This window comes from Adiantum capillus-veneris, chromosome 9, assembly GCF_014529385.1.
Source record: "Adiantum capillus-veneris isolate H3 chromosome 9, ASM1452938v2, whole genome shotgun sequence".
Classification (NCBI taxonomy): Eukaryota; Viridiplantae; Streptophyta; class Polypodiopsida; order Polypodiales; family Pteridaceae; genus Adiantum; species Adiantum capillus-veneris.
Window position 1 is genome coordinate 94,321,735 of NC_140939.1, and position 72,089 is coordinate 94,393,823.

Sequence of the window (72,089 nt, forward strand, 5' to 3'; positions counted from 1 at the left end):
CGTTTTTTCGGCTCTTTGTAATTGCCACAGTGATTTACCTCACCCTACCAAAATCACCCAAACACTGTGGCTATCCCTACCATTTCACTTTTTGAATAGGGACCGATACCATCAGATGGTTACAAATGGACAACAATGTAGAAAATCAAGATGTTACTCTTGGTTTCATTGAACCTCCTACTGAACCGGGTTTCGATTCAACGAGCCGTTGGATCTATGAGGGATGCCACGTTGGAAAACATTAGTGTTCTTATGAAGATGCTACCACTTGTGTTTTCGAGGAAGAAAACGCTTCTCCAAGGGGGGAGTAATGCCAGGACAAGGGTAGGACCAGTCCGAGCCAAGGGCCAGGGCCAAGGGCCAGGACGGACATGCAGTCAAGGGGGTCCCTATATTTAGAAGGCCAAGGGCCTATATAGGGCATGGCTGGGTGGTGATGAGCATGTCAGTTCCCTTGCCCTTTCATCTTCCCACCTCTAGATACTTGTTCTAGGGTACCCTAAAAGTTTATACTTAGGATTGGTAGATTGGATTTCCATCCTAATGATCCTAGATTTCTTAATGTTAGGTCCATTCTCTACTTTGAAGATAGTCCTTAATAAGCACCTTTGGCTTAGTGCAACTTATCCCTTTTTGCCCTTGATCAGGTCCCTTAGAAGTCAGGAATTTGTGACTCTTTTGGTCTCTAGAAACTATTTTTGGGTGCCCTAAAATTTTGGATTTAGGAAACCTGGGAAAATTTAGTCTTATTGCCTGCAAGCTTTTCTCATGGCTATACTTGACTCAATTTGGAGCTGTTTATCAAAAGTTAAAGAAGTATCTTTGTGTGTGTGTGTGTGTATATGTACGTATATGTATATGTGTATATATATTATAAGTATATATATGTATATGTATATACATATATATACATGTATATGTATATAAATATATCTATTTATATGTGTGTGTATATATATATGTATATATGTCTATATATATGTGTGTATATGTCTATATATATATATATATATATATATGTCTTTGATTCTGTGTGTGTGTATGTGTGTCCCTTCAATTTGCCATGGGGCATTTCTTGATTTTGTCGGTGGAAAAACGTAATTAATACGAGATGGTGGAAAGGATGAATGGCAAGTGTTGGCCAATTTTTATTGCAATGCCTAATGCTTGGGATTTTTCCACTCCATTACTGATTGAGTTTTGTGGTATGGGGAATCTAGCTCACACTAGCTATAATCCAATGCTCTATTCATTAGGGATATAGATACTCTTTCCATTTTTTGACATTTTTTGCGTTTAAGTCTCATCCAATTTCATAACAAATACAACTTTTCCTTCACAATCCACTTCTCACATTTTATAGTAGGGTGAAAGCATGGAATGGTGGGTCAAATAGTTGTGTCCATGGACACCTACTATCAAAAACTTTGGCCTACAATTAGACATGAATTCACATAAAATTTATATCATGATATATGTCAATGGATAGCTCTTAAAGAATAAAATGTAGAAGTGCAATCACTTATAAATTTTATTTAGTTTGTATTCTTTTTTCCACAAGATTGTTTTTGTGATATTCTATCTAATAGCTTAAATATCATTCCACCTATTCATGCTTTCACCCAGTATCTCACCGTAGCAGATTGAGCTATTTTTGTACTCATCCAAATGTTATCAAAAACATCATACTCAAAAGAAGAATTCTTCTTCTGCTTTTTGTATGGCATCGTTCTGTCTAAATGATAGTATTCTCCAAAATGTTTGAGTATTTCTTCATTGAATAGTGTCCTTACTTTCCCAACATTGTGAGGCCTAGGCAGTTCAAAAGCTTTAATCTTGTAATACTTAAGAACTTGGAACTAGGTTCCAGAGATGGCCCTATAACCCCTTCTACTCACTCCCACTGTGTCACATACTTCTTGCATTTGAGAAGGTTGGTTGAATAAATCCATATCTTTCATTAAATCTTAAAATAACAATTTCTTTTGGGTTTGATTTTTGAGAAGTTTCAAAAGTTTCAAAATGTCACTCTTTTTCATTACCTCATTCAAGAATCTCACCCTTTCTTGAGCATCGGACATATCAAATCCTAAGAGGTGGTCACATGTTCTCTAGTAATCTTTAACCTTTTTTTCTTTGTCCAGATCCTTCTATTAAGTTTAATACATCTCTCATTCGTTTTACTCGTGCTCTTAATCCTATTAGAGTTTCTTTTAAAGTCTAAAGCTGATGATTTTCTTGTTTTTGAGATGCTAGTTGGTTTTCAAGTTCTAAAATTCTTGTTGCATTTGAAGACAAAGAAGTTTGGATATATTTAATGTAATGTGTATGATTAATTTGTAACTGAGATAGCCTAGAACTATATCCTAGTAAGCCATCAACCCCATCTCCAACAAATCTCATAAAATCACGACGTGTGTGAAAAGATGGATACCTTCCAGTGCTGGGATGATCGATACAAGGTCCCATATGTCCATAGATCAATGTGTTTCCTCCCTTTGTTGTTAAGTTTTTGTGCTTCATTTTTATTTGTAACTAGTGTTTGGTTGATAGACACTTTGCGTAGTAGCATATTCTTGGCTTAGCTTAATGTTCAAGTCAAACTTGCAATTATTACTAATGGAATATGTATACTCATTGTAAGTAGTGAAGAGCTCATAGCAAGTATAATGGAGATAATATAGTAGCAGAGCTTCTAGCATTAGAAAAGAAGAGAGAAATCTCGTGAAAGGTCATAAGAGAGTAAGAGAGAAAAAAGAGGGATTAAGTCATTCAAAAGTGGAAACAACTATTTGCCGTGTGAAGTCAATGAAATGAGAACAACACTCAAGGAGATCCGCAAAGGAATGGTTTGAAAATGATATCTTTTTGAATATCTAGAGATATGTACCTAGATATGCTTTAAATAGGGCATATATGCTTTAAATAACCAAAATGACCAAATTTGGAACCATTTTTTTCGTCGGTGGATTTGCTAATTAGTCAGTTAATCAATTCCTTACAGAGCCCTTTTTGAGTCATTTTTGGCCCTAATGATCTTGAAAGTTTGATACGAAGGAGAATGTCCAGAAACAGCAGGTGGTATACATATTATACATGAGTGTGGAAAACATGTCTAGAATTCATAAAAAAAGAAAATTGAAGTTTAAAATTTAAATTGGATTTGGATAAACTTTTCACAAATTTAGGGATTCTCTCCATAAACCGGCAGTTTTGGGTCAAAAATGACCAAAAACGCATAAACATGGGTCAAAAATGGTTCAAAATGCCATATCAACGTTGATGCCTTCCTTTCCCAATATGGGGGTGAGCTCGTATGAACAAAAACCTCCACTCTAAGGAATCATACACGGAGGGTTTTTCTATGGTGGCATTAGGAGAAGGTTGGACTCACTTTTGGGCCTTTAATTTCAGTTCTAGAGAGAGAGTGGTGCTCGACCAATGAGGAAGAGGCTAACGTTACATTGAAAATCGACATTTTGGAGTCAACATCTTTTTAAAAAAGGGAGGAAATATTATTTTTGTTCATCAAATTGCACAATTTCACGCTTTCAAGGCATAAATGCCGTAAGTCGTACTAACTCTGTACTGAGGAATTTCAAAACTTTCATTGAAGACTCTATCTAGTATCTTTGTTCCCGCCCAAATATGACTTTGAGTAGCTCTACTTCCCTCTCAGAACTTCTTCCCTTTTTCATATTTGCGCTAACCTTTCTGTGTATTCTACTACACACCATGACTAATTCTCGAAGGCCTAGCACTATCATTGACTCTGTTAGCATTTTTAACAGTTATACTATAGACGATCAAGCATGGATACCATCTCGAATAACTATCGGAAGTTGGGTTCTACTGCAAACTAGGAGGAAGGAAAGGAGGAAACGCAATGATTTCATGGAGGCTTTCAAGGGACAAGTTAAAGAGTTTAAAGTGTGTGCACAAAGCAAGCGGGTGAAAGAGGTCCTCATACAACATGCTTTCCAGCATGCAGACTTAAGGTTGCAAACATCTCCTCCAAGTTTTCCAAGGCATCGACCCAACTATAATTTTGAGCATCTCGCTTAGTGCATGATTATATTCGAAGCTGAAGTGGTAGCTATCATCTTTGGTATGTTTCAGATATTTATCCATCGAATAGGACAGATTGGCAACCAGTTGAGAGCATAGTTGGGATTTTTGATGCTTTCCATGCATTTATTGGTGAGCAAATGTACCGAGGAAGAAAACACAAGGAACTTGAAGATAATGGATTTTTCTTTTATGATATGTCATATGTGGAACCGAGAACTTCCATTGGTTGGGGTTGTGTAGTTCCTTTGTCACTTCCATCCTTTGATAGCAAGGATGGGTCCTTGCTAGCTTCGCAAACTAGTGAAAGCTCTAGGAATAAGTTGTTTCAGGATATACAAAAGTCCCTCAAGTATTCAGTTGCCACAAAAATAGTTCGGCTCGCACTATTTATGCCTCTTGAAGTGTTTGTAGATTTTTTCTTCGATGAGCAAATAAGAACTACCACAACAATGTTCATTTGCAAGTCTGAGAGCTGTTTGGACTTTTTAGATGATAATTGGAATAGGAAACAATGACAGAGCAAAATAATGTATTTTGCAAAAGAAGTCCATAATTTGCAAGTTCATTATAAGCTCTAAAAATTTCTTAGTGTTGTTTTACTATATTAGATATCATCTTCTTAGTGGGCAGCTTATTCCACTCGACCAAGATACAGAGAAAAGCCTCGAGAACAAACCTTTATCAATGGAGATCTACTTTCAAGACAGTCTACTTATTGTGATGGAGACAATGTCAAGCACAACTCTTGTACAGCTCAGGGTAGATCTTACATGTGAAGAACTTCCACTTTTGCCAGAATTGTATACATTTAGTCTCAACAATAGAAAGGTGCTTACTAAATCGATGAATTTTGATTGTCTTTAATAAATTAAGACAAAATCTAACTTTTTCTTCTTTTCAGATTCCAAGACGCAAGGAGAAAACAACATTGTGCAAGGAGTCACTCACAAATACACTTCACTTAATTGCTTCCACTAGAAGCTAGATAACATACCTTGTGCACGCAAAGAGCTTTGATGCTATGCAAACCATGATGTAATCTTCAAAATACTAATGCAGAGACATTTTGTGCCGGTCAAACAATGTTTCAAAAATGTACATTTTCATTGTCTCAAAACATTACATATTGTGTTGTTTTTGTCAAGACCTATATAAGTAAATTGCTCCCTTTTCTTTCTATTGTCCTCTCCCCTGGTTTGTGCCACTCGTCCTCTGTCCTCTCCCCGGTTGCTGCCACTGGTCCCTTGCCCTCTGCTCTGGTTGCTCCCTTGCCCTCTACTCCGGTTGCTGCTACTTCTACCTCTGGGGATGCTGGTCTTGGGCATCCTTTTGGCGACGCTCGAAATCATGGGCCTCTTCCATGGCTTCCCATGCATCTTGCACCTGTGAAGCTTCCCTCTGTTCTTGATCTTGCTGTCGATGTGTAGCCCATTCCTCTACTTCTGCGACGTCCGCATAATATTGCTTCTTGCATATTTTGAACTTATTCTTGAGTCTGATTGTGGCGTTGCGTCATTTCGTTAATGCGAGCTTGTTCGAACTCCTCATATCTCGCCCCTTCCTCTCTTGTGCGTGTGTTTACCGAGATTATAATATGCTGGATGGCCATTACAGAAAAATGTCGCACATCATTGGGGGTGTAGTTATGTAATTGAAGTTCCTGTAGAAGCGTGATACAAATGTTTGTTTCTCCATACAAACGTTGCAGCAAACAATGAAACAACATGATTACTTACGTCGATACATCCATAATTTGACTGACGAGCAAGAAGGCAGTCAAACAGGTTCACCACCCACAGCTATAGTCATCTGTCTGCGTGGGCACGGTTACCCGTTCTTTTCGGATGGTATTTTCTAGATCATGTTCTAACAAAACATGCTCTACACAACATACCAGTTTTTCCGCGGCACTACATACATAACCACTTGAGTCAGCAACACATTACAAAGAGACACTACTTCCAAATGTACCCAGATGGGACTTACATTTTTACACAACCGTGAAATGCCCTACTTTTCCCGGATTTTTTGTAGTAAATAATCTTCGCTTCCATGTCAAATAACATCAGACTCCAATGATCACTACAAAGACACCATCAAAGATGAGAAAGATTCTAAATGCAACATGGTTTTTATAAGGCAAGAAAAAACACATGATTGGTTGTATGCAGTGACAAAAATGCGCGCTAGATCAAAGTTGACTCTACTAAACCAGTTCATCAGACTCAAAAAGAAAACTAAGTTTTACTGCAGAAAAGGCGATATCAACGGATCTGTTACGTATACTTTGTCTTGAGCCTTAGGGGACAAAAGTGAGACAGCGTGCCTAACATGAATCAATGGTAAAGATTAGACTTGATTTATTTCAGCGGGCCGTCAATGCCACAAACCCATGAGTCAATACCGAGCGAGTGGGGTAGCTATCGAATTCCATAAGCCACTGACTCGCTTGGTATTGATCCATGTCTTAATGGTAGTGAGCCATTTAATGAATCAACCTTGACCTGCCGCAAAGACATGGGTCAATACCAAGTGAGTAGTACCACTATCCAATTCCATAAGCCACTGTCTTGCTTTTATTGACCCATGTCTTGGTAGAGACCCATTTAATGAACCAACCGTGACTTTTAAACAGCATGAGAATTACCACAAAGCAACATTGACGACCTCATTTGTTGTGTTGGAGTTGGTGAAACTGCGCATGCACAGGAAGTCTTGTTGATCGAGGTTGAAAATGCAGGCCTCCGCTGACCTTCCAGGCAGTAGTATATGTGCATGCAGAGGTGCTGCACTGAGCAGAACTCTCAACTCCTCTATGTTTTCTTCCTTGATTTACTCTAAAATAATTGACTCATCTGATACGGTGGATGGCCCTTGTGATGCAGATCCTTGTCCTTTCCTTTCTTATGCTGGCTCCCTGGCTACCTCAGGCTCCTCCCTAACAGCCGTAGGGTCCTCCCTAACAGGCACAGGCTTCGAATCATTTTCCTTCAATATTGGTTTCTCCATAAATGCCTCAGGTTCCACCCTGGCCTGCTCTTGCCCCTCATCAGCCCTTACTGGCTGCGGATCCTCCATGACTTGCTCATTTTGGTGTCTAGCTAGCTCCTACATAAGTGTCTCTGTATCATCCATGACTACCTTGGGGTCCACTCTGGCTTACTCATGCCCCTCTGTGGCTATCTCAGCCTACCCATCTGTGTCATTTCTCTCGACCCGTGATCAGGTCCTTCTGCTGTTTGTTTCAGGCCTAGATGGATCTCTCTACCGTGCACGAGGATGGAGAGGGGAGATGTTGAGAATATCCATGGTTCTACTATCCCTGATAGGCACTGGCTGAAGCATCCCATTGTAGCAAAAATGTAGCCTCCGAAGAGTATCAAAATCCCGTGGCATGATAGTAACGTGGTGTGCATGGGTAGCCAGAAGAATTCAACGAGGTAGTCTTCTGCAATTTCTTGAAGGCAAAGTAGTGCACTGCTGACCCATCGCATGCCGACTCTCCACTGCTCGCAAATCTCTCGTACTACTTGCTGGAAAGGGATACATGGAATAGCAGGTTGAACGTGTTTTTCTATCTTGCGTAGCTCTTGCAGTACACCTCTGTGCACCTCATATCGGTGTCTTCTTGCTTGAGCATTCAAAGATTCACTTGTTGCCCTCCTAGGCGTGGCCTTTGGACGAGGCATCTCTACAAATAGCATAACAGAAAATGACATCAGCACAAGGGACTTAAGATTTTAGAAAAGGTCAGTACCAAGCGAACAAGTGCATTGGATAGAGTTTACCTTCCCTTATTCGCTTGGTAGTGACCTCATAAAATAGTAATAGCAGACATCACTTATATTTTTTGAGGTCAATACCAAGCGAACAGATGCATTGAAAAGCGTTTTCCTTCCCTTATATTTTTTGGTACTGACCTCAGAAAATAGTAATAGCATACATCACTTATATTTTCTGAGGTCAGTACCAAGCGAACAGGTGCATCGAAAAGAGTTTGCCTTCCCTTATTCGCTTGGTACTGACCTCAAAAAGCAGACATCACTTATATTTTCTGAGGTCAGTACCAAGCGAATAGGTGCATCAGAAAGAGTTTTCCTTCCCTTATTCGCTTGTGACTGACCTCAGAAAAGTGTAATAGCAAAAATCACTTATATTTTTTGAGGTTAGTACCAAGAGAATAGGTGCATCGGAAAGAGTTTGACTTCCCTTATTCGCTTGGTACTGACCTCAGAAAAGTGTAATAGCAGACATCACTTATATTTTTAGAAAAGGTCAGTACCAAGCGAAAAGGTGCATTGAAAAGAGTTTTCCTTGCCTTATACACTTGGTACTGACCTTAGAAAAGTGGAGTGCATTTTATTTGCGAGCTTTCAATTTCGAGCTTTTACAATCAAACCCAATTTTGCGAGCTTTTTGATTTTAGATTTAGAGCCTTTTCGAACGACACAAAAAATTAATCCAAAACAAAGACATCAAAATATTATACACGACCAAAAAGATCTATAATCTCACAAAAAATTGGCTTAAGATTTTGAGTCTCTTTTAGCGATACACACCAAAAACATGTACAAGATTCCAAAAGCCCTAATTTTGACCTTGTACAATTGTCTAGATAGATACCAGAAAGCATGCTTCTCTTACCAAAAGAAGAAATAAAGTCTCATATGTCTAGAAAACCTACTCCACATCTAATACAAAAGAGAAATCTACTTCAATGCATACCTCGACAGGGCAATCTCTAAGATTTAGGCTCACTACACCACAGGTTTTATCTTGCGGGTTTGCCCTAATACAAATGCAAGGTCTATGGGAATTAGTGCACGCTGATGAATGACCATGTGCTCTTTTGGTTGAAGCCCTAGAATATGTACATACACATAGTACATGTGCTTACATGCCAAAAACGCTTTATGTGTAGATTCTCTCTTCTGAAAATCGAGACAGGTGCAACTAGGTTCTACCTTAATGTGCACATCATAACAACTCTCTGTCAGTATTCGAAAAACTATGTGTTGTTCACTTTCTAATTTCTCGTCCAAGAACGTTGCAACCATGCTTGCAGCTGACTCCAATCTCTTTTGCGCTTCTTTGGAAATACCATGTCTCCACTTACGCTTCCTGCTACTATTGGAGCCTCCTTGTGTAAGAGTAGCATTTGTATTGTTCATGTGTCATAGTGGTGTTTCAAAATCTACAAATTGAAATCCACTTTGTACCAAGTTGTCACTCTCTTCCTTTGATAAATTGGTTCCAATATCCACTTGCCAGAAAGTAGGAGCAACAAGTGAGAATTTAACTTGCCTCTGTACTTTTTGTGTGTGGCGTACTTCATAATTGCAGAACCATATCCACTGTGCAATTGTCTTGTCTTTAAAAGTTCTCTCATACCAAAAACAAGGAGCAACCATTCCCACATCACGGCTTTGTAATTTTTTACCACAACTTTTCTTCCCTAGCATTCCAAAACATTTCCTCATGCAATTGGTTGGCATCCTTCGTAAAGCCCACTCTTCACGAGCAACTTGGACCTCTTGAATACACCTTGTTGAATTCTCCCCAGGCTGCACTGGAATGCTATCTCCTATGTCAGGCCAAGGGCAAACCCAGGCGAGTAGGACTCGGGCCACAGGGCCAAGGGCTAGCCGGCTGCTAAAGGCGGATAGGGGGATTCTATTACAGTGGCCAAGGGCTATATAAATGGGGGGTTGGGCGGAGAATCCTCATAACGTATCTCCTAGGTCTCTCTGATACCAATCTAAGACCCAGGAGCTGCGTTATGAGGATTCTCCGCCCAACCCCCCGTTTATATAGCCCTTGGCCACTGTAACAGAATCCCCCTATCCGCCTTTAGCAGCCGACCGGCCCTTGGCCCTGTGGCCCGAGTCCTACTCGCATGGGTTTGCCCTTGGCCTGACATTACTCCCCCCTTGGAGAAGTGTTTTCGTCCTCGAAAACACAAGTGGTGGTATCTTGATAAGAACACTAATGTTTTCCACCATGGCATCCCTCATGGAGCCAATGGTTCATTGAATCGGAACTCGGCTCATTGGGAGGTTCAATGAAATCAAGAGTAACATCTTGATTTTTTACATTGTTGTCCCTATTCAACCATCTTGGTTAACCAACTCATAATAAAAAGAGCGTGAAGGCTCCATTTAGAACTCACTTGAGAATTCTAAATGAGTTATCACAACTAAGAGGTGTTTAAATGCATACCCAGGTTTCATACTTTCTGAAGGTACTGGAATGTGAAATATAACCTCGGCTCATCTTTCCATGAAAGTACTATGATGACATACTCATCAGCAGTAACCACGTCCTTGACTTGCGGTGGTTTCTTGCCAATAGTCAACCTCATCCAAACTGATGATTAAGGTTGATACTTGAGAATAACAGGCAGAGACTTACGTGAAAATCTTGCAACAAAGTTGGACCATAATAGAATGTGACAACCCGGTCACACCTAGGAACCAACCATGAGACCTTCTCATGAACGTAGCATACTTTGTAGCAAAAGTTGGACCATAATAGAATGTGACAACCCGGTCACACCTAGGAACCAACCATGAGACATTCTCATGAACGTAGCATACTTTGCTATATGTAGAAACGACCCTCCGTTAAGGTGTTTTCACAGCACTTGTAATCACAACAAGTCTGTACTTAGTACCCGACAATTTTTGGCCACTGAAATTGTTCCAGATACTGTGTGCGTCAATTGGTCTAATGAACGGATGCGACCAACACCTAGGGACTTCGTCGCGACACATCATTTCAAATTGGGCGCCAGTGTCAGTCCCAGAGACTCATATTCTCCACATGTGGAATATGTCTCAAGTAAGGATGCCAGGAAAAGTGAAATCCATCAAGTACGAGCTGTACTTGTGTGTGGAGGTAACTACAAACACTCTACGACACGAGTGAGAGGGAACCTCATTATCATGCTCCACACTGGCTAAACCAAACTCCTTGAGTTCCTAGACCATGTTGCATCCCATGTGACAACATGTGTCAAATCCAAGGAGGTTCGTAACAGCATAAGGCAAAAAGGTAGATTGGACACTTGGCCCAAAATACTTTGTGCCGACATGCCCTTGTCATGGCTCTGTAACATTCAAGCGTACTTATGCGTCTTGAAAAAAAAACAAGCAAAGCATACAAAAAATGGAATAACACCAAATTAATAGATGTGTACCTGGAGGTTTGAACGTAATGTTCACTTACCAGTATTCAAACGGAGAGGAGCACGTCTCCTACCTGAAAAGAAAAATAGCATTGCACTGGGAACCGTGGGTGTTGCCCTCGCAATCCAACCCCTTTGGTTAAAATCTACATAGTCAAACCCTTTGGTAAGACCCTTTGTAGAAACTGCTCAACTAGCAGGTAATAGTAACCAATATAGGTAACCGTGTACGTAATGATTGAAATCAACTTGAAAAGTTGAAGTTGTCCGCTATCGCGTGGTAGATTGCATAATTCTTTCCTTGAAAGTCTAACTGGGAGAGATCAAAATGTGATCCTCAATGCAGATCAATTGTGATCCGCAATGCCTATGGGGTGATGTAGAAGTCACCCGCCGGGTCGTACCCCAAAACAATATGTCCATAGACACTCCGTAGTGCCATGGGGAGAGCAGGAAATCCACACAAGTGAACTGCTTAGTTCTTGTGGATAGCCATGCTGTCGTAACTGATTGCTGCATCTAACTTCCTTGTAGAGATCAGCTGCTGTGAGGTGAAGATTATCAAAAACTCAACTTGAGTGTCGCACTGAAAACTTGTAGTGCAAAAATGACATCCTAAACATCTGTAATGACAAGACTCTTGATTGTCCATTAACGTCAATGTTGACTGCCCTGGGAAGATCTGGTTGAGCTGGAGAACAATCTCCCAAGGAATACCAACAATTGGGTCTTACCCAAGATCTGACAATGACTCTTAGCCAGTGTGTAGCTCATAGCCCTTGTGGCAATTAGTGTTCAATCGAGGAACCAATGAAGACTAATTTAGATGGCGTCTCGCCCAATTTCTAGGTGAGTTAGAGTACCTTGTCTCGGGCTGACTTACCAGCAAAACATGTATCAAAAACGTCTTATAAGAGTTTTGTTATTCTTGAAAGAAAGAATAAAAGGAGAGAAAAAAAAAGAGCATGCTGGGTTGAGGAATTTCCTTAAATTTGTAGAGTGTGCCCAGAATGTGTGCTCTTAGACATCTTATGCCTGAATTGCAGCTTATCCTATAAGCATGCAACAAGGTTCTGCGATGACGCTCTCATTGAGAGAGATAACAGAAAAACACAACCACATCTTGATCTACCTGTCTTGCAAGGTCGTGATTGTATGAAAATGACTTAGCATTGGCACATTGCCTGTGAAGTAAGTTCTAGATTTAGGTTCCTTTTAGTGATGTTGGGTGTTGATAGCAACCAACCATCAGGTTCAACAATCCATCACTTAGTCTGTCCTTGACAGAGTTGCGAGTGTGATAGCGGAAGCATAATGCATAAAGTGGTGGAATCCATGCCACCTGCTTAGCATGCCTTGCATGAAAAAACGTAAGCCCTTGGTGACTATAACGGTCTCAAGCGTGAGAACCAAAACCATAAGTGCCGCGCACAGAATAAACTGGTAGGGATTCTGTGAGCTGACATTCCCTATTTTGCCAGTTCCCCAAAATTGTGTTCCAAAACCCTTGATTCCAAATCAATGGCAGTATCTCGGCACAAGGGAGAAGCCGTGCTTCATGTAAAATTGCCAAAGCACTTTGCTTTGCACAATGACAGTAATTGCCAAGTAAAGTTTAAACATGGAAAATAAAACAAGAAAAACTTAAACTTGGCTAACCTGGTAGTTGTTGCTGCAACCAGTCGTCATGAAATTCCAAAGGAAAAGCTCGCGTAAAGGTGGCTCGTAGCCAAATCTGCCGTGCGAGAGAGATTTGTCGCGTATGCTCGTACGCCCTCTTGTATCATGTACACCATGAAAGATCCTTCAAGCATAGTGTCAAATCCCTCCCAAGTTTGTATGCTCATAGCATATACCAAACATGGGCAGTTGCGATGCAAGATGCGTAAATTGAAGCCTTGCTGATAGCCAACTGAAGCGGTTGTTGACATACAGATATCAGGACAAAAAGAGTTGACCTTGTCGAGGGAGTTCAACTGAAATTAGCCAGTAATGTGTGGCAAACGTCCTCTGTCTGCTTCTAGACACAATGACAAGGAGTCAGCCATGCCGAACAACATGCCCCCACAAATTGAAGCCTTGCTTCACAGACACGCTGTTGTGCTCATAGCCAACGTATGTTCCTGCCATGATATAGCTTATCATGGCAACAACGAATCGACCGTGTCAAAAATTACATCCTATGGAGAATCATGAAAGTACCTGCAATAGATATGTAACTTGATTGCAGTTGCAAAGTGTACCTGGAATTACGAATACCACTACGTGGTAAGTATTCTTCGCCGTCTACTAGAAGCGACGACAAGGAGCCAGCCCTCCGGAGCACCTTGGCTCCCTTTATGTCAACGAGCAACAGGTTGTACCTCATTAATTGTGTGATGACTTGGAGTACCATGGTGTCGATCTCTGGCAGCATGCATGAACACGCATATCAAGATATGGCGTGCCTTGACCCCTTGCTTCCATGCCGTCATAACTTACCTGCACAACTGTTTCTGTCATTGGGCATGTTGTGGATTCCCCTTTCAAGCATGAGGAAAGGTATACTTCGATCCCCCTTGTTTAGTCCAGATACAACCTTATCATATCTGCCCAATGGCGAGTCCAAACATGTATGGTGTGCACATCATAGTGCTGACTGATGCCGACCCGCCTTGCCGGTTTATTTCACTTTGCATGATTAGACTCGGCAACTAAGCCACCCTGCATAAGCTGCATGCCCTTTGAGCTTCAAAAGGTGTGGCTATGGCAGACTGCCCCTGAGATCGCCCGTCGATGTCGTATAATGTTGACGTCCATGACCTGCGACGTGGCTTGGTTGTGCCCGGCTTGATTGTGACTTGTCTATGGCAGCTCGTAACTACCGTAGACTTGGTGCTTGCATACCTTGCATGCCTCCGACTTCGGATTGTCTATATCCGAGGAATTGCTGTGGGAGAAGGCCCTTAGGGTGACCTTAGGGCACCCTTAGGGCGCCCACAATGTGTAAACTTCCGCAAAAACCTGCATGGCGATGGCGGGGCTGCAGCGCAGAGGAAGAGAAGGTGAGGGCGTCGCCTGCCGACCGCGAGGGCATAAGCCTCAGTAACGAAATGTATGCCCCACCGCAACGCGAAGCCATCCCCATACTCTGCGTTCAGATCCAAGCAGGTCGACTTCGGCTTCGTCTTGTGTACAAGGGTCGCTTCCCGCGGTCTGCCTGTCGGCTCCACTTCTTCGGCTTGTGTACCCAAGCGGCCCTGCCCATGGCAGTCGAGATCTCCTTCATCCCTTGCTTAGGGCGGCTGCACACAACAGTTTGTACCTCTCTTGGCAGAGGGTTTGTCCACGACGTCAGAGAGAGATAGAAAGAGATTCCTGGAGGGAGAGAGAGAGAGAGAGAGAGAGAGAGAGAGAGAGAGAGAGAGAGAGAGAGAGAGAGAGAGAGAGAGAGAGAGAGAGAGAGAGAGAGAGAGAGAGAGAGAGAGAGAGAGAGAGAGACCATGAAACCTTATGCAAGAGCAAGCACTAGGCTTCCGTCTTCTCCTTCCTCCATGGCTCCACCTTCCCCCTTTCTCTCCACCTTGCTCTGATACCAATCTAAGACCCAGGAGCTGCGCTATGAGGATTCTCTGCCCAACACCCCATTTATATAGCCCTTGGCCACTATAACAGAATCCCCCTATCCGCCTTTAGCAGCCGGCCGGCCCTTGGCCCTGTGGCCCGAGTCCTACTCGCCTGGGTTTGCCCTTGGCCTGACATCCTACTTCACTGTCAGTGACAGAATATACTTCTTCATTATCCTCTCTATCAAAATGTATACTCCGTGGTCTCCCTCTGGTTTTTCGTTGTCTTGCTTCCATTACATATCCAGGTTTATGTGAGCTTGTACCGACTTCACATGTTTTCTTCTTCCGTTGTACTTTCTCTTTGTCACCTTCCATCACAGGCTCCTCATACAAAGGACTACCAGCAACCAAGCCTTTTAATGTACTCGCAAAATGATTTGGATTTGGAGATTCTCTGCGTTTGGAACTCGCCATCATTGCTTCTATGGAAGGGCCTGTTCCGATGTATCTGCCTGTGGTGTATCCCAATCTTTTTTCACATTGAATATATGCATTCAAAACATCACTGACACATGCATCATAAAGTGAGATTTTACGTTTACCACCTTCACCTGCCAGCCAACTAGCATGGATGCTCTCTGACAAGTTTATACTTGGAATTTGAGCTCTCTCCCATGGACTCTTACTGACCTATAAATACAAAACAATTAAACCATATAAATGTAAATCTCTGTTTTCAAGTATTTAATAAGAACCAAAAAAATGATTGATATACCATTGTCTCAGCGCTTCCCCAATGGGCAATCCGTTGCTCCCACCAATTAAACCATCTCTCTAAAGCCTTTTTATTATCCCCTATCACATATTTCACCCACCATTATCGTATTGTGGAAGCTATACGAGAGACCTCATTTGTAGTCTTTGCTAAGCGCCATGCTTCACACATTTCAATGTGATGCATTTGTCTATCTGTAGCGACATGTTTTTTTGTATGTTTGTGTAGACTCTGCTCCCAATGGAAAAGACACGAGCGCTCCCTTCCCTCCATTACAGTATGCCGTCCACCATTGTATACAACTCGTATTGCAACTCGTATTGCTAGCCAACTAGCCCCAGCTTCATCAGACATAAATCCAACAAAGTCTGCTGGTTCATGCCCACACCTCTCCATAACTTTGTTTAAATTTCTCCAAAACAAGATTTTTGTTTCTTCGTATTCTTCTTTACATTCACACATTGCAATCACTTGCAATGCTCGCATGCCGTACACATAGAATAAATAATTAATAACATGTGTCTTATATCAAACATGCTATCTAACATATTTTTATAAATTCACTTACCCAGGATCATAAACCGAGCAGGACATAGTTGCACATCCTTCAATTCGATGAGTATGATCAAAGTGCACCCAAGCACTACTCAAATCTCCTATCCCTCCTCGCCTCATTCTATTGACTAGTTCAACTCCAGAAGCAGGTCCTTTTGTGGACATTTTGAATACATAACATTTGTCGTTAGGTCCACCTTGGCCTGGAAAACGATTTCCATGAAAGAATGGAAAAACACACCGTTTCTGTAGCAATAGTATATTGTCGTATCCATCACCAACAACTTGACCCTGTTTAGCTTTCTCATTCGACAAAATACTTTTGAATCCCCTATTTTGAACAAGGGGCATCATTTCCTCAAGAAAATGGTTAAGCTCTACATCAGTGGCTTCTAAATCATCTTCTTTAATCAGTGATTGAAATAGCATTTGATGAGCAGCTAACATCTGTACTTTTCTAGGACCCCCCTTCTCAATCTTTAAAATTGTCTTAACAAGATTGCACACTTTTTCAAGAGCTACCCTTCTAGTACCTGGATGTACATTGTGGTCATGTTCTCCCAAATGGATCACCAAATGTGTTATTGTTGTTTCCTTTGGCATCACATAATAGATCATACACTTGCAAACATTTGAACAAGTGACCGTTCTGTCACAATAGTGGCAGGTTATTTTAGATTTACCTTCGCTAGCAGGATAGCCCATGTTGATTTATCTGTCCAGATGTCCATGAAAGAAGGCATCATTGTATTTCCTTTCACCAAGGTAAGAAGGGCATGTCACTCTGCAACATTGAAGGCTTCCAAGACAATAACTCAAATGCACAATGCAATCTATGGCCATGTTGGTAGATGCTGGGCGAGACCAAAGGTGACCGTCGTACTTCTGCTCCATACCAAGCATCCTTTTATTGTTGTGAATTGGAGGAAGCTCGAAACAAACATTGCCATTATAAAAATTTGGGAGCTCGTCAACCTTTTTGGGAGTTCCACAAATCTCTAAAAGTTTAGACAACCTGCACGATTTACCTTCGTCTTTCATCCATGAAATGATGGATATATCCTTTGAATACTCCTGCATTGTATGCTCCACCCCATCTTGTGTTTATTGAAAGGGTCTCGGTGACCTGGTTAGTTCCACTGTCTCCAAAACAACTGTGTCTGTACCTTCATCAATATCAACATTTAAATGTGATGGAGTCGAGCTTTTGTTACATGGTGTAGCGAACATAGAAGAATCACCGACTTCTTCATTTGTTTCTAATTTGTCAGCCACATAAACATAGCCATCTAAATGAAGAATGTGGTGAGCTGAGGACAAAGAATGGTCAAGAAGGTAATGCTTTTGATCTTCATGATCCCATCTAGGCAACACATTGACCTTAGACTCAGAGCGCCCTGTCTGAACGACTTCTTGCTAGCCTTCAAACTGAATAGAAGGAGGCAATAGGCTTTGAAAAAAATATTCACTAAGTAGAAGCTCTCCATTTCTTAATGACACTCTATAATCCATATGAGCACCATTAATCGTCCATGAAAGCATTGTTGTAGTTGTAGCTGTCATGTTTGAGACAGACAGGGAGGAATAATACTTGAGGTAAAAAAATTAACGAAAAGAGAAGGAAGAGAATGTGCATAAGGTACAAAGAAAGTGTAAAAGCATGCAACTGCAAAAAGTTATTGCTGCGTTCATTGAAAACTGTTCGAAATTTAATTCATTCATTGAAACCTATTCTAAATAGATTTGGAATATTCACTCTTTAAGATATGCACAGTCATAGCCATTAAGATACATTTGAATCAGCATGTTGTCAATCCATCTGTTCACCTATCGAGCTTTCAAAATCTCCCCAAATACGCGCATATTAAAAAAATGAACATAGGAGTTATAAAATATACGATGTTTTAAAAATTATTTATAATATATATATATAGTATAGAGTATAGTTTTTTATATTCCCAATTAAGCGCTTTAAAATTAAAATGGACATAGTATAGTATATATAGAATATATGGTATTTAAGTATATAGTATATATAGTTACATTACATTATACCAGCACCAGTACCGGGCCAGTCCAGTCCAGTAGCAGTACAGTACCAGTCTAGTCCAGTACTAATCAAGTCCAGTCTAGTAGCAGTCTAGTCTAGTCCAGTACTAGTCCAGTCCAGTACAACACCAGCCCAGTCCAGTACCAATCAAGTCCAATCCAGTACTAGTCCACCCAATACCAATCAAGTCCAGTCTAGTCTAGTACTAAGCAAGTCTAGTCCAGTACCAATCAAGTCTAGTCCATTGCCAATCAAGTCCAGTCCAGTAGCAGTACAATACCAGTTCTGTCCAGCCCAGTCTAGTAGTAGTCCAGTATCAGTCCAGTCCAGTATCAATCAAGTCTAGTCTAGTAGCAATCCAATCTAGTATAGTACCAGTCTAGTACCAATCAAGTCCAGTCTAGTAGCAGTCTAGTCTAGTCCAGTACTAGTCCAGTCCAGTACAATACCAGTCCAGTCCAGTACCAGTCAAGTCCAATCCAGTACTAGTCCACCCAGTACCAGTCAAGTCCACTCTAGTCCAGTACCAATCAAGTCTAGTCCAGTAGCAGTCCAGTACCAATCTAGTCCAGTCCACTCCAGTAGTAGTACAGTACCAATCCAGTCAAGTACCAATCAAGTCCAGTCTAGTAGAAGTCCAGTCCAGTACAATACCAGTCCAGTCTAGTATCAGAGAAATCCAATCCAGTACTAGTCCACCCAGTACCAGTCAAGTCCAGTCCAGTCCAATATCAGTCTAGTCTAGTACCAATGAAGTCCAATCTAGTAGTAGTCCGGTCCAATCTAGTCAGTACTAGACCAATCGAGTACTAGTCCACCTAGTACCAGTCCAGTCCTAGTCCAGTCAAGTACCAATCCAGTCCAGTCGAGTAGCTGTACTATACCAGTCAAGTTCATTTCAGTACCAGTATCAGTCCAATCCAGTACTAGTCGAGACCAGTATCAGTCAAGTCTAGTCCAGTACAGTACTAGTACCAGTACCAATCAAGTCCAGTCCAGTATATTATATATATATATTTTTTTTCATTATATATATATTTTACATAATACAGAGTATAGTAATGTTATATAATATTTATCGTCCATTTCACCATTTTCCACAGTCTAGGACTTCATTCTAATCTTTTTCGTGAAGTTTCAAATTTTGACCCGGGACACCTGTTGGGAGCTAGTTTTGAGGATGCTAAAGTGAAAATTTAGAAAAGTTTTGTATGTAGGAATTGTAGTCCTCAATACGAGGAAAAATATTGCTTCTTTAAGTTTTTTCAGATTCCTTCATTTTGATGCTCGTTTCAGCCCGTAGATTAGGAAAAAAGTGAGAAAATGTTGTTTTGCGCTGTTTTTGTAGAAATTATCAACTTGCAGGTGAATTTTCAGCCAAACTGAGCTGGATATGAATTTTTTGTATCACACAACTATCGAAGAGCTCGACAAGGCAAACAAATTCATGTGAGTTGGCCCCGGGAAAATTCTAAACCATTAGGGAGTTACGGCTCGTTGAAAATGGCCAAGAATCATGGACTTTAAAAAAAAAAACTCGGTTGTGGCCGCTTTGCTTAAGACTAGAAAGAGGTCAAAAATAGTGAATGTCAAAGCTTAGGTTTGAAGCATTACTACTTCGAGAACCAATCGTCTACCTGCTCGAGCTAACACAGTCCAGTACCATCGTGTGCGCATCATGTTGGTGCCTCTCTCTCTCTCTCTCTCTCTCTCTCTCTCTCTCTCTCTCTCTCTCTCTCTCTCTTTCTCTCTCTCTTTCACACACACACACACACACACACACACATACACACACACACACACACTATTGTCCTTGCAGCGTCGGAAGATAGACCGCAGAAAACCGTTCAACGCGGAAAAAAAGGGGGGCGCAGAGCCCGCCTATCATCCGCGCGCGCGGATGATGGGCAGGCTCTGCACCCCCCTTTTTTTCCGCATTGAACGGTTCTCTGCGGTCTATCTTCTTAGGATGAGTGGCTTTCTTCAAGTTCTGATTCAAAATGATTTTGGTGTTCATAAAAAATCTATCTGATAAATTGTATGCTTTAATCAGAAATTACCAAAAAAAAGGGGGGGAGGGCAAAGCTCCCCCATCATCCGCGCGCGGGGGAGCTCTGCCTCCCCCTTTTTTTGTAGATTTGGTGTGCTTTGTCAACGGTATTGTAGGAAAAATGCTTTTGCTTGAGGTTATTGAAATAAAACCTAAATTATTTGTTCAATAAACACATCAAAAACGCAAAAAAAAAAAAAGAGGAGACAGACCAACCCCATCATCCGCGCGCGCGTGGATGATTGGGGAGCTCTACCTCACCCTTTTTTTTGTAGATTTGGTGAGCTTTGTCAATGGTGTTGCTGGAAATAGTCTTTTGATTAAGGTTTTTGAAATGTTTTTCCCCCATCATCTGTGTCGACAAAAAAAGGGGAGGCAGAGGTTCCCCATCATCCGCGTGCACGCGGATGATGGGGAAGCTCTGCCTCCCCCTTTTTTTACATTTTTTATGTGGTCTTATATAAACTAAAAACTATATTATATGTGTTGTGTAGATAATGGCACCAAAGAGGGATAGCAAGAAAAGAAAACCTCTAGTCTCTCCTTTTAGCAACCGTCAAGTGAGCATGAATCTTAGGTCCGGTTGTATACCAAAGGGAGCTATCGATCAAGAGGCATCATCACGAGTCCGACATCTGGACACTCCACCAAATAAAAAGAACAAGATTCTCAAAAGGTGTGTTTATATTGATGATGAGGCTCAAGTTGATGAAGACTCCAACAACATAGAAGATGACGTAGAGATCACAGGTAAATTATGAGTGTATGCTATAATTTTATGTCAATACGTAGTTTATATTATAAATTTTTCAATGGTAGATTGTTAAATTTGATGGACGTTTTTTTTCGTTTGGAAAGTTTGGTAATTAATAACCATGTGGGAGAGTAAGAAAGGGTGAACCATTTTTTATATACATACCATTGATAGTTGCTAGAGAAAATATTAAGTATTGTTTTTGTTTATGTTGGAGAAAAGGTCCTTAAATCTCATGTGAGAGTCCTATATAGCTCTTTTTAACGTATACGTCAGACAAGAGACCACCTGGTGGGGAGCAGTTAGCTGGCTCTTCTTTTGGTTGGTTCACATTCAAGTGGGCTCCCACCCGGGGTGGACATTGCCTCCAGTGGACCTGAGTCTTGAGTCGGTGATAACAAGCAAAAAAATAAAGAATGTTTCTACCTAGTTAACCCTAGACACTGAGTGTCATAGGTTTATTTTTGTTATTTGCAGGCATGGACATCCTACACCTACCCTTCTCAGGTTCCTCCACTAGTGGTAGATCCAAACCTATAGTAGGCTATCTCTTTACAAGAGCAGTACCTCCATTCGATGGAGGATTTGTTTAGATGCTATGCTCTGTAGCAGCTTGCGACCTACGGTATTTCTCCGCAGATTGCACCAAGGGGGAGTCAAGGAGAGACTCCTTAACTACAGAGCCTTGTATCAATGGCACCTCACTCTACAGCCCCTTCCTATCATCCTACTCCCATTGCATCGTAGGATCCTACTCCCCTTGCATCGTAGGATCCTACTCCCCTTGCATCGTAGGGTCCCATTCCCATGGCATCATAGGGTCCTACGCCACTCCATTCCACTCCTGATTTGTCAGAACATTATCGATGGACTTCCTCTGGCAGCGCGCGTCGATGCTTGTCTCAGGGTAGCGAGCGCCATGAGAGACGAAGCGGCGGCAGATCTTTTGGTTTTGCATGTTTTGGTAGTGGCAAGGGAATGGAGTCCCCACTTGCCGAGCGTGCCACCCCTGATGGAGAGGAGGAGGATACTGGTGTACCCGTGCCAGACATGCATGGAAGCTACCATAGGGTTAAGTATGGCGGGGAGGTGGACTTTGGCACAACAGACGGCAGGGCATTTCAATGCCATCTACAAATTTATATATATTCAATGTATAAGAACTATTTTTTAAATTTTAGAGACCAACTGCCCGATCATGCATGGTACATTGAGGACGCTCTGCTAGCTACATTTCCAAACGCCCCCAATCAACGTTTTTCACAAAAATGGTTGGAGGGCTACATAAATACATTTCTAAAAAACAAGCAGTCCAGTATGCGGTGCGCAATAGCCAACCAGGTCAAAGATCCCGACGGGAGTTACCATGGTGACAACATGGCAGACGTGGAGTGGGAGTGGGTAATTTAAGAAAAGAGCAATCACGCTGTGACGGGCTCATCATACAAACAACAAGGCGAGGCTCGCGCAAGACAAACTCCCACACACTATGGCTCAGGAGGCAAGGGAGCTTAGAAGGATAAATAAGTAAGATTAATTGAATTATAATATCAATCGGTGATTATAATGATTGTAGTTGATGATTTGGTATTGTTATTGCTAACTTAGGAAAATATCACTCTCTCTCGACCAACCAGAGAGATGATCAAGTATTGGGAGCGACATACAAAATTTGATACTTGGTGGTGGTTATTAAAAAACAATCACATCTCTCGCGAGCAACCCGATGCCGCGGTTGGATCACTACAAGTTGTAAGTTTAAACAAGTAATTTTGTATCAATGGTTTTCAGCTATTGATAATTGTTTAATTTGGTTTGGGTTTATGTAGAGTCTAAGTGATCAAACATACGTGCCTCTGGACGATGACGAGATCGAGGAGGATTAGATAGAAAAATATTTTGTCCAAAATTTTGTAAAGTCCCAATGTGGCACAATGTATATACAGCTATTTACTTTTTATTGTAACTTTTTAAATAGTTGATCTTTTGCATTTTAAATTGTCAAGGTAAACTAAATTCAATTTCAATTCTTTGGTATTTTTATACTCTTCCAAAAAAAAATTGATGTTTCATTGTTTTATGCAAGTAAAAAAAAAATATGCGCATTTGGGCTACCCAAAATTGGGTGGCCCAAATGAGCACCTTTATTTTTGAATTGGCCTGTAGCGACCATAAGCGCAGTAATACACGTGGCAATTGGCACGGTAATAGTAGTGAGTATATTACTGCGACTATTACCACGCTAAATGCTGAGAAACAACTATAACGTCCATAGCCGCAGTTATTTCCGCTCTCACAATTTTTTCTCTCCTTTTTTCTTTGTTTTTCCGCGGCTATCGACACAGTTATAGACAAGTCCACTTATAGTGCGTGTTAGCTGTTTCCAAGCTCTAAAAATGCAACCCTATAAACAACACAATGGTGATCCGTTTGCCAAATTGGCAAGCCATAGAGCTTGCCGACATCGCATATGCATTGTGGGCAAGTTGTATGGATTGCCATTTTTCCAAACACCTCACCATTGTGTTGTTTTAATGTTAGCTTAGGTTAAGTTAGGTTTAGGTTATAGGTTAGGTTAGAGCTAGCAACAAATTAGTAGTAAAAAAATGCAAACGGACTTCGGTAAGGTTAGGTTATAGCTTAGGTTTTGGTTATAAGCTAGGTTATATGAAGTTTAGTTACGTTTAGGTTATAGGTTAGGTTAGATTATAGGCTAGGTTAGAGCTAGTGACAAAGTAATAGTAGAAAAAGCGTAATTGGACTTCAAAAGTGCACACAAACTTCAAGAACCATAATATATGGTCATTGTCCAATAAAGACGAGATTATTACCCTGTGGTTCTAATCTCCATGCACCTCAAGACGGAGGTGTGCGGAGATCGGCCCTTGCTAGAGAATGTGAGGTTGTCATGTATTGTCATGTACTTAGTAGTGTGTAGTTATAACAACTAGAGTGTTTTAATTATTTGTTGCATCATTGGTAGATAAAGTATGGATGATAGGATGGCGTGTCCTTGTGCGCATTGCAAGCATCAGATCTTTCAAAAACAAAAAGTCTACAACCAACACATACGCAATCATGGTCTCTTTCCGATAGAGCAACTACAAGACTTGCCTTATTGATCTCATGGTCTAGATATTGAAGGTCAAACTCCGCAAGTAGATATTGCTCCAACTTCATCCCAGAGAAGAAGATTTTCAAGCGAGCAGCAATCGACTAAGTCCTCCCAACTAATACCTGATGCGGCATTTCAAGAAGTAGAGATGGAGCAGATGTTGGATGCATTCTTTGACATGGATCCCATCATTGAAAACATAGAGGATGACAACATTAAACACAATACTTCAGACCAATCTCAGTCATCCCGTTCATATTGATAACATGATAGCAATGATAAAGAGGGTGAGATGATGAAAAGTCTTGCACGCATGCCGCTTTACAGTGGTGAAAAAATCTCAGTCTCTATATCGCGTTAGCAATGCTTAATTTTTAGTCTGTCTATGGTTGGTCTGATGCCTCAGTCATAGAGATTTTTAGGTAAATACACTATATCCTAAGCATGATAAAGTGAAAATTAGAGTTCAATAATGTGACCAAGGGGCTGACTTGTTCATGTAACGACAGATTTCTCAATGAGCAAATCTTGCCAGAAGGGAATCACATGCCCCCTACCAGTCCAGCCGCTAAGAAGCTTCTTACTAATTTGGGCTTGGATTATCAGAAAATACATGCATGTCCTAATGATTTTATACTTTTTCGCAATGAGTATGCAAATGTGGAACAGTGTCCCAATTGTGGATCTAAGAGGTACAGGGAGGACACACAAGGAAAGTTTATCCATGCAAAGGTCCTTCGACACTTTCCTTTCATTCCAAGAATAAAGAGCTACCATACACTTTTATTAGTCTACAATACACTTTAGATTCATTCATTTGTGTAGCAGCTTCGTTGATTTGTTATTTGTATTAATTAAGCATTTCTTTTGTAACCTAACATATTTTGTGGGTGTTGTTTGTGTAGGATTAGCCATGGCCAATGATGATGAGGCATACTCTTCTAGTTTTAGTTTTATTGTCACTCTAACCGGCATGTCACCCAAGAAGATGGGCTCGTTTTTGTCTCAGTTCACACCAGGGCAGATCGTTATGGCACAACACCTTTGGGAAGCAGGTCCCTCTAGACCTAGCACGCCTAATCCTACGCCCCGAATTAGTGTGGTCCCTACACCGAGTGGCTCGACACCTCAGTCTAGTGTGTCTCCCTATGCCTAGGACTTGTGTGTCCTCTACACCGATGGGTGGATCCTCGAGATGAGGTAGGCATCATTTTGGAGGCGGTGGTTGTTGTGGTAGTGGTTCTATCGATACGTCCACACCACCAAGAGAGCGTCCATCACTCTCTTCAATAGATATTTAACAGATTGGCACACCACGTACACCTTGCGGATCACATGAGCATGATCCTAGCAAGGTGTACAAGAGCAAGGATGGGGCTGTTGTGGCGGACAGGGTCGAAAAGCTCTGTAGGATTTAGTTTGGTCACTCTGTGATGGAGATCTGGGATAACCTCGATGTTGAAAGAAATAATTACATCATCGAGTCCATTCACATAGAGTATAGGTTGACAAAGGGGTACGATCCAGTCTCAAACCCCTAGATTTTGAGCATGGAAAAGTCCACGATGTCACACCATTGGTTAGAGGCAAGAGACAGGTACAATGACGACAGTCCCAACCAGGCATGGTTCGATGCAGAGGAGTGGGTGGGGATTGCATGAGAGACACAAGACAATCCTCAGAGATTTCAACAGCAGAGAGATGCAGCCAGAGCACGTTTGGAGTCTACTAGAACGTCACATCTTGGGAGTGGAGGATACGATACTCTTTGACATGAGTTTATAAGTATTATATGTATGCTTTAAATTATTGAAAATATATATGTTATTTGAAGATTTATCTAATGATTAAACCATAATTTTGCAAGAAGTTTCCGTGAAGCATCCTCCGACACGCTGAGAGGAGAAGTATGGGTACAAGCATGGACTTGTGGCCCTTTTGACCCAGCTACAGGAGGAGGGGGAGGACATCAACTGGGAGGCATTACCATGAGGGTCTTCTCACTCAGTGATTGTTTGCATGTGTACAATTTTACAGTGCTTATGTTTATGGTATGGCATAGATGTTATGGTTTAGATTTGGCAGTCAATTTAAGGTTATGGTTTTTCTATGATGGTATGGCAATCATGTGATGGTTATGGTTATGTTTATGGTTATGGTTATGATTATGGTTATGGTTGTGCAATGATGGTATGGCTGTTATGGTTATGGTATGACAAGCAAGTTATGGTAATGGTTATGGTATGGCAAACAGATTATGTTTATGGTTTTTCAATTTTCGACTCATGTTTTAACTATGGTTATAAAATCTTTATGCCGTTATGCCATGATCAAGATTTTGATTTTGTGGTTATATTTTTCTTACAATTTTGTTGATTGCCACTCATTTGCTCTTTAGCGTCAGCTTGTAGGTGGAGTGCGGTTGCTTGTGCACTCTTCCTTTGGGTAGAAAGGGCTATTTTATTTTGCTATAGTACATGCAACATCAGTTACCAATCCTCTCTGCCCAAAAAAAAATTGTAGGTTTGGTCGTCGGTATAGGGTATGGTATAAGCGTCGGAATATGCTATAGTATTACATGCGGTTATTTCATTGGATATTATGATGGTCATTTCATAATTTATTCCGACGCATACATACCGGTACTTATACCGACATGACAATACTAGCGTCTCTTATGAGGCCTATTTCATCACTTTTTAGTTTTAAGACGAACTTTATTTTGTGTGTATTTGCGCCAATTTTGTATGCCGTGTTGTAGTGAATACTGTAGGGAAATGTTTGGAGAATTTTTGTATAAAGAATCCAAAAACTCAAATCGAAGAAGGGATCAAAGAACTTGAGAATCCTCAGCTCAACACTAGTCCAGTTCCATTAAACAAGGTTGGAGAATATTGTGAGGGAGAGTATCGCAATACAACTCTTCCAATTGAATTTCAAAGTGTCACCACTATGGTCATATTAGACAATGGATCTAGAGTTGCCATTGCAACAAAAGACATTTGGAAACAATGGGGAAAACCGGCATTGAGAGCAACCAGAATGAAATTGGAACTTGAAAATGGGTACATGGAAAAGCCCCTTGGTCTTCTAGAAAAGATAGTTGTAACCTCTTGTTACAGTATTGAGTACGAGCATACATTTGCTGTGGTTGATTTTGGCAAGAAGAACAACTATGATGTCATATAATTAGTATGACCATTCATGAGAGAGCTGAAGATGGTCCAAGCTTGGGAATACACCATATCTATCTGAGACATTTGGAAACCACAACCTGCATAAATCTAAAAGAACATATCTATAAGGATGTCATAAGAACACATGTTGAGGAGTTTTTGTAGCCGGGTCCGGACTTCTTGCATGGTTGGGTAAGCCCAAAGAGCTATGGATATGTGGAGCATCTAATTGCGGAAGCCTCAAACGAGAGGAGCATATACTAGAAAGAGCTATAGAGGACACATATTACATCCCTTTTTCCGGAAGAAACTTTAGAACCCTTGAAATGGATGCACATCCTAGCAACATTAGATGTATGTGCCACAATGGATTGTCTAACGACAAAATTTTGCAATCAAAGCGAATACGATGTGGTTCCTTATTATGGTTTTAGTGTGCTAATAGAGGGAGGAGAGCAATCTCAATAGGTTTGTAAAGACAAGTTAAAGCATGGTCTTCAGCTGCAAGAAACCCAGTCCACTCAACAAACTCCAAATCTTCCATAAAACACAGTCAAGAGGATAAACAGGAGGATAACTATATAGAGCCAATTATCCAAGTAATGGTTGGTTATAATAAAGTTCAAGCACTAGCAATGGTTGATACAAAAGCACTAGGAAATTTTTTTTCCTTAAGCTTATACAATAATCTTGTTGAGGTGGAATTACAAGCCACATACAAATGCATCGAAGGATTTATTCATTATCAAGCTAACGAGGCTCATTCATAATTCCACTACAAGTGGGGAATAGCATGTGTACATACAAGTTCTACATTATCTTTGATACACAAAGGAAATATTAACTGGTATTTGGACAACCTTGGCAAAAAGCTTATGACGCCCAAATCGCCCGCTCACAAAGTGCTCTGCAGATTCAAACATTCAAAGAAAAGCACACAATTGCATTTGTTAATAAAAAAAAGACTTATGAAAGTGAAAAACCTACAAAAGAGTCAGCTTGACAATTTCCCAAAGAAGGACCACCTCTAGATTCAAAAATGTCAACCAATACGGCAAAGAAAGTCCCTACAAAAGCCCAACCGACAAAGGTTATCCCCAAGATCAACTTAACCTGGTACACACCGTCCAATTTGGATATCTAAAAAACAGCTTCGCCAACCACAAATCTGGATCAAGAAAGAAAAACTCTCACAGAGACATCTTCAATTTTAATATCCAAGTGTCACAACAAAGATCACAGAAGAGACATCCAAAGAAAAAATCTAAGTCTCCAAAGCATACACATACATATTCACATTTGCAGGGTTATTACAAACAGGTATGATTCCAAAGAAATTACTTCACGGAGAAAAGAATCAAGAACATATTTGGATACCCAAACAAGCTCCAACAAATTTGGGTACCCAGGAAGCTATATCAAGCCCATAAGAACTATTATCATATTTGGGTCCCAATGAAAAAATATAAGGAGGTATCAGCAAAGGAACTACCCATCAAACAAGATTGGAGATCAAAGGTCCAAACCAAAACAGACGTCAAGGTGAAATGGGTTCAAAAGCCCATCACGAATCAAATTGACATATGAAATCACCCACACACAATGATGAACCCCATCAAGCCGTAATTTCAAATTGCTCAAGAGGAGTCAACCACAAGAGGGGGGGAGAAAATTCTATATAGAAAGACATACTGAATAATGGGCCCAAAAAAAAATAAAAATTAGCAAATACTTACCCACAATCAAGCATGAAACTAAGGAGCTCATCAACTCATATCAACACAACAAAAGGGGGACAAAGGCAAAGGGACATCAATGCTTACCAACTCAAGAGCGACAAAGATTTTGATGATCCAAATAGCAGCTACAATAATCAAAATCACGAGCCTTGAGAGAAAATTGAGCTTCAAGTAAATATCAACACTGATTTAAAATACAACAATCTAGAGTAAGAACAATTATGAACAAAACAATGGAATCCAAAGACCAGCACAATGATGAAGTTTGCAAACTCAAGAACATTCTTACAGCATGGAACATCTTCAAAAAAAAAAAGGTAAGTTTAAGCTGCCATTGAAAATGGCATAAAAAGTCAGAGTCGGTCAGTCGAGCCAATAAATGAGCAAGGCATTAATCCCAAAGCTTCATGTAATATTTTTGTGGTCTAAGAGTCTTAGCTACCATAGGTACTGTTGGAGGTGAAAGAGTTGAGAATATCTAAGTTAGGTCACTCATGCTGGAATAGGTGAGCATAAGAGTCAAAATATGTATAATCTAAGTCCGGAGAAGAAGAAGGAGAATGTCTAAAAGACACTCATGCACTGAGCACAATGAGGAACAAGTGGAGAAACTTCTATATCAAAAACCCTTATAGGAAAAGTGGAAGCTATTGAGATGTCTTTGGATATCACAAGTGCTACATTCTTCCCTTGAAGTACCCATCAACTCCACTTCTCACACAACATGGTTTTATTGAAAAAGTTATTAATTCTCATATGCATTTAGAGTGTCCCATATTTGTCACTTCCAATAGGCACTCTTTTCTTGATTCTCCCAAGAACTCGCCTTGCATGAACATGTACTCAAATCCCAGCAAGCTCAACTCAAATAAGAGCGTATACCAAAGGCATTTTTTCCACTGGTTTTTCTCTTTGGTCATCTAGATTTCAAACCTTAATGTATTAAAACACTTCAATAATATGTGTACATACATCAAAGACAATAAGGAAAGACTATAAAAGGTAGCACGGAACTTACTAAGGAGGTACAAAGAATGGTTCACAAGACAAAGTGGCAAAGCTACACAAACTTCTCCACACAAATCATGATCACAAAAACTAAAGTACATGCTTCAACAAAAGTCTCACAAGAAGTAAAGTACTCAAAGATGAAGACGCAAAGAACAATCATCAGAAAACGACATTCATAACAAGTTGTAGAAAAGCCTCATCAACAAAATCCATTACCCTTTGTGCACAAGAGAATCCTTTAAAGAGAGTGACAAATTACAAGCGAAGGCTCATCTCCAACAATTGACATTGACATTCAACAAAGCAAAGGATAAAGACAAGAAGTCTCGTTGGGGACGACAAGAACACGGGAGGGGGGAATGTTGAAGCGGTTGACCAACACACTCCAAATCCAAGCAGTCAACGGTGGTGCATTAATTAATTATATCATTTTTGACTAAAGCCGGCTATTGTAGCTCACTGATTACGCGAATTCCTTTTAATGTTGTAAATCTCAAGAGAGCCCCTGTAATGATGAAAGTGGATGGAGAGTTAGATTCACTCAATAATTGTAATTAGTACCTCTCTTAGCTAAAATACCCAACTTAGGGTTGAGGTATATTAGCCAAACCCTTGTGACCTTGAGATAAACTTTTATTTTTAAATCAATCTTGGGCTCAATTGTGTTATGTACGATGTGTCGTGTGTGAGTGGGTCTTCCTTCTCTCTCTACGCATGCTACATGAGCGACATTGTTGAGGCAACTCCATAAACGTGTTAGCTATGGTGAGAGCTACGCATCGACACCAAGCATGCACAGTTTTGGATTCCTCTCACAAAGAGCTCTTCCTTGAGCTTCAAGGTGAGTTTTCTCCCTATCAGTATGTCTATTTCATTATTTTTATATATCCATGAGTTCATGGAGAGACAAGCTACACTGTAGGCCTAATCACGTTTGAAATCGGTGACCTGAATTTTATTGTCAAATATCATACGTGATTGTGATTGTGTGTGCGTGTAGATAGTGTATTGGGGTCGAGACTTTAAGGTAGTGTCCTCTAGGTGTATAGAAACTAGCCCTCAAGTTTCGTGAGGATTGGACATTGTTAGGTTATGTTTGGAGAGGTAGATGTGTCGTAGATATGGTAGCCTTCATGTATATAGTGAGTTAGGATAGACTTCTCTGTAGTGATTTTCTTAGAAGATCTTGTAGGTGATTGACAACACTTGTACACAAAGAACTAAGGGTTTTGTGGTTGTAGAGAGATGGGGTTGTTCCCATGCCGAGAATACCAGTGAGAGTGGATCTCGTTGTGCAAGAAGTGGAGATGGTTCCATATCACGCAAGAGAAGTGCTACCAAGTCAAGTTATGGTTGTTCAGACTCCTTTGAAGAATAAAAGAGATCAGAGAGTTAGATTTGTAGATGCAGTCAAGGAGGTAAAGATAGAGGAGATTCTCAAGCTTGAGACAAAGAATAAGATGGTATTGAGTAATAGCAGATATATGGATGCAAATAAAAAATGGGAAAGTGACTCGTCACATTCAAAGTATGAAGAGTTTGACCTTATCCATGTGAGTGGAAATATAGTGAATATGTGTGAAGAGAAGGGAACGGTGCAAGCCAAGAGACTGATGGAGACCAAACAGAGGAGTCCAAGCCTATGGGGAATATGCAGGCGCAATTTTTTTCCAACAGGGACAAAGTAGCTTGCTTGTGCATGAAGGCTAGCATGATGAAGTGTGGAGAGACTTTCTCTCTACTTTGGCAGAGCATGATGCAATGGTAGAAGAGGTGGTTGAAGTGCAGGTAGTTGAAGTTGGTAGGCAAGTAGATCAGACTGACCTTGATAGACCTTGGTTTATTTCATGAAAAAAAACTTATCTTTCAAAATAATTATGTTCAAAATTTTCTCCAAATATATGATATGAAAAATAGCTCGTTTGTCTCTTATCCAATGCATCCAAATTCCAAGTCATCCAAGACTAATGATTCTCTTTGGTGGATGCTATGGATTACATGGTGCTTCTTGGTTCTCTCTTGTTCTTGGTGAGCACTTAGCCTGATATTTGTTATGACATGAATATTTTGAGTCCATTCCCTTGTCAAGCTCATCTCTCACATTGGCAGGGAGCTCATTGAGTACTTCCATATACTCATGCCTCTATGACCTATGGAGCTCATTACTCTCACAGTGATGGTATTATTGGTAGTCCTAATGGCTTTAAAAAAATTAAGAGGTATTCCTAATTCAATGATTCCCTCAATAACAACAAAGTTGATGTGTTAGTCTATAGCACATATCGACAGGCAATGATGAAGAACGTATATTTGCAGTAGTATTAGTCAAGCATGAGAAGGATGGATACAACTGGGTGTGTGTGTGTGTTAGAGAGAGAGAGAGAGAGAGAGAGAGGACACTTTAAAGAGAAGAAAACGCTAAAGGAAAAATAAAGAATAAGAGAAACACAAATATACAATGTGAAGCGAGTCACCTCTTTATATGGACACAAAAGGTCTTTTTACTTTTCACCTTCATTTGTCTTTTCATTTCCTAAACTCACCCTTCATGTATTCCCTTTTGATATTTTGAAAACCTTTTTACTTTTTTGAGATTTCCGAGACCTAATGATCATAGTGACTTTGACTGGATTGGTTTTGTTGACACATGAAGATCCATTAATGGTTATTGCTTTCACTTTGGTAATCCTCTTATATTATGCAAAACGTGAGTACATCTTCTTCGAATGAAAATTTGATTGTATCTTTACACTAGCACTAGATTCTCTTGTTCGTGAAAGGTCTTGGAGAATCTTGCAATTGCACCCTCATCTCCTACCACTATATATTCCAATTCTTAGAGTGCCAGTTCTCTTGCACATAATATTGTTGCTCATGGATGGAATAAACACACTAAATATTACTATTTCTTTGTTTGGGATTATGAAGAGGATAGCTATAAGGGATTCCATATCACATTATTATAGGTTTTTCTTTTGTGATCACACTATTAATTAACAAAATTCTCAATTCACAACTCTTCACATTGACAAAAAATGACAAGGTGACCTGAAGGGAACCTGGGAGGCAGGTTTGATTTTCCCATTAGTACAAAGCCTTAGGCCGTCGATCCCCGTAGACATAACTACTGACCTTGGTAGGCCCTCAGGGAACCTGGGAGGCAGGTTTGATTTTCCCATTAGTACAAAGCCTTAGGCCGTCGATCCTCGTCAACATAACTACTGACCTTGGTAGGCCCTTAGGGTACTATATAAGGGTGGCCATACGGTCCCAAATTCTCTTCAAAATTCTTCAAATTTCTAGTGTTGAGAACCTCCAAGCTATCCTAAGCTCTGCCAAGCTTTCCCAAGCCCTCACAAGCGAGACAAAAATGAATGATATAATCATTAGCTTAATTTCATGTATTTTCTTGTGTCATTAAATTTTCTAAAATTTAAAGTGTACTAATCTTTCCTTTCACATTGGCATCAATCCTATTATTGGACCGGAAGTGTCATTGTGAAACACTAGACAAGGAGTCACCCATGAACTATAAGTAGATGATCAATTTGTTTACATCATTGGGTCTGGACCAATAGTGTTGTCATGCAAATTGATGAAACTACTTTGTTTTACAATGTGGCCACTATTTTCAATTTGGTATCGGTTCTATTTTGGACCAAAAGTGTTGTTGTTGAACATGGCTGGTTACGCTTGACTTATGGATAGAGTTATTAGTCTTGTCGTTGAAATGAGTTCTAGTATTGGATTGAGAGTTTCATTGTACAAACTAATAGGATTCTTTCTATGTCTTGTGTGTGATCTATGTATACGTGCTTTTAGGCTAGTTCTATGTTGCTTTTGGTGGCAACTCTACTATTGGACTGGAGTTGTCGTTAGTTTCATTGAATGATACCCTAGGATTTAGGATAGTTTAGTGTTTCTTTTAGCATCAACTCTACTATTGGGATCGATTTGTCGTTAGTTTCATCAAATGATGGCTTGGTTGTTAGTCTAGTTTAATGTTGCTTTTGGAATTAGCTCTACTATTAGGCTGGAGTTGTTCTTATTCTCATTGACTAATGCCCTTCATTTTACGCTAGTTCAGTGCTGCTCTTGGCATCAGCTCTACTATTGGGCTAGAGTTTTCATTAGTCCCATTGAATGATGCTCTCCATTATAGGCTAGTTCAATGTTTCTCTTAGCATCAACTCTACTACTAGGTTGGAGTTTCTACTAGTCCCATTGAATGATGTCCTGCTCTTTAAGCTAGTTCAATGGTTTTAAAATTTGTTGTTACTTTCATTGAATAAAATTAATCTATGTTTTAACATTTCAAATTATGTTGTCTTTAAATATCACAAAACATGTTGTCATTGTAGCATAGATGGATCTTGCGAAAATGAAGGAGTTAAAAAGAAAGATCAAAACACTCATAGTCACATATATATGTGCCCTAGCCACGGAGGAGATCACCTCTACATTGAAGAGTGGGACATACAAAGAGTGTTTCTTTGAGATCATAATTGAAATAGTTCATGCACACATCTTTGCTTACAAAACAAAGGCTATCCGTAGGCTGATGAATAGTATGACACTGTTCTTAAGAGATTTGGGTGCTGATGCACCAATAGATGTAGATCCAACACTTGGCTAATGTATGGTGTACAAAGAGATCAAAATCTAAATGAGCGTGGAATACTGATGTGCAATATGTCCACAGTCACAAAGCTAGAACCATATTTTTCTTTGCAACCTCCTCTCCAAATACAATAGTGGTTGGGAAGGTCTGATGCACAAGCTAGGGTAGACCGCGAGCATTTAGTGCACACTTTCTTTATGTCCCAGTGCACCATTAGTGCTTACCTCATACTCAAGGCCATGAAGCATGTTAGAAACATCGAATAGAGGAAACTAAAAGGTTGTGTTAGAGTGCACTATCAAAGGAATCACTTGGTTGCCACTTGAAGTGCAATATATGGTGAAGGAATTCAAAGGAGATGAAGTAGAGAGGCACCAATCTTTTTCTCTAGAGGCAAGTGTGCAATTGTTTCACATGGGCATCGACAGGTGCATAGAACAAACACACAAAGATCCATGGTCTCTCATCTAGGAAACATGCTAGAATGTGTTACACCACCTGAGGGTATATTTTCCAACATACTAAAAGATCAAAAGAAAGATCCTAGAAACACTCCAACAAAGCAAGAGATGGATATGTGAAAGCATATGCTTGATTGGGCACCTTCTTTTATGGATGCCCTAGTGAAGACCATGCAATATGCACAAAGCAAAGGAAATATACACTATGACCTACACCAATGGAGCATCATGGTTGATTTCATGAGGGTGTGCCTCATGTTGATTTCATTGATTGTGGATTACCATTGTGACTGGATATTGACAAGAAATCAACTAATCTACGGAGCATGTCCGTCACCCATGGAGGGCCTCTGAGCTGTGTATCCCAAAACATACCTACCCATAAAGCCACTATGCTGTTTCTTTTTGCATCAAGAAACTATGTGATTGGTGTAAAGAATTTTTAGAGCACTACAACACTCCTTGGGAAAAGCAAACTGATTGCGGCATGATTGTCAATATAATGTGAAAATTTTATTTGAAGCAACCACCGAGGCAAAGGAATACTTTGCAAAATATTGGTGACCATTTGGATATGTTAGAGCTCAATTGAAAAGTGTGTTTGCGCCCGTTTAATGAGATGATGCATAGATTCTAGTTTGTTCTATTTACTTTTGTAGACAATAGGTTTTTATGTTTTTCTCATGGTGGCAATTATCCAATCGGATTTGTAAACATAGGACTTGTAAATGGAATTTTTTTTATGATAAAGTCCACGGATTTGAATTGTATCCCTCTCACTGGTACACTCTATCTCATTACATATGGACCATGGTGCAAAGTGATTCAATACATTATGATGTGTTGTGAAAATTTAAATCAATTTCTAGGTACCAAATTTGCAAATGGAATTTTTTGTATAGTGATGGACCATGGTGCAAAGTGCTTCAATATAGTATGTGGTTTTTTGTGCAAAATTTATATCAATTTCTCAACACCGTATTCGCAAATGGGTTTAAGCATGTCAATGTGTCATAAAAAATGTTGTCCCGAACAATGCTTGCTACTTGTGCTTTAGCATACATTGAAAACCAAACATTAAGTGCAATTGAATTTAAAATGTCCATAAAAACCATAATTCATTCCCTCCCATTTGGGGTGTGGCTTGCTTTTTAACTACTAAAGATGATGTGGGATATTGGACTCTCTCTCTCTCTCTCTCTCTCTCTCTCTCTCTCTCTCTCTCTCTCTCTCGCATTTGTTCCTTATGTTGATCATCCTGCCTTAGAGTTGAGTTTTCAAAGCGAGCTCTCTTCCTTGCTTCATCACAGATCTATAGATATGGAGAACTAGTAGACAACACTATTTTCGTTACCTTCAATGATGCAAAAATGGAGGCCCTCTATAATATGATGGTGAACAAATACTCTGGGTAGCCCACTTACTCCAAATGAAGTCATTGGTTTAGTTGGTCACATCATTGTATGTTTGGAGTTACATCAACGTGTGACATCTATTATTTTTAGTCATTTTAAGTAAGTAACATATTATGCATCTTTATAGTCCTTATGAGAAACAAGAAGGGAGACATTCCCGGCAATGAATAACAACCCTCAGGATCTAGCTCTTTCTATTATCTGGAAATATGAGAGAGAGAGAGAGAGAGAGAGAGAGAGAGAGAGAGTAAACAATGGGAGTGCAAACAGATAAAAGTTGAGGGTGGACATCATGCCGTTAATGACAATGAGCAAAGAAGGATCATGAGAGCTTTCAAGAGTAGGACTTAAGGTTTTAGTACAGAAGAAAAGTGATAAATCTCGAATCTTGTTGCTCAACATTTGCTGGTTCATGCAATCCATGATCGGTCTTTAGTAGAGGAGGCTCCTATAAAAAGCACAATTGTCTCCAATTTTTGCAACACACTGGCTACCGTCAAGCAATGAGGTTCTAACAAGGAGTTTCTTTTGAAGAATGCAGCATTACAGCTGATGTTGAATTCAAAGGCAAACATGCCTATTGAAAATTTCTCCAGGGTCCTAGAAGTTGGCCATTGCACCTTGTTCAAGGAAAAATCACAATGGGTGAAGCATGGTGTCAATGGTCGATTGGTTAAGGGAGATTTTGTCTAAAGGTAGGATCTTTAGGCATTTGGGGGACCCTACTCACAAGAAAAGGTTCCAATGGGTCCTTTAGAAGGTTTAGAGGAAAATGAGAAGGTGGGAGTATGTAATGCTCCCCTTACAGAGTCAAGTCAGAGTGATTAACTCTTTTTTGCTTCCTTATATTGCCTTCACTGTCCCGCTCCCCAAAATAGCCAAATGTAACTAGAAGGAGTTTCTAAAGCTAGTTAAAAGATTCTTATGGAGGAACAACACTAAACCTTGGCACTATGGCATTGGGAGAAGTGGGAGGGTATGGCTCCTCAAAATATCCAAATGTAATTGTAAGGAGTTTGTAAAACCAGTTAAAATATTTTTATGAAGGAACAACAGTAAACCTCGGCATTGTGGAAATGGGATAGGTGGGAGGGTATGGCTCATCCGGTGGTCTAAGGTGGGCTTGGAATTATCAACCTTGTTTTCATGGGCTGCATGTCACAAGTAACACTATCATAGCCCTATCAAAGGTGAAATTTAGGAATTGGTCTACACATTTTGGAGAGGAGAAGACTCACGTTTCACCCAGCAAGAAGGATGTTTGTTGTAAGAGAGTGGGGAGAAAAAGCAACATAAAACACCCTTTGTTGGACGGATACGCCACAACGGACATTAGCACAGTGAGAGCTCACCTAACAAGATTTGTTAGGTAAGGACGAAGCTCGACCCGCAAGCACGTCGAAGCAAGCATAGGGTGTCAACCTACACTCGACCGACTCCTAACTAATTCCTACAGAGGTCTCTACCCAATGTCTAAGTCACAGTCTTTAGGAGTGCATAAGAGGAAACTTCCTACAACGCTTTCTAGAGCTGAACACCCATCAAACAATCTCCAAACACCACAGAACTTGAAGGAGACCCTACTAACACCAATAGGTTGCTCTCCCTAAGGTCTATGAACCAAAACCCCAACCAAAAACACCTGGTGAAAAATCACGTAGGATGTCTGGCCGAAATTTGCAGTTCTTCGTTTCCGAAATCTAAAGTGCCTAATGTGTAGCTCTACTATGTGAACGTGTGGATATGCTGCAATGCAAAATCAGACAACGTATGCTCACCGAATCACCAGATGAAGCTCGTAGATGGAGCTCGCAAAACCGGACCATACGCACGTAATGTAGGTATCGGCGCATAGCTCTCATCGAGGGCAACACGCTGCACTTCTTCGCACTCAATTCCGACCACCAGTGCACACGTAGTGTCAAAATGAAGCTCACACTCTCTCTCGTACACAGTACGCTCACTCACAGACTTCAAAACTTTTTTAAAAATGACAAAAAGGTGCTTCATTAAGGTCAAAAAGTGGTATAAATACCTTACAATTCTCAAACCCTAAAGTTTCAAATCAACCATCTACTCAATCTAACTGTCAAAACTAGGATACAATTTGGAAACTTATGTAAGCCCCAATATTTACAAGGTGAAATGTCAAGTTTTCTGAATAAATGAATAATTACAAAAAATGATAATCTTCCGAGTAGTCAGTTTCCGTAGGGTGTTTCCAATTTCTAACACTCCCCCCCTCCTTGCTCATGTCATCCCCGACATGGCTGTTGAGCTGCTTCTTCATCTTATGGTTTCACGCATCTTGAGCAGTGACTCGTATCTTGCATGTAAATCTAGCAGTGTTGGGCCGAATATATCAATGTTGATGGTGAAGAAGACACTGTAGAACGCTTCTTCAAAGGCCTGGAGGTGATAGGATGGCAGAAACATTATCCTTTGATACAATGCATGTATCACCTCCTTGGAAGGCTGACCAGACAGATCATATGCACATCTGTAAGTATCTTGAAAGAAAAAGATATTGTCTTTCACCTGGCCTGGTTTGAACGTGTCAAAGACTGTCAAAAGGGTTTTGTAAATCTTCCTCATCATTATGCAAGAAAGGTCAGGCGAGCCAGTGAACAATTTTATGGCGCCCGTTAGGATTTTCACCATGTATTAAACACTTATTCTCTCGCCTGTCTTCAAGCCTGGCAGCTTTGGATAATTCAGCCAAGTGGGTTGGCTTCTTTGTAGTATCTCCTGGGCCTTCCACATCCGTATCCTTGCTAGAGGGCAGAATCTTAGGTTATCTCTGATGCTTTTGGGTGCCTCTACCAAATGGATTAGGTACTGTGGATACTTCGTCACCCACACCTTTCTCCACTCAGGCCGGGAGTCGACTATCAACTTGGCCCCTTCAGGCTGGGAGATATCTGCTATGTAGAGTGGCACTGTCGGCTCTTCTCTGATCCTCTTGTTGATGGTGGCGGCTTCATACTTTAGCAAAGAATATGGGAGAGAGGGTTGTACCCATTCACGCCGGAGGTTGCTGGCGTCGATCTTGTAAATGATCATGGATTTAAAAACCCTCTACTCCCATTCCAAGGCTTCCTTGGCCGTTTCTCTGATTTCTGGCTCTATGGCCTTGCACAGCTTCTCTTCCTCTTCTTGTGTCAGATCTTGTGGCTCTTGAGAGGGTCCTACTAGGATTTCCTCTTGCATGGGTGTGTCCACACAGGATCTGCCACATTATCTAGGTCTATGTATTCCATGGCTGCCGGCCCTGTGCCTGCCTGTTGTCCTCTCAACTCTTCTCTCTACTTTAGGAGTGTCTGTTTCTCTGCTTCAGCTTCTTCTCCCATGTTCACGAGGAGGTCGTTCAACTCGGCGTTTATCTTCTCCGCCTCCTTGAGCTTTCTCTTCATAATTTCTAGCTCATCTTGCACTGCTTTCTGCTCTTCTTCTATGCGTGTTTGCATAACCAACAACCCTTCTGCCATCATCAACCTTTTCTTTTTATCTAAAGTCAACTCTTTCATTTGTTCTTCATAGATCTAGCTTTCTATAGTGGTGTGAGTCAAGCTAGTAGCTCTGACTCTGGCAGGAGATACATGTACCCGCTGGATGGTTTGATCTTGTCATAATAATCAATATATTATTCTCCTAAATGATTTTCTCATATTAAACTGATCATTTAATGTGGGAAAGTGCCAGGCGAGAAAAAGCTAGAATATTGGTTAAGCTAGCAGACCGGCCACAGTAGGGATCCAAAGGAGGAAAAATAGGGATCCAAAGGGGGGTCCATCTGCAAAAGATCCATCTGCAACAATGGGCTAAAAAGACCCTAAGGTTCAGCCCATTAAGACTTCCAAAATGCTAAGGTTCCAAAATTCAAAGGTTGTGTCCAAAGGGTTAAAGCTTAGAGGGAATTGGATGCTTTGTGTGCTCTCCAAAGTCAACACATATCCCTACATGGGAGGGGGCGAGCCCTTCTTCTAGGGGATGAGAGAGAAATCCACACACACACACACACACAGAGGCTCCCTTTACACAAAGGGAATGAGGGACACATGTCAGCTCCCTAGGCCAGATGCCCACAAGGTGTGCCCAGTTTCTATTGGATGACCCTTGAAGTGGACCAATGAGAATTAAGCTAGAGTAAATCTAGTTTAATTAATTTAAGAACATTTAATAAAAGAAACCAATGAGAATTAAGTCTCCTAGAAGACTATTGGGCAGTCTCACAAGGGGTCCAATGAGCATTCAAGAGCCCAATGGCTTGCCTGATTCCTATTGGCCAGGAGGCAAAGGGGTCCAATGAGAGTTTAGTTTAATTATTTAATTACCTAAACCTCTCACAAAAGGGGAAAGGGGGACACATGTCAGAAGGCTATCACTTATGCTGCTTAATAGTCATTGGCTTGACTTGGGGAGAGCCAATGAGGGCTCAGCAAGAGCAAATAGCAAGAGGGCTCGCCCAAGAGAGAGAGGGTGCTGATTTTTGCAAGGCATTATCACACACACACTCACACAATATCATGTGTGAAGAAAAAGAAGACTATCTCTTCCCAAGCTTTAATGGAGAGCTCATCACCTACTCCAAGCTTGTGAGATAGAAGCCTACATCGACACACTCTTGGCTTGTGGATGCAAATCCAACCAAGAGCCAAGCTTCAATGCATGCTCATATCCTCTACCAAGCTAATTACTAAGCTAAATCTATGCTAATATGAGTGATTATGTGAGGAGATGTACATATTTCTCGTAAGATACTCCTTCTTCCTCTCAATCTACTCTCATACCCTGCTAGCTCTCACCATCTTCGAAGGTGTGTGAGGTCTTGGGTCTGAGAACGGGGATAATTCAAGTTGTGTTTGCTAAGTTTTTTTCTTAGTGCATGAAGCTTTCATCTTCATTGCACTAGCTAGTCTTGAAGGAACACAAAGAATTGTATTGTACAATGTCTCTCTTGATGGGAGAAACCATAATACAAAGCCTTTTGGAGGGGGGAAGTGCTCCATGAAAATCTGGTCCTCAACTGTTGTCATTAGCTTAATTTCTCTCTCTTTTGAAAGTATTGTCGATGCTATCTAACTAGGTGTTATGCTTTTTGTCCCTCTCTCCACCCAAGCACACTTGTAATTCCCATTAGGAATCTATTCTAATGAAATGCCCACTATGTTCATGCTCATTTCCGCTACACACAAGTTATTAGGCCATTAAATGTTACATTGGTATCAGAGCACAAGGTTTTCTTTTCTTTGTCAAGAAGGGAGGTCCTCAAGCTAGCTACAAATGGTTGGTATTACTAATTGCCTATGAGAAAGTAGAATAGGGATCTTTTAGCCTTGCAGTGCGCCTGCCTTCGTGAAGTTAACGGGGCACCACCGTCGAGAGCTATGGTCTAAATAGTGGAGTCCTACGGGGCTTGCCTAGGGCTTAACCACTATTGAGCTATTACAAGCTTGATAGGAGCCGGTGCTCTTTTGGTGTCGAAAGACCCTCTCTTCTATTCCTTGCAATTAATGGTATTCAAGCCGCGAGTACAGTAGCTTGAGTGATTTTTCTAAAGGGGTAAAGAGGGATAGAAACTAGGGCTTGAAGTGCCAAAGTACACCTAAAAAGTTGTTAGAATGGCTGACAATAGTAAAGAGAGTGAAATTAATGTTGATAACTTTGATTTTGCTCATGAGCAAGCTACTAATGATGCTTCAATGGTTGTTAACTATCTTGTTTCTAGGCTTCAAAAAGCCATGGCAATCCATCTCTCCAAAGTGAAGTGCAACGGCAGCTCCATGCTCACGGGATTCTCCAAGCTCATCACCATGACGAGAGAACACCTAGGAAGCCTACTTGTGAGACTACAAAAAGATGAGAAGAAGAGAATCCATATGAAGGGCTCAAGAATTTACTTCTTGATGATGCATCTCCTTCCCAAAGGAGAACTCAAGAGCCTCCACCGAAGGAACAAGAAAGAAGCGAGTCTCCCGCCACCTCGGTGGAGATGGCTCCACGAAGACGGCGGGCTAAATGCTCTCCATCACCACCAAAGTGGAGAAGACCATCGTATTCTTCTCCTCACCACAATTCAAAGAGGGATGATAAAAAGCAACAGAAGAAAAAGGCGAAAAAAAGGACACCCTCTTCTCCATCTTCTTCATCCTCTTCCTGTTATGAAAGTGATGGTGAAGACGACAAAGATCAAGACAAGAAAAAGGCGAGAAAGAGGTCACCCTCTTCTCCACCTTTTGAAGAAAGTGATGGTGCAACCTTTGAACCATCAAAAAGAAGAGGCCATAGGAAATCCTATGCCGCATGGAAGAGGTCGTCCAAGCTGAAGAAATGTAAAGAGGGAGGGAAGAGCATCTCTTTCCTTACTTATGATGGCACCTTTGGTGCTATGGAAAATGTCTTGGCCTTTATCCAACAATTGGATGCGGCGTTTGGAGATGAGGGCTTCACGGAGTCCTCTAAGCTACGCCATGTAGCTATGCACTTTCAAAAGTCCGCCAGACAATGGTGGTCTAGCCTACGAGCCAACGGTGAAGCTCCACGAACATGGAAAGCGTTAATAGATTCCATTATAAAGCAGTTTTTGGCCACCGATGCAAAATACAAAGTACTCACCGAATGGTGAAGCCTAAAGCTCTCTCCCAATGAATCCATCCACAAATATATAGACAAGTTTTGGGACCTACAACTCAAAGCCACTGTCTTCAAAAAGTTGGATTTTGGAGAGCAAAAGCAACAATTTTGTGTGGGCTTAACCGAAGAAATGGCGGAGTATGTCAACTCCCAAAGGCCACGTACCATATTGGCGGTAATACACCATACTATGGTGGCCTCTCGAATCAATTTCCAAATGGGGGCTAAAAGAAATAATAAGCCCCTGGAAAACAAGGGTTCCAATGAGCCTAAGGGGAAGGACAATGTCCATAAGTCTCCTAAGGGCAAATCCAACAAAGCTAAAGAGAAGGGAGTTTACAAAGGTAAGAATAAACTCTCTCCTGAAGAGGTTGATCATTATCGTAAGGATAACCGGTGTTTCAAGTGCGGCGAACAAGGGCATGCGTACCACGCTTGTCCCCAAAAGAAAAACCACCAAGATCCTCCTAGAGCTTCCTTGGTTGAAATCCAAGAGGAGGAGACTCACCAAACTCACCACAAAGGATCTCCTCTATGCCATGCTTGGGGAAAGGTAAGAGAACATGATGCTTTTATTCTCTTTGACCCTGGTTCTACTCACAATTTTATATCTATGGAGTTAGCCACCAAGCTAGGCATACAATCCTACGAGATGGGAGATGTCCTATCCGCAAACAGTGCCTTCAAGGGGCAAGAATCTTTAGTCCCTCCCTTAATTGGGAAATTGAGGCTTCATGTACAAGGCTATGTGGACAAAGAGAACTTCTTTATCTCTCCTCTCAAGCATGAGGATGTAATCCTAGGGGCACCATGGTTTGACCGCCTGGCTACCGATGTTAAATTTCCTGAAAGGAGAATCTCTTAAGTTCAGGGAAAAAGACATGTATATAGATGCTAAGGAAATGGGTAACACTATCCCCATTGTACATACACCAGCTTTCAACAAGTCAATAAAGAGCTCTATTTCCGTGTACATAATTTTTGTTAAAGACTCTCAAAATGAACCTAATGCTTTAGCAAAAGAAAATAAAAGCAACCAAAAGGAATTAGAGTTATCCAATTTTCTCAAGGGGTTTCAAGATGTTTTTATTGACGACATCCCTTGTGAGCTACCTCCTAAATGAGGTAATGATGTCCATGCAATCAAACTTCTTCCAGGAAGTTCACCGCCTAACAAACCTCCTTATAGAGTTTCTCAAGCTCAACAAGAGGAGATTATGCGGCAAGTGCATGAGCTAGTTGAGAAGGGTATGGTTAGGCCAAGCTCATCTCCATTTTGCTCACCTGTTCTATTAGTGCAAAAGAAAGACGGCACATATCATATGTGTGTCGACTATAGAGCACTAAATAGGATCACTATCAAGAACAGGTTTCCCGTTCCACGGGTAGAAGGCCTATTTGATAAGCTACAAGGATCAACCTACTTCAGTAGGATTGATCTAAAAAGTGGCTATCATCAAATAAGGATAGTTGATCAAGACATTGTAAAGACCGCATTTCGCACCACATTTGGTCTTTATGAATACATTGTCATGCCTTTTGGCTTGACCAATGCACCAGCCACATTCAACCGGTTGATGGAGAAGTTGTTCAGGCCTCATCGAACCTTCACTGGAGTGTTCTTTGATGATATTATCATCTACTCTAATTCATTAGATGAACACAAGCAACACCTCCAGGTAATATTTCAAGTTTTAGGAGAGAATAAACTTTATGCTAATCGAAAGAAAAGTGAATTTTTCTTGCAAGAGATTCAGTATTTAGGTCACATTATCTCTCAAGATGGCATCCAAATGGATCCATCAAAGTTAGAGGTAATAAAAGGATGGCCGAAACCAAGGAATCTTCATGAACTAAGAAGATTTATAGGTATGTGTGCATACGATAGACGCTTCATAGAAAAGTTCTCACAAATTGCGGGACCATCACATGACCTAACAAAGAAAAGCGTTAGGTATACATGGTCTGCTAAGGAGAAAAATGCTTTTGAAAAGCTTATCTCTCAACCTGTGCTTACACTACCGGATCTCTCAAAACCATTTGAGGTCCAATGTGATGCTTGTGGTGATTGCCTTGGAGCTGTTTTGCTGCAAGAAGGGCATGCCATAGGCTATGAGAGTCAAAGCCTCGACCCTGTTGAGAAAGCTCTAGGCATATATGAAAAGGAACTCCTTGCAGTTCTACATGCCTTAGACTCATGGAAGCACTATTTATTGGGGACTCCTTTCATTCTGTGAACGGATCACCAAAGTCTTAAGTACTTCATGATGCAGACCAAGCTCTTCGACAAACAAATGAGGTGGGAAAATTTCCTTTCGCAATTTCCTTTTCATATTGGTCACATTGCTGGCAAGCATAATCAAGTAGGTGATGCACTCTCAAGACGGCCGAGAGTGAATGCGGTTTCCATAGCAACTCACAATGATCTATCTTAAATGATAGATGAGTATGCTATTGATCCTGATTTTAGAGATGTGATTTCAGCCCTTGCATGAGGGAAGAAAGAAAAACCACTTACTTTACAAGATGTTTATCTTCTCTATGGCAATAGAATATGCGTTACTAACTCAATACGTGAGAAAGTAATGTATGAATCTCATGCTCCACCTTATGCGGGGCATAGAGGGATTCAGTCTACCTTAAAGCGAATTGAAACATATTTCTATTGGCCTACCATGAAAGTGAACATACAAGAGTATGTTTCTAAATGTGTGGTATGCCAAAAGAAAAAATTTGATAAACTTGGATTGCTTCAACCCTTGCCAATCCCTAATTCACCATGGGAGAGAATATCCATGGATTTTATCTTTAGATTGCCTAAGTCTATCCATGGGAATACGGGAATATGGACGATAGTAGACAGGTTCAGTAAAGAAGCTCATTTTATACCTGTCAAAAAGACTATCAAAGCCCATCAAATGGCAGTCCTCTTTATTTCACAAATTTTCAAGTACCATGGCTTGCCAATGTCCATAGTGTCGGATAGAGATCCTAGAATGACCAGTAATTTCAGGAAGGGTCTCTTTGAGAATTTAGGGACAAGGCTAAACTTCTCTTCGGCCTATCATCCACAAACGGATGGCCAAAGTGAAATAGCTAACCTAACCATTCTCGATCTACTAAAAGCCTCTGTAATGGAAGTAGATCAAAGATCCCAATGGGAGAAGTACTTACCCTTAGTGAAGTATGCTTACAATAACACTGTACATACATCCACGGGAAAAGCACCTTTCGAGGTAATTGAGGGAAGATCAAAAAGTCCCTTGCTACTTAAGGTACATGGGAAGATCTTCGTTGTAGATGAGTATAGCCGAGACCTACAAGAATCTTTCCAAAAGATTAAGAATGCTATCTCTAACTCACAGCAAAGGCAAAAGGCTGCTGCTGACAAGCACAGAAGAGCCCAAGCCTTTAAAGAAAACGATTGGTTCTTGTTAAAGTTTCCCAAGGCTCGATTAAGGCACTCGACGGGCAAGAATCCTACGGGCCACGAAAAGTACTATGCTAAACTAGCAAAAAGGTACTATGGTCCCTTTCAGATTCTTAGGCCAATCAATGAGATGGCCTATCAACTCAAGTTGCCCAATCATTGGCTCATACACAATGCTTTCCATGTGAGCCTATTAAAGCCTTACAAAGGAGAGCCACCTCAAGAACCAACTATTGAAGACCCGCCGGAGATCGAGGACCAAGAGGAGGTGCTGCAGGCTGACTCCATTCTCCGACCTGAAGACAAGGTGCTAAAAGGCGGTAAGACTATTCGTCGATATCTTATTAAGTTTAAGAATTATCTTTTTGAAGATGCTAGATGGATGCAAGGCATACAATTAAAGGATAAGCTAAACCTTGTCAATGCTTACAATGGTTCCCAATGAGTAAGCAAATGTACAAAATGTTAAAAATGAACAAATTTTTTGTCTTATAAGACTTTCTTTTTCTTTATTGTGCACAAAAATGAAGTAGTATGCATGCTTAGATCAAGTTTGTGGAGACGACGTCTCCCAAACACCAAGTAGAGCTTGTCACTCTATTATGGAAGACTGATAGGACTAATGTGCAGACATGCTTGCGGCAGCCTAAGGCTCTCAAGCGCCAAATGGACTAGTCATCCATTGTGGAATGATGTCGTAGGGTAACATAGGGATCCTCTACCCGCTAAGAAGAGGACTCATGAATACGCTTTATCTTCTCTATACCATAGTCGAGGACAACTATGATTACAAGAGAGAGGTAATGTCATAATAATCAATATCTAATTCTCCTAAATGATTTTCTCATATTAAACTGATCATTTATTGTGGGAAAGTGCCAGGCGAGAAAAAGCTATAATATTGGTTAAGCAAACACACCAGCCACAGTAGGGATCCAAAGGAGGGAAAATAGGGATCCAAAGGGGGGCCATCTGCAAAAGATCCATGTGCAACAATGGGCTAAAAAGACCCTAAGGTTCAGCCCATTAAGACTTCCAAAATGCTAAGGTTCCAAAATGCAAAGGTTATGTCCAAAGGGTTAAAGCTTAGAGGGAATTGGATGCTTTGTGTTCTCTCCAAAGTCAACACATATCCCTACATGGGAGGGACCGAGCCCTTCTTCTAGGGGATGAGAGAGAAAGCCACACACACACACACACAGAGGCTCCCTTTACACAAAGGGAATGAGGGTCACATGTCAGCTCCCTAGGCCAGATGCCCACAAGGTGTGCCCAGTTTCTATTGGATGACCCTTGAAGTGGACCAATGAGAAATAAGCTAGAGTAAATCTAGTTTAATTAATTTAAAAACATTTAATAAAAGAAACCAATGAGAATTAAGTCTCCTAGAAGACTATTGGGCAGTCTCACAAGGGGTCCAATGAGCATTCAAGAGCCCAATGGCTTGCCTGATTACTATTGGCCAAGAGGCCAAGGGGTGCAATGAGAGTTTAGTTTAATTATTTAATTACCTAAACCTCTCACAAAAGGGGAAAGGGGGACACATGTCAGAAGGCTATCACTTATGCTGCTTAATAATCATTGGCTTGACTTGGGGAGAGCCAATGAGGGCTCAGCAAGAGCAAATAGCAAGAGGGGTCGCCCAAGAGAGAGAGGGGGCTGATTTTTGCAAGGCATTATCACACACACACTCACACAATATCATGTGTGAAGAAAGAGAAGACTATCTCTTCCCAAGCTTTAATGGAGAGCTCATCACCTACTCCAAACTTGTGAGATAGAAGCCTACATCGACACACTCTTGGCTTGTTGATGCAAATCCAACCAAGATCCAAGCTTCAATGCATGCTCATATCCTCTACCAAGCTAATTACTAAGCTAAATCTATGCTAATATGAGTGATTATGTGAGGAGATGTACATCTTTCTCGTAAGATACTCCTTCCTCTCAATACTCTCTCTCTCTCTCTCTCTCTCTCTCTCTCTCTCTCTCTCTCTACTCTCATACCCTTCTAGCTCTCACCATCTTCGAAGGTGTGTGAGGTCTTGGGTCTGAGAACGGGGATAATTCAATTTGTGTTTGCTAAGTGTTTTGCTTAGTGCATGAAGCTTTCATCTTCATTGCACTAGCTAGTCTTGAAGGAACACAAAGAATTGTATTGTACAATGTCTCTCTTGATGGGAGAAACCATAATACAAAGCCTTTTGGAGGGGGGAAGTGCTCCATGCAAATCCGGTCCTCAAGTGTTGTCATTACCTTAATTTCTCTCTCTTTTGAAAGTATTTTTGATGCTATCTAACTAGGTGATATGCTTTTTGTCGCTCTCTCCACCCAAGCACTCTTGTAATTCTCATTAGGAATCTATTCTAATGAAATGATGTTCATGCTCATTTCCGCTACACACAAGTTGTTAGGCCATTAAATGTTACATTGGTATCAGAGCAGAAGGTTTCTCTTTTCTTGCTCAAGAAGGGATCGAGGTCCTCAAGCTAGCTACAAATGGTTGGTATTATTAATTGCCTGTGAGTAAGTAGAATAGGGATCTATCAGCCTTCTAGTGCGCCTGCCTTCGTGCAATTAACAGGGCATCACGGTCGAGAGCTATGGTCTTAATAGTGGAGTCCTACGGGGCTTGCTTGCGGCTTAACCACTATTGAGCTATTACAAGCTTGACAGGAGCCGGTGTTGTTTTAGTGTCGAAAGACCCTCTCTTCTATTCCTTGCAATTAATGGTATTCAAGCCGCGGGTACAGTAGCTTGAGTGCTTTTTCTAAAGGGGTAAAGAGGAGTTGAAACTAGGGCTTGAAGTTCCAAAGTACACCTAAAAAGTTTACACCTTAAAGTTGTTAGAATGGATGACAATAGTAAAGGGAGTGAAATTAATGTTGATAACTTTGATTTTGCTCATGAGCAAGCTACTAATGATGCTTCAATGCTTGTTAACTATCTTGTTTCTAGGCTTCAACAAGCCATGGGAAATCCATCTCTCGAAAGTGAAGTGCAACGGCAGCTCCGTGCTCACGGGATTCTCCATGCTCATCACCATGACGAGAGAACACCTAGCCTCCTTGTGAGACTACCAAAAGACGTCTCTCTCCGATTCGGGAAGGAGAAGATAATCCATATGAAGGGCTCAAGAATTTACTTCTTGATGATGCATCTCCTTCCCAAAGGAGAACTCAAGAGCCTCCACCGAAGGAACGAGAAAGAAGCAAGTCTCCCGCCACCTCGGTGGAGATGCCTCCACGAAGACGACGGGCTAAACGCTTTCCATCACCACCAAAGCAGAGAAGAGCATCGTATTCTTCTCCTCACCACAATTCAAAGAGGGATGATAAAAAGCAAGAGAAGAAAAAGGCAAGAAAGAGGACACCCTCTTCTCCATCTTCTTCATCCTCTTCCTGTTATGAAAGTGATGGTGAATACGACAAAGATCAAGACAAGAAAAAGGCGAGAAAGAGGTCACCCTCTTCTCCACCTTCTTCAAATTCTCCACCTTCTTCAAATTCTTCACCTTCTGAAGAAAGTGATGGTGCAACCTTTGAACCATCAAAAAGAAGAGGTCATATGAAATCCTATGCCGCATGGAAGAGGTCGTCCAAGCTGAAGAAATTCAAAGCGTGAGGGAAGAGCATCTCTTTCCTTACTTATGATCGCACCTTTGGTGCTACGGACAAAGTCTTGGCCTTTATCCAGCAATTCGATGCGGCGTTTGGAGATGAGGGCTTCACGGAGTCCTCTAAGCTACGCCATGTAGCTATGCACTGATAGCCGTTTTTTGGCTCTCCATAATTGCCATAGTAAGGTACCTCACCCTACCAAAATCACCCAAACACTATGGCTATCCCTACCATTTCACTGTAAATAGGCGTGTGTGAGTTACGGGACTTTTCCCATATTTTCTTAAAAACCCTAAATTAGCTAGCCACTGGGCTAGTTGAGTGAAAAAATAAAAAATAATAAAAATAATAATAAATATTATGGCCATTTGTGTGTAAATATTTCATTATATAAGTGGCCTAAATATAGGGATTTTTATAATTATTTTGATATTTATTTAAATATTTATACCTAGGTGTGTGTTTTATTAAACTACCTTCTTTCATCCTCTTGCACCATAAGTATATTTTTTGCCAATTTGTACATACTCTAACCTCATATTTTTCCTTTATACAAATCACTCCCACATTTTCACCCTCACCCTTGTGAAAACAAAAAATTGATTTCTACTCATTGGTCACGTTTATTATATTATTTACTTGCATACCTTTTCCTCTTTCACCCAAAATAATTCAAAGAGGGACCATATCATATGATTCCAATATCTTTCCATATCCATAACTCCTCCATATTTTTATTATTATTTTTACTCATTATTCTAACACCATGTGCTCATTGTGCTAAAGTCCATGAATAGTCCATACACTAGTCCCACCATGTATATATTTCTTTATTCACCAATAATCCTCCTCCATGCATGGGTCAAGGGCAACTTGGATGCTTTGTATTATAATATGACAAAGGAGGGGCTCACTCTTGGATGCATTGTACAAATTCAACATTAAAGGAGGGGGCCACTAAAAGACTTTTGCAGGCATAAACAACAGGTTTTTCGGTGAGAATTTTGGAACCTATCTCCACTCCGAATTTGGAGCGGTGGTCAAAAGAGAAAATGTAGCCCATGCTCTGAGTAATCACCTCAAGTGTTTTCATGATTTTTGGAGCTACCAGCGGTGAGCTATGATTTTTTGAGTGGACCTCAGTCTGCCCACTTTTCTCACAAGTAGCCCTTAGTCTTCTCTCACCCTTCCACACACCTACTCACTCTTACACATCCCTCCCTCTCCTTCCCTCACTCAAACCTGCAATTTCCATGGCTTCTACCACCCTCTTCACCATTACCCTTCTCTCTCATCCCTATAGTTCTTTTATGAACCTCTACATACATACACCCTCTCCATGTCTCTCTCTATTGCTTCTATGTTACAATTTCATTTACCTCTCCTAAAAATATCTAAAATTCAGCATCTTAACCATGATAACTTCTGCAAATTGAGGATTTTTCATCAACAAATCCTCTTTTCATCGTGGTGGTCAACCGTGGCGGCGGCGTAAAGAAGCGAAGAAGAAGAAGAAGACCAGCGGTCATTTTTTCCACAATCTACACAAGGGTGAGTTCAAGCTTCTTCAAAGCTTCACCATCTCAATGATTCTCTTTTAATTCACCCCTCTTCCTTCATCAAATCAACTCACTCTACCCATTGTAAATGTAACATTAACTTTCTAGTGATTACTAACGACTAACATACTAACACAAAATAGCATTGACCTAACCGTAAAAGACACCTCACCTCAAGACATGTGTATAGTAACACTCTCTCTCCCTCTCTCTCTCCTTTTCCTTAAAACTCTACTTTCACCTTATTCACCATCAATAATGCTCTCTTTTGAGCCCACACCCATGACTCAAGCAGACAAAAAAGGCCCGCAATGTTTTGATATTCAAAAAAATCATAATCCTGATTTGTTAGCTTGTAAATAAGGATTTTCAATAATCTTTATGAGGGGTCTCCAACCTATAATTAGGCCCCTCTCCTTCTTGTAAAACAACCTCTAACATCTCACATAGCACCCCAACACTCTATGCGTGAGGAGAGACTTAGGTGTAGAAACCACTTGTGAGCTTCACTCTTGGTGTGAGAGAAGCCTTCAAGCTACACATTGCAAGTGAGAGAGCATGAGTTCCTCAAATATCAAAACCACTATTGTATATTCTCCTTCATCATCAATAAATTGAGGTTGGTGCATCAAAGGCGTGGTTCGACGTTCAAATCTTTGTCCTTCCATTTGTGCAATACGGTTTGGTGAATTCAAGGTGACTTGTGTATTTTGAGTTTCTATCGGTTGATCTTGATTTTAGAAAGTGTTTTAGTGTGTTTTTCATTGACAATTTTGTGTCCATTGTAAGAGGGTATTGTGGTGAGAGGTCTCCCACACCCTAAGACAGTGTGTGTGTGTGTTTTGGCAATGATTAGCAATCACTAAGCATTGAGTGAGTTTTTGTACAAGCTCTACGATAGCAACCTAACGAACCATCTCCATTTGCAAGTCACAAATAAGGTATTACACAAGATCCATTCCTCTCTCTCTTTCCTTTTCTCTAGCTCTCTCTGGTCCATTTTGTGTGTGTCTTGGTGTGAGGTTGCTTGTGTGTGTTGTGTGGTGCATCTTCTTGGTTGTACCAAAATCTCTCTTGCGTCCTATTTCGCATACCATAACTAGGTGGTGCCCCTATCTTGTTTGGGTTTTGCTGTGGGTTTGTTGTTTTGTTGTGCTTGTGGTTGCCCCAGCCCCAATTGAGCAGCACGAGAGCCTTGAGGGGTGTTTAGAGGTTGCCTCTCTTGTTGCCCGCCCCGGACCGCCTCAATTTTGGTGCCCCCACTGAGGAGCGATTGTGTACTTATTGTTGTTGTATTGCATGAATGCTTAAATTTCAGCATAATCAAGTAGATTATATGAATCATGGAAACATGTATGACCGATTTTAATTTCAAGGAAACAAAAATTGATCTAGAATATGGTTCGGATTATGCATAACATAAGAAAGGAAAAAAAAATTTTCACATAAGAATCTAGAATTCTTGCTGAAAGACCTTTCAAAACTTTGTGTAGTTAGTTGATGATTGTTTGGAACTAATCTTTGTGTGGTTCTAGCATTGAGATACTATGAAACGCTATACCTTTGATGATATCCCAGTCTTCTTCGGAAATCCAGAAGAAGATGTTGATGATTTTCTTGCTGATTTTAGAATGGTTTGTCATATCCTTGGTAAAAGGGATGACATTGAAAAAGGGGATTTTTTATTGCTATGCCTTAGAGGCAACGCTGAGCAATGGTTTTGGAGTATGTCTTCTCAGATTGAAGATGGATATACCCAAATTTCCAAAGCTTTGAAGGCCAGATTCTCTAAAGTTCCAACAATGGAGAAAGCATGGGCTTCACTACGGAGACTTCAACAACATGGTGAAGATACTATGCTTATGAGGATATTTTTTCTCGTCAATGGGAAGGATGTGGATTTAGTTCTACATTTCCAGATTATGTAAAAATGGATCAATTTATTTTGGGTTTGTCTCCTTTCCTAAAGACTAAGGTTACTTGTAGTGGACCCTCTACCTTTGAAGAAGCGGTCACTATTGCCCGAAGGAAGATTCACAAGTACTTCTACATCAAAAATGGTTTCCATCATGCTGGAAGAACCAACCATCATGAAAGTGTTTCTATCAAGGAGTCATCTCCTTTGCCATACTTGTCTCCTTCTACTCCGACAAATGCTGAAGAAGTTACTTACATGCTAGCCGATTATTCAAGTGCTAAAGTGTGTGGCCAAGATTCAAATGTGGAATCTCTTTATTCTACCTTTATCACAAGCATGCGAAAATCGACACAAGATATCTCAAATGGCATTGATGATTCAATAATGGATATATCCAACCCTTTGGTGGAGGATCAATTTCTAGTCCGAGCAGACGAAGCTTTTGTGCAACATGACTCTATGGAGAATGAAGACCTTGAAGGTAACCTTGATCTTATGGAATGTTCTGAGAGTGTATCTTGTCTAAAAGAAGAGAGTGAAGAAGAAGATGAAATCATAGGTGGAGAGATCATAGACCACATTGATCATAAAGAGATGATTGTGTACATGGAAAGCCAACTCCAAAACAAAGTAGAAGAGTGTGAGTTGAATCCATGTGAGGAAAATCTTGAAGAAGTGTTTGAGGATGTTGAAAAGCGTTGGTATGACCCATGTATGTTAAGCATGGAGGAACCTATCATGCAAGAAGCCAAAGTTTTCACAAAATCAAACAGTAATCCATCAACCTTTGAGGTGGTACAAAGTGAGGAGTTACAACCTTGCCAAAGGGGGGGCTTAGAAGGGGATGAAGAACAAGGGAGAGTAGTAAAAAATAAAATCATAAAAGGAAACTGTCAGAAGGGTATCATTCTCTCCAATGGTGTTTTAGTGGGTGGCTCTTCATTCATGGGACAATCTCTTAGCAAGAAAATACAAACTTTGGAAGCCGCAATCATCTTCACATTGGGTTTCACCTCTTCAAAGTCAACTTCTCCTCTCTTCACATATACCTTTCATCGAGGGTACCATACCTTCTTAAGTGGAGGAGGACATGAATACTTGGTGATGAACGGAGGTTTCCAAACCTTATTCATTTGGTTCTTTGGTGTATGGAGGTCGCACATTGTGATGCTTCTGGTCTTCATCATAGATAAAAAACTTGTTGATTCCTACATGGGGATATCTCATCAATCAGTACCAAAATCTATTCTCTTCCAATGTGTTGGAAGCAATAGAAACCTTCGTCTATTATCTACTTATGTGGTAAACTATTTGCAATACCTTCCAATAGCAGCTGGAAGCATGGATCAAGCTTTCCTAAATCATGAAGGCCATATAATTTTTGACTTGGTGAGCCTACCCAGGTTGAATGAATTTTATGAGCTACAGTTCAGGAATTCGCTCATACAAGCTCTTGGAGATCGTAGCAGATACATCAACTTTACACAGGAGGAAGAGCAACCAATCTTTTATATCACATTCATAGTGATAGATGCAATGATGGACAACAGTAAAATCTACAAGTTTCTTCAACCGAAATCAGTAAGTGATTCCATACCATACATCTCGCTTTGGGAAAGATATTTCAAGATCTTTGACCCTGGGGGTGCTTATGGAAACTTTCTCAATGGAGGAGGTTTACTCTGTCACTTCATTTCATCTTGCTATTGGCTTGGAGAACCTTCCATATCACACAAGGTTTCTTAATTATACAACAAAGGTTCTTCAAAGATAAGAGCAGACAAAGAAAGACGTTACATAATATACATGTTGTATGATCAGATAAATGGTACATGAATGTACCATTATCTAAGGGGGGGGCTAATGATAGCCGTTTTTCGGCTCTCCATAATTGCCATAGTAAGCTACCTCACCCTATCAAAATCACCCAAACACTATGGCTATCCCTACCATTTCACTGTAAATAGGCGTGTGTGAGTTAGGGGACTTTTCCCATATTTTCTTAAAAACCCTAAATTAGCTAGTCACTGGGCTAGTTGAGTGAAAAAATAAAAAATAATAAAAATAATAATAAATATTATGGCCCATTTGTGTGTAAATATTTCATTATATAAGTGGCCTAAATATAGGGATTTTTATAATTATTTTGATATTTATTTAAATATTTATACCTAGGTGTGTGTTTTATTAAATTTACCTTCTTTCATCCTCTTGCACCATAAGTATATTTTTTGCCAATTTGTACATACTCTAACCTCATATTTTTCCTTTATACAAATCACTCCCACATTTTCACCCTCGCCCTCGTGAAAACAAAAAATTGATTTCTACTCTTTGGTCACGTTTATTATATTATTTACTTGCATACCTTTTCCTCTTTCACCCAAAATAATTCAAAGAGGGACCATATCATATGATTTCAATATCTTTCCATATCCATAACTCCTCCATATTTTTATTATTATTTTTACTCATTATTCTAACACCATGTGCTCATTGAGCTAAAGTCCATGAATAGTCCATACACTAGTCCCACCATGTATATATTTCTTTATTCACCAATAATCCTCCTCCATGCATGGGTCAAGGGCAACTTGGATGCTTTGTATTATAATATGACAAAGGAGGGGCTCACTCTTGGATGCATTGTACAAATTCAACAAAGGAGGGGGCCACTAAAAGACTTTTGCAGGCATAAAAAATAGGAATTTTGGAGCGGTGGTCAAAAGAGAAAATGTAGCCCATGCTCTGAATAATCACCTCAAATGTTTTCATGATTTTTGGAGCTACCGGCAGTGAGCTATGATTTTTTTAGTGGACCCCAGTCTGCCCACTTTTCTCACAAGTAGCCCTTAGTCTTCTCTCACCCTTCCACACACCTACTCACTCTTACACATCCCTCCCTCTCCTTCCCTCACTCAAACCTGCAATTTCCATGGCTTCTCCCACCCTCTTCACCATTACCCTTCTCTCTCATCCCTATAGTTCTTTTATGAACCTCTACATACATACACCCTCTCCATGTCTCTCTCTATTGCTTCCATGTTACAATTTCATTTACCTCTCCTAAAAATATTAAAAATTCAGCATCTTAACCATGATAACTTCTGAAAATTGAGGATTTTTCATCAACAAATCCTCTTTTCATCGTGGTGGTCAACCGTGGCGGCGGCGTAAAGAAGCGAAGAAGAAGAAGAAGACCAGCGGTCATTTTTTCCACAATCTACACAAGGGTGAGTTCAAGCTTCTTCAAAGCTTCACCATCTCAATGATTCTGTTTTAATTCACCCCTCTTCCTTCATCAATCAACTCACTCTACCCATTGTAAATGTAACATTAACTTTCTAGTGATTACTAATGACTAACATACTAACACAAAATAGCATTGACCTAACCATAAAAGAAACCTCACCTCAAGACATGTGTATAGTAACACTCTCTCTCTCCTTTTCCTTAAAACTCTACTTTCACCTTATTCACCATCAATAATGCTCTCTTTCACCTTATTCACATCCTGATTTGGTAGCTTGTAAATAAGGATTTCCAATAATCTTTATGAGGGGTCTCCAACCTATAATTAGGCCCCTCTCCGTCTTGTAAAACAACCTCTAACATTTCACATAGCACCCCAACACTCTATGCATGAGGAGAGACTTAGGTGTAGCAACCACTTGTGAGCTTCACTCTTGGTGTGAGAGAAGCCTTCAAGCTACACATTGCAAGTGAGAGAGCATGAGTTCCTCAAATCTCAAAACCACTATTGTATATGCTCCTTCATCATCAATAAATTGAGGTTTGGTGCATCAAAGGCGTGATTCGACGTTCAAATCTTCGTCCTTCCATTTGTGCAATACGGTTTGGTGAATTCAAGGTGACTTGTGTATTTTGAGTTTCTATCGGTTGATCTTGATTTTAGAAAGTGTTTTAGTGTGTTTTTCATTGCCAATTTTGTGTCCATTGTAAGAGGGTATTGTGGTGAGAGGTCTCCCACACCCTAAGACAGTGTGTGTGTGTGTTTTGGCAATGATTAGCAATCACTAAGCATTGAGTGAGTTTTTGTACAAGCTGTACGATAGCAACCTAACGAACCATCTCCATTTGCAAGTCACAAATAAGGTATTACACAAGATCCATTCCTCTCTCTCTTTCCTTTTCTCTAGCTCTCTCTGGTCCATTTTGTGTGTGTCTTGGTGTGAGGTTGCTTGTGTGTGTTGTGTGGTGCATCTTCTTGGTTGTACCAAAATCTCTCTTGCGTCCTAGTTCGCATACCATAACTAGGTGGTGCCCCTATTTTGTTTGGGTTTGGCTGTGGGTTTGTTGTTTTGTTGTGCTTATGGTTGCCTTAGCCCCAATTGAGCAGCACGGGAGCCTTGAGGGGTGTTTAGAGGTTGCCTCTCTTGTTGCCCGCCCCGGACCGCCTCAGCACTTTCAAAAGTCCGCCAGACAATGGTGGTCTATCCTACGAGTCAACGTTGAAGCTCCATAAACATGGAAAGCGTTAAGAGATTCCATTATGAAGCAGTTTTTGGCCATTGATGCAAAAGACAAAGTACTCACCGAATGGCGAAGCCTAAAGCTCTCTCCCAATGAATCCATCCACAAATTTGTAGACAAGTTTTGGGACCTACAACTCAAAGCCACTGTCTTCAAAAAGTTGGATTTTGGAGAGCAAAAGCAACAATTTTGTGTGGGCTTAACCGAAGAAATGGCGGAGTATGTCAACTCCCAAAGGCCACGTACCATATCGGCGGTAATACACCACACTATGGTGGCCTCTCGAATCAATTTCCAAACGAGGGCTAAAAGAAATATTAAGCCCCCGGAAAACAAGGGTTCCAATGAGCCTAAGGGGAAGGACAATGTCCAAAAGTCTCCTAAGGGCAACTCCAACAAAGCTAAAGAGAAGGTAGTTTACAAAGGTAAGAATAAACTCTCTCCTGAAGAACTTGAGCATTATCGTAAGGATAACCGGTGTTTCAAGTGCGGCGAACAAGGGCATGCGTACCGCGCTTGTCCCCAAGAGAACAACCACCAAGATCCTCCTAGAGCTTCCTTGGTTGAAATCCAAGAGGAGGAGACTCACCAAACTCACCACAAAGGATATCCTCTATGCCATGCTTGGGGAAAGATAAGAGAACATGATTCTTTTATTCTCTTTGACCCTGGTTCTACTCACAATTTTATATCTATGGAGTTAGCCACCAAGCTAGGCATACAATCCTACGACCCTTGCCAATCCCTTATTCACCATGGGAGAGCATATCCATGGATTTTATCTTTGGATTGCCTAAGTCTATCCTTGGGAATACGGGAATATGGACGATAGTAGACAGGTTCAGTAAACAAGCTCATTTTATACTTGTCAAAAAGACTATCAAAGCCCATCAAATGGCAACCCTCTTTATTTCACAAATTTTCAAGTACCATGGCTTGCCAATGTCCATAGTGTCGGATAGAGATCCTAGAATGACCAGTAATTTCAGGAAGGGTCTCTTTGAGAATTTAGGGACAAGGCTAAACTTCTCTTCGGCCTATCATCCACAAACGGATGGCCAAAGTGAAATAGCTAACCTAACCATTCTCGATCTACTAAAAGCCTATGTAACGGAAGTAGATCAAAGATCCCAATGGGAGAAGTACTTACCCTTAGTGAAGTATGCTTACAATAACACTGTACATACTTCCACGGAAAAAGCACCTTTCGAGGTAATTGAGGGAAGATCAAAAAGTCCCTTGCTACTTAAGGTATATGGGAAGATCTTCGCTGCAGATGAGTATAGCCGAGACCTACAAGAATATTTCCAAAAGATTAAGGATGCTATCTCTATCTCACGGCAAAGGCAAAAGGCTTGTGCTGACAAGCACAGAAGAGCCCAAGCCCTTAAAGAAAACAATTGGGTCTTGTTAAAGTTTACCAAGGCTCGATTAAGGCACACGAGGGGCAAGAATCCTACGGGCCACCAAAAGTACTATGCTAAACTAGCAAAAAGGTACTATGGTCCCTTTCAGATTCTTAGGCCAATCAATGAGATGGCCTATCAACTCAAGTTGCCCAATCATTGGCTCATACACAATGCTTTCCATGTGAGCCTATTAAAGGCTTACAAAGGAGATCCACCTCAAGAACCAACTATTGAAGACCCGCCGGGGATAGAGGACCAAGAGGAGGTGCGCCAGCCCGAGTCCATTCTCCGACATGAAGACAAGGTGCTAAGAGGCGGTAAGACTATCCGACGATATCTTATTAAGTTCAAGAATTATCCTTTTGAAGATGCTAGATGGATGCTTGGCATACAATTAAAGGATAACCTAAACCTTGTCAATGCTTACAATGCTTCCCAATGAGTAAGCAAATGTACAAAATGTTAGAAATGAACAAAGTTTTTGTCTTATAAGACTTTCTTTTTCTTTATTGTGCACAAAAATGTAGTATGAATGCATAGATCAAGTTTGCGGAGACGACGTCTCCAAAACACCAAGTAGAGCTTGTCACTCTATTATGGAAGACTCATAGGACTAATGTACAGACACGCTTGCGGCAACCTAAGGCTCTCAAGCGCCAAATGGACTAGTCATCCATTGTGGAATGATATCGTAGGGTAACATAGGGATCCTCTACCCGCTAAGAAGAAGACTCATAAATATGCTTTATCTACTCTATACCATAGTCGAGGAAGACTATGATTTCAAGAGAGAGGTAATGTCATAATAATCAATATCTAATTCTCCTAAATGATTTTCTCAGATTAAACTGATCATTTAATGTGTGAAAGAGCCAGGGGAGAAAAAGCTAGAATATTGGTTAAGCTAGCAGACCGGCCACAGTAGGGATCCAAAGGAGGGAAAATAGGGATCCAAAGGGGGGGCCATCTGCAAAAGAGCCATGTCAACAATGGGCTAAAAAGACCCTAAGGTTCAACCCATTAAGACTTCCAAAATTCAAAGGTTGTGTCCAAAGGGTTAAAGCTTAGAGGGGAATTGGATGCTTTGTGTGCTCTCCAAAGTCAGCACATATCCCTACGTGGGAGGGGGCGAGCCCTTCTTCTAGGGGATGAAAGAGAAATCCACACACACACACACACACACACGCTCCCATTACACAAAGGGAATGAGGGACACATGTCATCTCCCTAGGCTAGATGCCCACAAGGTGTGCCCAGTTTCTATTGGATGACCCTTGAAGTGGACTAATGAGAATGAAGCTAGAGTAAATCTAGTTTAATTAATTTAAAAACATTTAATAAAAGAAACCAATGAGAATTAAGTCTCCTAGAAGACTATTGGGCAGTCTCACAAGGGGTCCAATGAGCATTCAAGAGCCCAATGGCTTGCCTGATTCCTATTGGCCAGAAGGCAAAGGGGTCCAATGAGAGTTTAGTTTAATTATTGAATTACCTAAAGCTCTCACAAAAGGGGAAAGGGGGACACATGTCAGAAGGCTATCACTTATGCTGCTTAATAATCATTGGCTTGACTTGGGGAGAGCCAATGAGGGCTCAGCAAGAGAAAATAGCAAGAGGGCTCGCCCAAGAGAGAGAGGGGGCTGATTTTTGCAAGGCATTATCACACACACACTCAAACAATCTCATGTGTGAAGAAAGAGAAGAATATCTCTTCCCAAGCTTTAATGGAGAGCTCATCACCTACTCCAAGCTTGTGAGATAGAATCCTACATCGACACACTCTTGGCTTGTGGATGAAAATCCAACTAAGAGCCAAGCTTCAATGCATGCTCATCTCCTTTACCAAGCTAATTACTAAGCTAAAGCTATGCTAATATGAGTGATTATGTGAGGAGATGTACATCTTTCTCGTAAGATACTCCTTCTTCCTCTCAATCTACTCTCATACCCTACTAGCTCTCACCATCTTCGAAGGTGTGTGAGGTCTTGGGTCTGAGAACGGGGATAATTCAATTTGTGTTTGCTAAGTGTTTTTCTTAGTGCATGAAGCTTTCATCTTCATTGCACTACCTAGTCTTGAAGGAACACAAAGAATGGTATTGTACAATGTCTCTCTTGATGGGAGAAACCATAATACAAAGCCTTTTGGAGGGGGGACTGGCTCCATGCAAATCCGGTCCTCAACTGTTGTCATTAGCTTAATTTCTCTCTCTTTTGAAAGTATTGTCAATGCTATCTAACTAGGTGTTATGATTTTTGTTGCTCTCTCCACCCAAGCACTCTTGTAATTCTCATTAGGAATCTATTCTAATGAAATGCCCACTATGTTCATGCTCATTTCCTCTACACACAAGTTATTAGGCTATTAAATGTTACAGATCTTTTACTTTAAGCTGGTCCTTGAGCTCAAGGACCTCATCCTGGCTAGCCTCCTGATCTATTTTAGCCTTTTCTTTGGCATTTCGCATGGCCTCAACTTCCTTGGACTCCTCAGCAAGTTGTAGGGTTAGGTTATCCCTTTCCCTCTCTACATCTATCAATGACTTGCTGAGTTGTCTATACTCCTCTTTGGCTCCTTGCAGTCTTTGAGCTGCTGCCTGATTTTCTCTTTCCATTTCCTAGCATCTTTGCAATGCCTTTGCCAGACTGGCTTGCAGCTCTGCTTCTCTCTCTATCTGCCTTTGGCTTTGTTTTTGTAAAGTGTCAACTTCCAGCTTTATCTACACTTTAGTGGCTTTGAGAGTTGCCATTTCACTTTCTGAGTCCATTGACTGTGCTCTTACCCCGGTTAGCTTTGTTATCACCACATCCCAATCATTGGTGGGCGGGTGCAGGTCCACTATATCAGTGGCCATCTCCTTTAGCTCTACTAATCGTACGCTTTGCATTTGATCTATGGGCCCCGTGCTTGCCAAGTCAAATGCCACTATGGCAGCCTCTTCTTTTGTATATCCGGAAACTAGCAGGTCTAGAAATGTGTTGTATGATTCATTTGGCTCTGGCTGCCTACTTTTAGGCTTAGCCTCTCTCTTTGGTTCTTGCTCCTGGCTTTGTTCTTGATTGGACTCTTCTTGATCTTCTGGTTTGTCTTTCTCCTCTTTCTCTTCTGGTGGAGGGCTCTGAGGAGGTGGTGAGGGTGGTGGGTTGGATTCAGGGCTGGCCAGTGGAGTTGTCAGCTTTTTCTTGAAATCTCTGTTAGCCTTTTTCTTCCTTTCTCTCTCTTGGCCTTCCTGCTCTTCTAGCAGTTTCTATCGGACTTGCTCCACTTCCTCTTCTGTAAAGGGTACATGTGGGATATTCTATGTTGTTGCATCAAGAATCTCAAATTTCTTAATGTAATCATTGAATCTGTCTCTGTGCACTCTTCGGGATGATCCGAACATTGCTTCTAGAGATGGATTCCATAGCTTGTTCAAATCTCCTTTGAGGGCTCTTTCTTCCCTGAAGCTTTCCATCAGTTGCTCTAGATGTGCCGCTTTCTATGATTTTATCTCTTTTACTCGCACTTGGGTAGATTCTTTCTTTCCCTTCTTCAGCTATGGCTCCTCTTCTTGCACGGTTTCTAACCGGAATTTCAAACGGGTTGCCACCCTTGGTGCTTTGGGCTGTTCATCTTCCTTATCTTCCTTGAGCCTCAGCCAGTCATTTTGTAATGGAGGGTCAGGCCATCTTCCCTTGGCGTGCAATGCCCCATAGATCACCTTCATGATTAGCTTACCCGGTACAATGTATGTGGGGTTTTTTTTGCCCATCTTCACCAAACTATCATGTACATAAGTTGCATAATTGATGATCTTCGGCTTGCTTTTTTGCATTGCCCAGGTGAATATTGTGGAAATTGCTGCAGGCGGCATCCTGTACTTTTGTGGCCGCTTTGTACACATATGGAAATATTGATTGTACAGGTGACTCATGATTGCCACTTTGGGGTTGGAATATCTTCAAAGGTATAGTTGGATTTCTTTTCAGTGTACACTTTTACTTCGTCTCTTCTTTTGGTTACACTATCCCCCTTGTTGGAGAGGTCTAGTGCAGCTTCCACTACTCATTTTATGATTAGAATCTCAGTGCCTGGCTTGCCTTGCAGATCTGTAACTCGGGCCACTCCATCTTCTTTTATTGTTGCCACAAATTCCCATACTCTTTTTATGTCAATACCTGCCGACACCGCTTCTGGAGTTCAATCTTCTCCAGATACTCTTCCATCTTGCTTCTGACAAACTCATTGAGTTCCCGCGGTAGCATTGGTAGCTCTATCACGTTTCCTTCGGTGTCTTTGAACACGCCTTGGTAAATCTTTAGATCATTGGACTCTAGCAGATCTTCTTGGATCCATGTTCTTGTTGGATTTAGAGCTCCTTCTGGTATGACGAAGGGCTCTACCTCTTCTAGGTAATCTTTTATGGTCATCCTTTTCTTCTTTGCCGGTGACTTTGCGGCTGTCATAGTTCTTGTTGCATTCACTAGTCTGAAGTTAGCGTTTTTTTCCATATCAGCTGAGAAACTGATTTTTAACCATCCAAATGACTTGAAAATTGAAAATAAATCTTAAAAGGAACTTGTGAAACTGTGCATGTGCTCACAGTGCAATTCTGGTCGAAAAATTTCATTTAGAGATCCTACGCGTAGGATGTCTTTTTCATCAGATTTGGGTGATACTTGACATGCTGGTGGTCCTTGGCCTGTACAACATGGCTATGTGCTTGGATTTGGATGGGTTGAAAATTGATATATGGGCTCATTGCACCATGGTATTGGCTCTCATGATGTCACTCTTTGCACAGAAGGTCAAAAATATGCTGGAGACATCAAAATGTCTATTTCATCAAAATGGCTTGGGATTTGTTATGTGGATAGTCCTTGGCATGTGGAACATGGCCATGCTCTTGGATTTTGATTTGGACAAGATCTGATGTTGGTAAGACCCTGGGTAGTGTTTTTGGGCTCAAAAAGTGTATCTTGAAGGTGTTGGGGGTCAAAAATTATTAGAATGGCTTCAAACTTGGTATATGAGCTCTTGAAGATGATGCGATTAGATCTGGAATGAACAAACACCCTCTGTAGGCCAAAAATGTCAAATAGATATTCTACATGTAGGATGTCTACTTCATCAATTTTTGCAGGTGATGTTAACCCTCACGGCTCACGGACACCCATCACCTACGATGGACGCGTATTATGTATTTGGTAGAGTCAGGTACCGGGCTTGTCGGACCAATAGGAAAAGGGTAAGAGTGATCGTCGATGAGAGGCGCACTCTAACTGGGACATTCAAGGGATTAGTTGGCTAAGCATGGGCGCCCAAGTGTGAATGGGGTGAGCTCCTATAAAAGCCAACTAAACCTAATTTTTACTCATTCTCTCATTTGTGCAATTGAAGAGTGCTCTTGCTCCATCTCCATCTTCTTCTTCTTCACCTCCTTGTGTGTGTGTGTGTGAGAGAGAGAGGGAGAGAGGGAGAGTGTGTGTGCGATCGAGCATTACGAAGGCACGACGGCGGCGAAGCGGTTGAGCGCGGCACGACTGCAGCTTCTTCTTCATCGCGGCGAGGAATCCACCACGAAGGCGAGCGTAGAGCGGTGAGTGACACACCCTTTGTTTCCTTGAGCTTGCTAGTTTAGGCTTGTTGTGTGCTTGGAGCCGTTTGTGGCTTGCATACGGTGTATTGGCAAGTCCCTTGCTTCGACAGTGCGACAAGGAGCGCACATTTTTCAGCATTTTTCAGAAAAAAAAAAAAAAAAAAAAACGGAAAATAAAAATGCGAGTGAGCGGGCGGCTAAATTTTTCGAAAATAAATAAAATGGACGGGTTGGTTTGTATAAAAGATAGATCGGGATCGGGATCATAAGCCCAGGCCCAGGCCCAGGCCCAGGCCCAGGCCCAGGCCTCAGTCCTCAGTCTTATGATATATACTAGACTCACTCTTATATATATACCCTACTCCCTCAAGAGAGAATGAGAGCATGTGGGACAAGTCATCCACTCTCCTCCTTTCTCTTCCCACTTGCACCCTTAGACTTTCTAGTTTGGGCCTAGCTCCCTACTGGAAATTGACAGTTTTAGGGATTCCGAGGACATAGAGTGACCAAACGGAGGGCTGTAAAGCACGGCACGACCCTCTGACCGATACGCTCGTTTCGAGCTATCACACGGCCCATTCCACGACACGCTCTAAAAAATCTAGCAAAAAAACAAACAAAAAACACGCTAAAAACTAGTCACAAGGCCTCCTAGAGCAGCTTTTTGACACCTTAGGGTATCAAAAGCACATGCACTTGCGCTCTGGACGAGTGTTAGAGCACGATCACATTGGTAGTGCCTCTATTCATACGGACACCCATTACCCATCCACGATAAGCTCTAGACCCTCAGCGGGGACACAAGGTTAGCACCACCAAGGACCCTAAAATAGCCGCTAGTGATTCCTCCTCCGACTCAGAAATCATGGAAGCATACCCTACCCAAAACACTGAGAGAGAAGGCCATGCACCTCCCGAAGCTCCACAGCCTAGTACTAGTATGTTTAGCCGTTTCATGGAAACATTAGGTAGAGCTACTCGCTCGGAACCTGATGCAAATGAAGCACACGAAGGGGGTGGGGAAGTGGACTCTCCTTTCACATCGCACGTGGACCCCACACCCCCAAAGAGTGTCCATGTGGATATCCTACCAACTTCTTACCAAGAAGGCCCTGTTGAGCTGCCTCCTTCAGAAGTTCCCTCTAGAGTACCGTTGGTGACAAGTAAAACCACGGGGAGCAACATTGCTTCTACCTCACAAGAAACCGTTAACACGTCGACTCTAGAAGGATTGTTCATTAATGATCATTGGACATACGACCTCCACACTGAGGTGTTGACGGATCTACACTCTGGCCATGCCTACCATGTAGGATGGATAGAGATTGTACAATCCACCTCTAGTGCCACGAGCATCGAAGATCAACAGAAAATGATCTGTAATGTTATCCATGGCATTATTCAATCCGAAAGGCAAAACCGAGGGGTAAATATACTCTCAACTGGCCCCATGAGATTTCTGGATACGAGCAAGGCTCAACAGCCTACTCTATCACAAATGGAGACTCCTCTAATGAGTCCCATGGACCCATCTTACGTCATTTCACCTGGGTTCTCTATGCAATCTGAGCCTCCGAGCGAAAACTTTAGCTTCCCTAACTTGGCTCAACCCTCTATTAAGGAAAACCCAGTGCTCACTCCAGGGATAAGCCTGACAGAGAATGTACCGATGATATCTACGGTTAGCGCAGTGCCACTACCTAGTGTCGTAGTACCTAATATGGGGCCTCGACCGTATGTGCCTCTAGCCCCTTATGCACACATGGCCCCCACACCTCCAATTGTACCACTTGTTCATGCTCCTCGAGTGCCGCTCCCTAGCCCTTATCCGAGTGGACCTATGCCCGGTTATGTTCCATATCCTGCATCATCTATACATATGCCAAGACCGGTACCCATTCCTCTCCCACATATGATTCCAAGAGTACCTCCACCGGCCCTGCCTCCCCACATAGGTGACTTGGCAGCGTTTGCTCAAACCATAGGTCAATCTATCGCGGAAAATATGCGTCACGCATCTGATAGAGAGCCTAGAAGTAAGGCAGTACAAATTGCCAAACTCACGCAAAAATTCAATGGGGACGAAGATGCTAGGAAACACATTGAAGTGTTTGAACAAGTATGTGATTCCTTAGGGGAACGCAACGAACTACATAAGTGCAATGCCTTAAGCTTGACATTAAGTGGGAAGGCTGGAGATTGGTATAGGACCCTAAGGGTGGACGAGAAAACAATCTACCCTACCCTTCGAAGGTTGTTTCTAAAGGAGTACATACGAGAAGGTGTGCTTTGGGGTGTAGCATCTCAGCTACAGAAGGCCGAACGTAAGGAAGGAGAGTCAGTAAGGGACTTCATTAGTCGTCTAAAGCACTTAAACTCTCGCTGCCCTGTAAATGAGCGCTTCAACAATAACCAACTGCTTGATCGATTCATTCGAGGGTTGAGGAATGAAGGAATCTATAATGGACTAGTGATTAGAGGTATCACAACCTGGGAAGATGTCACTGCCAATGCAATCCAATTAGAGGACAACTTGATGATAGCAGGCATGAGGGTGTCTACCGACACGAGATCCACTAGCTCACAAGCCATTGAGTATGAACCCATGACTGCAAAGCCCATTTCCAATGAGCCAAAGGTATTTGAGACCTTCTTGACAGACCTCACCAAGGCAATCCAAGAGTCTCTTAAGGACAATCGACCCCCTCAAAATAGTCACATGTATCCAAGAAGGGAGCAACAATGGTGTTCCATTTGCTTAGGTCCACATAGCACTAGTGAGTGCCCTACGTTTAGAGTAAAATTTAATGGAACTTGCAATGCATGTGGTAGGTATGGTCACCAAGCTAAGGATTGTTTAATGATCAAACGTATGATGGCAAATAGACCACCTGTAGCCTGGACGGATGCGCCTCGAGCTCCTGTATTGATGCCTACTCCACCTGTTGAGCAGCTACCGCAACACATGGTCCCTAGACCTCAAAATGTTGTACAAGCTACACCGCTACCACCTCCTGTGCTAGGACCGCAGCCCCCGCATCCAAGAGTTGCCCCTATGAACCAAGTGGGTTGCGAGCCATCAAATGCTTATCCTGATGGCTGTGAGGAGGAAATAGACACTAGTATTGCCTACGGACTTGATACATTGGAAGAGTGTCCTATATACTACATGGAAGATTGTTGGGGGCAAGTCAAGCCGGTTTATCAAGCTACTGCTCTCGCATCCAGAGGTCAAAATATCAACACCCAGGCTAGGAGGCCACCTCTTCAATGCTACGAGTGTGGTGGACCACATCGAGCAGCGGAGTGCCCTATTAGGCTGCAAAAGAATGCTGCACAGATGCAAATGAATCAAGGGAGCACGTCTGCAATGCCAATACTCACATGTAATCGTTGTTGCATAGATCACTTGATTGCCCAATGCCCCTATAACCCAAATGCGCCTAAAATCACACCCCTAAATTTGGTCGAAATTGCTAGTGTGACATCGCCAATACCAGCCGTCGCACCCGCTTATGCGATTACACGGTCCATGCTTCAAGGGCCAGGACATATCCTCGAAGAGAGAGATACCGCGTCAGTTATCCAAGCAAAGAAAAAGAAGACACGAAGGAAGAAGTCGCAGAATACGGAAAATTCAAAGCCAAGTTCCAAAACAAACATAGGAACAGGAGATGACCCCGTGTATATGAATGACCTCGAGGATGATTCGGATTCAGTCGAGACAATGGAGACTAGAACCAATACCACAAAGGGAAAGACCGACAAAGAAAACCGTGACATGGAACCAAATGAAAACCGAATAAGAGAAAACCATAAAGAGCCTCTGAAAACACCACAAGTGTTTCCAAATCCAATCCAAGACCCCCAAGATAAACCGCAGGGGCAAAAAGGGAAGAATCGTAAAAAGAAGATTGGGACGTACCCAAACCCAGTAGACGAGATTAAGCAGGTGAAACATCTAAGAGGTTTAGTGGAGGAGACTCAAAGGAAACTAGAACCAGAACCCATGCATATCAAAATTCATGACACAGTGTTTCCCACGCAAGTTCATCCACCCCACATGAACCATAGACCGTTAGCCATATCTAGTATCATCCAAGAAGGGAGTGAGGACGGGACATCAGAAAGTGAGCATACACCCGTCTTGTTGGAAAGGATGTTTAACGAAGGAATACCTGATCCCATTGAGGAATATGAGATTCCATCCTCACCAGTTCCTAGTCAAGGACCTACACCCTGCAAAACGCCAATGAATGTTGCCAAACTAGTGGACTTCATGTCTTCTGAGGTCCGAACCACGATCATAGCAAAGCTGTATGGAGATCCTGAGTTATTCCTTGCACTTCGAGCATTCCTTAACGGAGAGCTACGAACGGGATTACCGCAGTTTGCGCAACCAAATAGGCCTGACTCGATTATGATTGATGAGGAAAATCATGTGCAATCACTTGACTTAGATGGACACGAGTCTGTGATCGAGGTACCCATTAACGAATTAGGGCAGTATTTTGAAGGCGACGAGTCTAATGCGACCCTACCCATCACTACCAAGGGATTAACTATAAAGGGAATTCTTGATGGTGGTGCGGGAGTTAGCATCGTTACAAAAGATTGTTGGGAATCCATGGGAAAACCCCGCCTCAGTGTTACTAACATTGTGGTAAAGATGGCAAATGGTACCATAGCCAAACCTATGGGGATGCTCAAGGATCTTAAGATCAAAGTTCTAGGACACAAGGTACGACATACGTTCATTGTAATGGATTTCTCTAAACACCTTATGTCATATGAAATGATTCTAGGATGACCATTCATGAGGGAAGCACAAATGGTTCAAGATTGGTCTAAAAATCATGTCTATTTGCAATTCCAAGACTCTGTCCTTAGAGTGGATTTGGTGACTGGTAAGGTACACCCCTTAGGGAGTAAAACCATTATTGATCATCGCTCTGACACCACAGTTCACTCGGCCCCACTACAATATTGTTACACTTGTAAGAAGGATACAGACATTGGCCAAGATTCTCCTTATATGGATATCCTACCTGGGATGACTGAGTCGGACAATGTGGATTGGGTCCACCTAGCATCAACCATAGACACTTGGGGAAATAGGGGGACGACCTGGGTAACACCTGAGGGGGATGAAATTCCTGTACCCTTAAATATGCTACAAGCAATGCATATCACTTCCGACAAGACTCATCCTAATGTCACGAAGAAAACATACAAGTGGGTCCCTAAAGCTTCTTTAGTGACCATAGCTAGTGCTAAAAAACAGAAGCCTTGTAAGAAACGTACCACTCGCTCCAAGAAAAGTAAGAAAATGTTGCGATGGATCCCTAAACGACTATTGGAAGCCCAAGGCTACTATCAAGGAAATGATCAAATCTGGGTGCCAAAACGTAGATTGTGCTCTTACCTATCACCTGACCCAAGTGAGCCCAATCCCGTATCTCCAAAACGAATCAATGATCGTGGAAAGGAAAAAATCACAGAATGCTACACACCCGCTCCCGAGCTAGTTTGGGTACCAAAGAAAGAATGATTTGTTCCACCTAGCTCAGGAAGGGGGGAGTCCCATGAAGATTCTAGCTCCTCATGTAATACATCCATAGAGGTAAAAGCTTCTACACAGCCTCCATCTATAGTAGCGGACCTCCATGAAGCTACAAAAGAATCCACACCTCCCAGTGTTCAAGAATCACCTAATGAACCACTTCAAGTTCGATCCTGGGAGAGTACCTTACCACCCTTGCAACTTGACAAGGCACCTAGGGTAATAGAAAACTACTGGCAAAAATCCTCACCTATTACCAACTGGAATAATTGGTTTCAAAGGGTGACAAGCTCATTTCAAACGGTATGATTTACCCAAGGAAGGGGGGGAGTGTTTGTGGACATCCATCATTCACTTGTTTCCCTCTCAACCTTTTTCCCTGACCTCTCAATTCCAATCTTAGGGAATGTACATATAAATCTTTATACTCACAAAAAAAAAAAAAAAGAGCAAGAGCAATTAGCAAACGAGTATGCACATTAAAGTCAAAACATTGACTCAGACCTACACATGTCACATTTGTTACAGTGAAACAAAAACCTATGCCATAAAACACCTTTGATCCTCATCACTTGAATGATGGAGGGTAGGTAAGATTAGTACGATAGGAGTGTTTCTGTTTTAGAGTTGAGTGATTAGCAAAGTTCTCTTTTCCCACTGATGTGCCTCCTAGAGGTATTGTTTGTATTTCATAGTGTGTACAGGAGCATGTTGCTATTGATAGGATTTGGACCTTCATGGAATCTTTATCTCGACTCACTCTTCAAATCAAGCGCGACCATCGACACAAACAGGTGTTTCTTGTCCATTAGCATTGCCGTTATCTTTTTGCATCCATGTTTGTCTGCTTTGATTGTGATTGGTAGCATAATATTCAACGCATTGGCTTAGTATCAAACATTTAATTCAATGCAATCTTTTGTCATAATCACTTGTTTAGGTGTAAAAATCAAGCAGTCCGACTAAGCTAGTTTGACCAAGCTAGGTATTAGAAATCTTCTCTTAATACCATGGGGAATGCCTTCCTAATCAGCAATGGTTACTTAGGTTCTTAATCCGATTTAGGCAGCGTTGTATGAAATGTACTAGGGCTTTCTAGTGGGCTTGACCCTATTGACCTTTAGCTTAAGTATTATAAAGGGAGTTTACTAATGTGATGAGCCTGGGGAGTGTAACAGTGTTATATGACCCCCCAAAGTTACAAAATTTAAATGCTGAAAATGAACAAGCAAAAAATCAAAGTGCCACAATGTCAAATTTTAAGCTGGAAGAGAAATCTCAGCTTGAATTGGTACTTCACTCACATGTATCGCCTATGGTACTAGAGCCCTAGAGGTTCCCAGTGTGGGCGCTTTTC